Consider the following 72089-nt stretch of genomic DNA (forward strand, 5'->3'; position numbering starts at 1 on the left):
GATGAATGGAAAAACGAAGTCGCTTCAATAAGGATTCCGCTGCCCTCCCTCAAACCACTTCATCCTTCCTTAAAACCTTTCTGTCTCTCCGCACGGCCATTTAGCTCCTTGCTAACCCCCCTCAAGCCCCTGTTGATGCCAGATCAATGGCAGCGGGGCAGCGGGTATCTGGAGGGAATATGAAGTCCTATTAACCTCTCATACATTAAATATCGCCTTGCCATCTCGCCGCTCGACGTGGCCCCGCAGTCGGACTTTGGAAGCCTCTCCCTTCCCATCTCGCTCTCTGTCTCCTGCTTGCCTCTTTTCTTTTTTCCTCTCTGTCCATCCACGCCCCTTTCTTCCTCTCTATTCTTTCTCTCCTCCTGTCTCCCCATCTCTTCTCTCGTTCTCGTCAGTTCTCCACGTTTGTGTGTGAGAGATAGAGAGAGCATGCGAATGTGAAAGTAACCGATATTTTCATGTGATTTATGCAATTTAAACTGCTTTCTCAACTGTTTCATCTTTCCCTGCTTTCTGCTTTATTCATGTCAAGGGTCACACACTTCAGAAAGCAGGATACAAGCTCACCACACACACCCTCTCACACCAAGATTCAATTACCGGCTGTAAGCTCGACACAAACATTTTTCGTCTGCTGCAAGACTTTCAACTCCTGTTGATGGCAGGTCATCGTCCTGCTAGACATCTACCCTTCTCTCAGAAAAGTCTTTTCTCTCTGTCTCTTACAAAGTCCAAAAGTTCGCCTGGCACATTTTCTTTTTTCAGACCAAGTTCATCCATCCATCACTCGGATGGAACCTGGACGGTTCTAGAACTGACTCTAAGTCACAGAGTTTCAATTTCCGGTGGTACGCCTGGTTTTCAGCACCAAACGTTCATACTAGCGTTAATAACGACCGTTAGGAACTGAAAATTCATTTAGGTTTTGTTCGTTGAGTACACACGGCAGTGTCTGATGCCGGCGATCTTGAGCCGTGAATGAGGCCCGTGTGTACTCAGCCATTTGCTGGCCTGTTGTGACAGGTCATGCTTGTAATGACCGAAATACAAAATCTCATTTGCCATCGACCGCCTCATTTTTCCCTATTAACTAAAAGATTACTGATTCATTTGTTTGTCATTAGCCCTGCCTGCCAGGCCTGCAAATCCATTTCCAACGTGTACGTACCGCCGGACTGACATGTCAACAAAGGGGCACAACTCTGCACCTCCCGACAAAAAACTCGCTCTTCAATGTGGGAGACCCTCTCAATGAAGCCTGCACTGCGCATGTCCGCGGACAGACCACTAATATCGCGGAGTTCACAATTCGTGATTTACGCAAACCGCGCAGACTGGAAGGAATTGGAACAAATATTTACAAGTGGTGTCCTCGGGTGGCGGGATCTCAAACAAACGCCATGCGGGACAGAGGGCGCCCTGGCGGCTTGCTGGTGCCAGTCGGGATGCCGCGCGGCCATGACACCCGCCAGACTCTGGTTAGTCCTCGACAACGCTCGGAATAGTGATCATGCATGCACGCGCACGCACATGCACACACTCTACCAGGCCTACATACCACCTACAACTAAGGGATTGTCACGTGGGAGAGATAAAACCAAACATGTCAATCTATTTCTATGAGTCGTCTGCCACGCACGTCACTCACGTCATCCAGGTCACGTGACACATCATGGCTGGATTCCTGCGCAACTCACAGGAAGGCTTTGTCGTAAACAAGTCGTCGTGCCCGTTGTGTACCGAAGGACCTGTCGTGCTTAGCTGATGTTCAGATGGATGAGACGATCTGTCAAATTCTTTTCAAATATTTAGCAAGTAGCCCCGGGATTCGATCCCGTGTGGCTTCTAGTCTCACCGGAAAGTGACCGCCATGCTATCCAGCTCAAGCACGACGATGTTTCAGACATGGAACTTGATCCTCTGACGGAGGGAAATGGTTTCTGGAAAATGACAGCAATTTCCTGTCAGACCTGCTACCTTCAAGCATCAACATCCTGTCTTCGTGCGACCTACCTTCTCCCCATGTCCCGTACCTCGGGGGTGGGAGGATGGACAGTTGATGATGATGGCGATGAATGAGGACAGAATTTAGTGATGACATCCTCCTCTCTGCCATGCTCATCTGTATTGTCAGGACGTGCACGCGCACGCACACACACCGCAGTGGGAACTTCAGGAGATTTCCCAGTTGTATAAACATATCCGGATTTGCTTTTTTCATTATTGTCTGCTTCCTCGCTTTGTCTGTCTGTTTACTTGGTTACATATTCGTCTGTTTTGTCGATCTGTCCTTCTGACTGTCGATATATGTATGTGAGCGTGGAAAGAGCTTTGTGAAAAATGTTCTGGCGGACATGCAAAGCTTGATGAACCTTTTAATTAAAGTAGATGAACTTGACCTGTGCATTCAAATGTAGAGTTTGAGAAGTGTATTCAACTCTACCTGTCTCTTCGAGTTTGAAGAGGGAGTTCCACTCTACCTGTGTTCTCGAAAATAGAATCGGAGAGGTATAATTAACTCTGTTACATCTTTACATGTATATTATTATTTTCAGTGGGATGATTATAATTTTACAGATATGTGTTTGTTAACATTGAGACAGCTCATGTCATTTAAACTCGAGCATGTCATCTACTGCCAGCCGCAGAATCACAAAAGACAAGCCAATCTTTTCCGAAACATGGCTGGAGAATTCCCGGGAATTTGACATCCCAGGGAAAGAAACAAAAAGAAAACTAAGAGAAGATCAAGAAATACAATCATCAAGTGGCTTCTCCGTGTTTTTCCGTCGTTCAGGTAACTTGAAAGCCATCTCGGGCTTCAGATGGCGAGTGGATGGCACCAGACACTTACACGATGCTGGACTCTGGCAGAGAGAGACTTGGCCTGACACCTCCATTTCGTCTGCCACAAAAAGGTGGAGGTAAGGGAGGGCTTGGGGCGAGAATGGGATGTTAAGAAATGGAAGGAGACAGATTTTAGTGGGATTGAGAGGATTGATGTCGCCGAGCCAGCCTCCCGTTCATCCAGCCGTCACAGGTCGTGTCGCACGGCATCATGGGAATGCTGCCTTCTGAAATGATCGCATTAACGATGAAAGAAGATAGTAGCCGAGAGCTCTGATATTGTGTCTGTGAGTGTGTAAGTGTGAGTGAGTGTTGGGGTGGTGGCACGATATTAAGTCTTTTTTTTTTCTGTCAAGTGTCTTGCTTGCCTACTTTATTTTTCGTCGGTCACCACAAACTGCATTTTTATTTATCCGTGGTTATTTTCGTGTGTGAAGTGGGCGGAGATCACCATTGAGTTTAGACCAGCAATGCTGCGTTCCAGCTAGTTTAAAAAAAAATAATTTTGAGATGGTCTTGACACATTTAGCAGTGATATGGTCTTGACACATTTAGCAGAGTGAGATGGACTTGACACATTTAGCAGAGTGAGATGGACTTGACACATTTAGCAGAGTGAGATGGACTTGACACATTTAGCAGAGTGAGATGGACTTGACACATTTAGCAGAGTGAGATGGACTTGACACATTTAGCAGTGATATGGTCTGAACGTGTTTTGTCAGTGTGCAGCAGTCTTGACACATCGATCACCATGGAGAGGGCCAAGAGACATTCATCACTCATCTTATTTCCAGCGCTGGACGTACTGCCCACGTGAGCGTCACGTCTTGCCGAGACGTCATAGTGGTCGTGGTGGTTGTAGGGCGGCTGCTCTTTGATTTGTGATTACGTCGCTGGCGCTGGTGGCTTGTGTCCCTGGCCTCACAATCGTCTGCCCGCCTCCCCTCTCCCTTACTTTCTTTGAGGGTAGCAGTGGTGTGTGCGTGTCTGCGTGTGTGTGTGTGTGAGGGGTACTGCCGATGAGAAAGCTGGACAGCAGTATAGACAGACAGGTGGACAGTGTGGACAGACAGGTACCACACACAGCCATATAATGCAATGATGACTGTCGCTCACCGCCAGGAACCTCCACTAAAGGAGGTGCAGCGCTGGAAGTAGATGGTTAATTGAATAGGAGAGGAGGATTGATTAAACAAAACTAAAAATTTGAAAAAAAACCCCATCGATATCGGTGCACACTGGTAGATAATGAGGACAGGGATCGAGCGCAATTGACGGATGTTTGTCTTTGATGATTTTTGCGATAAATTTGATGAGATTACTGACTGCATTCTCTTTGTTTAGTCTACATTCGATAGAAATTGCGGCTCCGTGTTTGTTTTAATTAGAAACTGTCTCCATGGTTTCATAAAAGGTCAATGAAAGATGAAAATTATGGTTTTACTCCTACTACAGTTTTATTTTTAAATTTTAGCAGTCTTGCCACAAGGTTAAGAAATGCACTTTAAGCACTTATTGACCTTGTTATGTTTACACTTTATCCTCACACAAAGCCTTGAACTGTGTGCGTCCTTTGACCTCTGACAGCCTTCGACTTCAGTGCAAAAAATGCTGGGAAGTGACAGCCTTTGAAAGGATTTCACACCAAACTGAACTGTGACACTGTAGCAGACGACAGATGGCACCGTCATGCGGCGCTGTCCAAGATGGCGGCCAAGACAAAAGGCTGGCCGGGACTCGGCGTGGAGTGCAGGCTTGGCTAGCCGTGACCACTAACTGCTACACCGCTGCAGCGCCAGACATGCGCAGGACAATGGCCGGGAGTGTTCATCCAGCCAGAAAAAGAACAATGCTGGTGAGCAGATGTCACGCACTGCAACAGAACTGCTGCATGTACGCATGCGCCGTGGCTGCCTAGGCCCCATTTCCGGGTCCTCCCGTGTCCGCTCCCGTTAATTCTTTCTTGTTGATGCCTGCAAGTCAGTCGGTGCTGGCAACAAACCTCCCTGCCCCCCTGACGAGGGCTACTCTCTTCGCACATTAACATCGGCGTCTCGGCTTTCGCTGACGTTGATGATAGAAAAATTGCCATATTGATTTTATTCACGTGATAGAGACGATAATGGCGGCTGGCGTTGTTGTCACGTAATACACCGTCTAGCAATGTCGGCTGTGTACATGTGTGTGTGAGTGAGTGTGTATGTGAGTGAGTGCGTGCGTGCGAGCGTGCGTTCAGAGAGAGGCAGAAGGGAAGGCAATGAAATGAAGTTTAAAAAGCCCTCTAGGGTTAAAGATTTTTTTTCCTCAGCGGCTGTTCACATGTGTTGAACATAAATGATGCGCAAAACAAACAAACAAACAAACAAACAAACAAACAAACAAACAAACAAACAAACAAAACAAACAAACAAACAACAAACAAACCAACCAACCAACCAACCAACCAAACATACACACACACACACAGAGTTCAAATTAAATCAGTTTAATGGCGCTCCAACTCTGATGTGAACCCAATAAACATTGTGTATATAAACCTTTTCACAAAAATTCGAGTATTTTTTGCATTCATATAATGGGACTAGAATGTGTGTCACCATCATTGTGTACACAAGGTGAAGAGGGACGAGACAAGAGAGAGTTCAGTAAGAAGGTCGGCAGGTCAGACCACGTGACAAGGTGCATCTGCAAGAAGACCTGAAACCTGAAAGATTGACTGTGAGGACGAGAAAGTGAGTGGCGGAAATTTGAACAGCTGGTATCATGTGATGTGAATTGGTGAAGAGATGTGATGTGACGTTTCACACATTTTCTAACGTTATAAGATCTGACTTTGTCAAGTTAATTTTTCAAAAATATTCTCAACCTGAGGTCTCTAGTGTCTAGAGGACAGTAAGGAGACAGTGATATTACTGACTTCACCTGTAACAACTTCGAGTAACATCAATCTTCCACCAGAACGTTCCTTTACAAAGAAATTACTTTAGTAAACGGGTAGAAACAATTCTATAGATGTGAATAATTTTAAAATACATCTCCTTGTTTGTATTGTGGACTGAAGTGTCTATCTGCGAAATCCAAACTTTGATGTGTTGTTTATTTCATACTCTGCTACAAGATACAAAAAAGAAGATTTCTGTTATACTACACTTGTGTACAAATTGGTGAAATGTGCGACAGCAATACACAGACTCAACCTGCGATTAATCACATTGCCAAGTCACGTGACCATTCATTCAAGATGGTGGTCTTGATGGTGGCGAGGGAAGGGTGATTTCAAGACAAGAGGAGTATGAATAAACTGTGACTAGACTGTGAGGATGGTGTGACGAGAAGAGAGGAACTGAAGAATGAAGGCAGAGATTACACACATGAAACAGAGAAAGAAAACAACAGCAGCAACTACCATACCAACCACAAGAAATCAGCTTTGGAGCAGTGAGATATGGACAGCAATGGCAGCGATTCAAAATGCATCATGGAGACTGGAAAAGCCACAACAAATGAAACTCACCGATTTCAACAATTCTGAGACCAGTGTATGTCTGACAGTTGCAATGTACGGAGGAGAGGTTACTTTTTTTTCTTTCTAATAGTTCTGAAAGTTTCAACGATAAATACGGATTACTCTCAAAAACTCGATATTTCAAAAAAAAAAAAAAAAAAAAAAAAAAAAAAGAAAAAAAAAATCCCCGACAACGAGATGTGAACATACAAAGTCTGGTCTCACTTATTTCAAGCTCCATTGCAATGTTATTTTCAAAGGATCGGGTTTAATTCACTAAAATGTAATAATTTCCAAAATCAGAGAAAATACTTTTTTTCTTTACACGAATTTTTGAACACTGCAGTTCAAGGGTTAAAATCTTGTTTCGCGAGATGTATTAACAGGATTTTAAAAAAATTAATTATAAAAAATCACTGTAAATTTTCGTAACAAACTACATGTATTTTGATCACCAGCTAGCAACCTTAATTTCATGCTTGACTCGATCAGCCTTGAACTTTGAGAGTTCATTTATTTCATTTCACGTTCAGGTCCGATATTTTAAATATAAACCCAGCTTTAACTCAGAATTTTAAAAAAAAGGGTTGAATAAATTTTGTTTTTTAATTTTTTATTTACATTCTATTATAAAAAAAATATTTTAGAAAAATCGCCCAAGGAAATTCTGAAAATTCTAAGTAAATATTATTATCAACACACAATTTCAATATCAAAGAACTATTTCTTTACTAATCCGAGCTTTGGGTTTTTTGGTGATTTAAAAAAATTATCTTTTGTTTGTTTGCTTTGAAAAGTTTGAAAATTGATGATTACATGAGAGTCTAGACTCGTGTGTCATAAGATAACAGAACTGTACACAAAGGTTCCGATGATGACATGTAAACAGCCAAAAACACACATAACAAGTCAAAGGTCGCCTTCACATCGAAGACACTCCCTTCAAAAGACTTTAAATAGAAAAAAAGATTGTGGGACATTCATATACAGCAAACATTTTAATATACTAAACCAGTCATACATGAAAAGTTCTTGTGGCAAGATTTCGTTCAAAATCACATGCAGGATTTTGCCAGTCTTTGAAACAGGAATATACGATGATAAAACACGAATGCATATACACAAAAAGAGAGATAAGTGGGACTGTTACCATGGCACATCTTGCACCTGGCTTGAATGAACTTTGTACTTGGCACAGCAGAAAGATTGGAGTGAAATAGATATCTTTCATAAAATATTCTGTCATTCTTCAAACAGCTTTGTTTCTCCTGAGCTCCACTTGAAGTAAGTCAAATCCGGTAAGTGTTGTGGACTTCAGGACAACCGTGCTCTCTGATTGGCTGTACAGCCTGTCCTCTCCTCCCATCTGGTCAGTGTTGTATTCCTACACTGAGCCTTGAGGCTCAATCATCATCTCATCCTTCAGGTCCACAATCCGAGCTAAAGGACATTCTCCACAACGAGCCAACACTGTTTATTTATTTATTATTCTCCATCCTTCTCCCGGATTTAATCTTTTCCAGGGATTTGTACTCTTCACTGGCCAGGTAGAATAACACAGACTCTGAGCAGGTTTTTCAAAGATGCAAAGTTTAATTCTCCGCGCGGTAAACAAGTTCTCAGTTTCAGAGACACGAATTCCAAATACTTTTAGTTTCTTCTTTTTAAAAACCCAAACAAATAAAGCATGAAATATAATACTCTGGAACATTCAACTTTGAGCCTTTATTTCACTCTGGCCTGTCCTGAGTTCACTGTGTGACCAAGGTGGACTCACAACACATTCCTTCCACAAGAATATTGCGCGAGCGAAGGTGGCGCCAACACACAGTCTCTTGCATCTCGACCTTTGAACTTCAGCTCTTCGTCATCGCACAAGGTTCCGTAGGGGGGCGCTCCTCTCCCTGGCTTTGTCAATACTGTCCTGGTCTTCTGTCATAAACTGTGCGCCCACCCCATAAAATTTAACAGGTTTCTGTAGAAGTTTTTGTTGTTTCTTAATGGCAAGAACAAAGGCAAGGAAAATTGAACGTGTGGGGGACTTGAGCAGTGCCCGCCTTCAGACTTTCAGTCTTTGTTCACAGCTGATGGACTCCACGGACTGTCCTAACCTCACAGACCCAAAGACATCGGATATGTACATACGTGCATTCCTTTTTTTTCTTTTAAGTAGACAAAACTTGACATCGCCAATTAGAAACGTCCTTAGTGAATACTTTGTCTGTGTGATTGTTCACCATGGTTACCATCATTCCTCTGTACACATTGTCCACAACCAGGGCTGGTGCTGTGATCAGACTGTCACCGTCGTCTGGGATGTCAGCTGACCCACGCCATTCACAGTTCACAAATCACAAATCCTTGACTGCACCTCTTGGGTGCTACATTTAACCATCCCCTTCCCCCCAAAGTGGTTCCTCCCCCAGTGAACAGTTCTCATGGCAGTGTCTGACGTCAGAGCTATGTACAGATACAGTCCTGCCGAGTCTTTCTCTCGCCGAGTCCAATGGTGGCAAAGCCGCCGCCATGTCTTCAAGGTGTGACGTCACAGAGACAGGCTGGCGACAGGCGGACAACGGCAGGACATGGTGGTGTAGGTGGTGTAGGTGGTGGCGGTGGTGGTGGTGGTGGTGCTCCCACCAGCTGACGTCAGGACTGGCTGGAGTCACGGCGTTGGTGTAGTCTGTCATCCCAGAACCACAGGTCATTTGGCCGGAGACACGATGGAGGTGCTGTAGCCCTGTGTCCCGCAGGTGGGCAGGCCGAATGGGTTAACACTGGAGAAAGGGGAGGTAACTATACTGCTCATTCCTGCTGAAACACACCGCAAAGACCAGAACACGTTGAGCGATCACTAAGACTGAGGTGGACAGAAATACCATCGACACAATGTCATCTAGGGAGGATAAGGCAGCTTCTAGGGTCTGATTACAAACAAACAATTTTCAGTTTAAAGGTCATCGTTGTAATTAACCTCTTAAGCTTTGTCACTAGACAGAAACTTGTGGAAAAGACCTAACTATTGGTTTAAACAATAATAGAAATCTTTCTCTTCTTTTGTCAGTGCTCACTTTTGGCCTTCCTCTAGGTATTGGAGACACAAGTGTGTGACACAGAATGTCCAGCTCAGACCTAGCTTTTTTATAATTTTAATAATTTTTCCGGACAACTGAGATACTAATTGAACTCCTGTCAGGTCTAGCGCACGTCGTTCATGTCTAAACAGGCCTCTACTGTGTTATCAGTGCAGCCTCAATGTCAACCACATTAGGGTGACTTCAAGAAAACCTGAGCAAAGTTTGTAACAGTTTTTAACGGTGATGGCAATGAGCGAAACCTAGCTGCACGTGAGACTCGGCACGACTAAACAGAAATGTCAGATTCTACATTCAACAAGTTTGTCTGCGTTCAGCTCGCGAGGTTTTTAAACAACACAAAGTCAAACGCTGTGATTGTCAGGCTAAATACCAAATTTGTAAATGTCTAAGAGTATTTCTGACACTACACTATATAGACTGTCTAGTAGTGTGTCAGACATTATTCTATACAGACTACATGTCTAGCAGGCGGGCAAGGGAAATGTGAGAAACAATTTCAATAGATTGAATGCTGAGAAGGACACTACACGGACTAAAGATGAGACAGTAAGTTTCGGGGACAAATATGAGACACAATGTAACAATAACAAAGAGCTACAGTTAGTTTACATGAATACTTAACGTACGTTACATTACGTCACATTCCAGCTGGGCATGCGCCCACAATGTCACAACTTTTGAAAATTAACTCATTATCTCTGTATGGAATTTATTATTTACTCATTATTCCTATACAATCCCGGTTACGATCTGTTTAATAATTATTTCTACTCATACTATGCTGCCCTCTGTGATTTATTTATAAATGATTTCCAGACGTGAGGTCTATTCATAGAACACTTCAGCAAACAAACAGACTAATAATTCTTCTAGTTGTTAGTTTGTTCAGAATGTGAAAAACAGATACAATACTACAAACATGCCACGCAACCCACACGACAGAGGGTAGTTAAATAAATTTGAAAGAAATAGTTCAAAATTTCGACAAACGAATTATTTATCGTCAACAGCCACAGTCACGAAACCAACAAGAAAGCATGGCAAGAGACAACAACATGTTACACAGGCAGCTACAACACAACAATAGTTGTTATGATGTTTTCAAGGTGTGAGGACGGTGTGGGGATGACTGGCGATGAAGAGTGATGTGGCAAGCTTGCTAAGACTGGTGCTATGTCACAAAGCTACTAACGTGAAACAGGGGGTGGCTGGCCCAGGCCCCCTGGTAGGCGGGTGTCGGGCTGAGAGGCGGCCGGTACACGGGGGCAAAGGCACTTTTCTGCTTGGCTGACAGCGAGAACAGCCCTGGCCCACACGCCCCCGCAAAACCTGGGGTGGACCCATGGGGTGGGGCCGGGTGAGGCAGAGGTGGGGAGTTGCAAGAAGGAACTGTGGAGAAACAGAAGGACACTGAATGACTATCACGGATGGGAGATGTCTTCGGAGACATTGCCCCTGTCTCTTTGGTCATTGTCATATCTCTTGATTAGTCTAATATTAAGAAATGTTATGTTCATAGGCTCATAGACTTCACAATTCACTTATTATTCACCATTCATAGTCAAGGGTCGACAAAGACGATGAGTTTGTCAACAGTCATCGCATTAATAATGATGACGAAGACCAATATCAAGACCAGATGCTTTCAACACTATAAAGCTGTCAGATAATCTTACTTTTCTGTCTCCTGGTGTTTGGAAACTCATGATACAAATGATAGCACCAGCAGCGAGAAAACCCACGATCACTATTAGTCGGGTGGATATAGTCGGGTGTTTATCCACCAGAACAGAGGACAAAATATCTACAAGCTACTCCGTGAGGTGGCCATGTCTTACACACTTCACACCTGAGGCTGTTGAAGTGACAGGTGCAGGGGAGAGTGAGAGAGTGGAGGACTCATTACAGAGATAAGCTAGTGTGTGTGCGTGTGAGAGAGAGAGAGAGTCTGTGTGCATTTCAGCTTATTCGAAAAGAAATTAATAAAATATTTGATATAAAGACATTTTCAGATACATATATCACTCTGTTTATAAATATATCTTTTTGAAAATGATTTCTCATGTTTACCTGAAAAATATAGAAAATTGTGTGGATTTCTCATCATGGATTAGCTCGCGATGTTGGGGTACCAAAGTCAAATAGTTTTCAAGTCTTTCTTAAATTTTTGTGAACTATCCTTCAATGTCAGAAATGGATAAATTCAGTGGTAAAATAAAATGAGCAAAACGTGCAGGAAAAGAAGGTATATCACTGATAATGTTGAGTATAAACATCATGTGCAAAACATTTACTGAACATCATTAAAGGGAAAACATTCAGAACTCAAGTGTCGCTGCCTACCTGCTCCTAACCGACTCGCTTCATCGCGCAGGAAGTGGTCCAAACCTGAAAGGATGAATAAAGTTCATTTATTTAAAAAGAAGAAGTGGACTGCTTTTATTTTGTCATTTGTGCAATTCATCAGTTGGAATTAAATTTAATAACATTTTTAACACCAGCACTAAATCATATTTAGAAAAGCAAGCATAACTTCAATGTATATAAAACAAAAGAATTGACCAAAGAGTTTATAATTTATAAAGCCTTTTATATTTATAATGTATCCTTTTTCAACGTATATAGTATTTTATTATGGATTATAAAAATGGTAAAAAGAAAAAGTACTGAAATAAAAGCAGTAGATGTAAAAGATATGATCAGAATCAGGTCTCATATGGTCTCAGATATGATTTCATAAAGATACAAAATAGCGTAAATATAAATAATGCAAATCTTCGAATAAAATGTAATTAACAAAACGACTTGAAGTTAGCAGGCATTGAATATAATCTCGATAGCCAAAAAAAACAAAAAAACAAAAAACTAAAAACAAACAAACAAAAAACAAACAAAAACAAACAAACATAAACAAAAACAACAAAAAACCCCAACAAAACAAAACAAAAACAAGCAAACAAAAAACAAACAATACAACAAAATTGAACTTGCATAAGAGATCAGAAGAAAAAGAGAAAGCCGACGGTTTGCCACTCACCCATGTTGCCTAAGTGTCCTGCCCCGCTGTGGTAGCCGTTCATGGCGGGGTTGCTGCCGTACGCTCCCCCGTTGACGCTGTGGGGTGTGGAGCCGTTGGACCCGTAGCCCCGGGGGGACACACTGGAGCTCTGGCTTCGACTGTAGCCTGCAGTCGCCATGAACACCATCAGAAGTGAACATTCACAGGCACCAATGTGGACAACTTTATTTTTACGTATTAACCTCTAGTAATGAACCTGTATGTTTATGTCTGAACCTGTATGTTTTGTCAGACATTTTATTTGGTTTTGTACTGTGAATACAGTTGTATTCTAATGATAATCAGGAATTGAGCTCAGTAAGAGCCTGTAATGATCCATAGTCAATGCTGTCCCTTAACATATAACTCACATTCATACACACATTGACTCAGTCACGCACTCACAGACACACAGACACACAGACAAGAAAACACGGCCACGCGCGATGTGGGAGGAGAGGGAAGAGGTGGTATCAGGAGGAGAACACAGACAAAAGTAAATTCATCAGGACACCCGCCCCTCTCAAGGATGGCTCCTGTACCCGCAGTAGAAATGTTGGTGTCGGCGAATGACCCGAATCTTTGCTTTTTACTGCCATATTTAATTTCCCCACCCCTAATAAAACCTCTACCCCCCTGTTATTGTTATTTTTGTCGTGCATGTGTGTGTGTGTGTGTGTGCTGTAAATCAATCCATTTTGTAATGCATAGATAGAAGTGTTTTCAACAATACAACATTATTTCAGGAGCCATCCTTTCAAAAATAAATGTGGGTATTTATGCCACCCCATGCAGATTCATTCAGACAACAAGCTTTTCAGAAATTAATGAGACCCTCTCTCCAATATTCTTAATAAAAATAATTATAACTTTAGAATCAATACATTAAAAAAAATCTTGCATTAATACTGAGAATAGCAAAGGGAAATGCAAGCTGTACACTGTACAATCAGGCGGACAGCTTGTACGAGCTAAGAACAGCAGAGCTTCACCACATCTGCCAGAGCGTAACCATGGTTACAAGAGTGGAGACAAGATGGCAGGACTGTCGGTGATGTCACCAATAAACATGCTACACAGGAATGAGGATTGAGGAGACATGATGTAACACCAGCAACCACATGCATGGCAGTTAGTAGTGGTATGAAGTGATGGCGGGAGTCAGAGACTAAGTGGCTCACAACCAGAAGAGGAGGACGAGGAGGATGTCTGGACCACAAGCGGAGGTCGAGCATTGTGTTGAGGGAGGCAAGGTGGGGAGGGGCGGGGCACAGAATGAAGGTTGGAGAGAACACCAACCTTCTTCCCACTGACCGTTGACGGAGTCGGCCACACTGACGGCGAGCTGAGACGGGTAGGCGTTGAACCCCCCCATGGAGGTGTTATTCATGGCGGGGGAGCGGGGAGCCGGGAGGGGAAGCTGGTTGGGGTTGCGAGGCATGCTGTACAGGGCCTCTGCCAGGTCCGCCGCTCTCTTCAGGATGATTTCCTGCCACAAACACACACAGGATGGTGTTAGGAACGATGCACAGACAGGCAAACTGGCAATACTATGTAACACAATGTATGTCTCTCTGACACACACAGAGGATGGTAAACAAAATAAATATGTAAACATATACAAAGAGTGTTCTCCGATAATTTATCTTTTCCTTTCTTTTTGAACAATGTTCTTTAAGGCATGCGAGAGAAATTTTCCTCTCAAGCACTTTTTTATTAATCGAAAATGTTTGTAGCAACTTCGAATTCTCTATGCAGTCAGTCTGTGTGTGAGAGAGAGAGAGTCACAGTCTACACTTTGGTGATACGCTTGGAATTTGACAACGGCGGTAAACATGGAGCTCATGGTAGCTGTAGAATATGTTAATTCATTTCGCAGGCCAAATACTAATATCTGGAAATTTGATAGCAGACTGTTGACACCACGTGATCTGACAGTACATTATCTGTGTTAATACTACCTACCTTTGGCAACCTCTCCGGGTCTCCAGGGTGTCTGGGTACCAGCTTCATCAAACGCTGGAAGCCGTAGTCAATGGTCGGCTCTGTCAGCGCTGCCATCAAAATGAATCATTCGTCAAGTTTGAGGCTAACAACTAAAATAAATTTCTCAATACATAAAATTATTCAGATATACAAACCGAGAGTACATGATCCTCGACTTTCTTTGGGCACTAGCAATACTGTCTAACAAGCACAGAAACTACAAATTTTTGAGTGGCATCATGTGTCTTTTTTTTTTCGTGTTCTCACACAATCACTGAATGTCAAAGAGACATTTTATTGTTCTAAAATATTGTGAAATATCAAGCATGGATTGTATGTATCAGCGTGCACATTTTTTTAATTATTATTCTTTATCTTTAAAAAAGAAGTACTTATTGTAACCAATATTTTAAAGGGATACTAAAGGGTAGTGATAAGGCTGTGGCGACAGTCAAACGTTTCAAAAATAGATTTAGTTAGAATTACAGAGCACGAGAGCGATACAGGAGAAATAAAGGATTCGTTTCTCACTTAATTACCACTTATTAGCACTATTTCGGTTGCCGATGTTTATAAAAATCGAAAAAATCCAGTGAAATCGACCCTTGTGTCCTTCCGCCGAGTAGCTACGATAGCTTCCCGAGATGAGTCAAGCAGACGAGTCTTTTGTGACGTCACAAACGACAGGAAGTGTCTGTGGTCATTGCTAGGATAGTGATCGGTGGTGTCTCTTAGTTGGATTTGTGATCTCCAAAGTCATCAACTATCGAGATGGCCATGAATAATGTTCAATTTTACCAATTTGAAACCACTTGCATCAGCTCACAATCGACTGCACATCCTCGGAGACGAGGAAAATGTTGCAGCAGTCGAAGCACAAAGCAGGTACGTAGGACCAGAGATCTGTAGGGACAGATCTCTGGTAGGACTATAGAAGTAAGTCATACTGTGTGCACGGGAACAGAAAGTGAACGCATGCTTTACCTTCAAGCACTTTAAATAAACATAATGCACTCAAACTCTTTACACTGGCATTGTTGTTGACGAATTCACTTCGTAGTGTATTTAAAAAATAAAATTACATTTGGTATGCTAATTATTTCCTCACACACACCGGAATATTCACATTGTATATGATAATTGGGTTTTAAGTGAACTTTCCTAAGGATAGTTTAAAAAATTAATAGTTTGAAATATCTGTATTTAAATATTTTAAACATACTTTAATATAATACTATTTGCAGCCTTTTTTGGGGATATAGTTTGAATAATTACACTAATGACTTACTTTATAACAACGATGAATAGAATTCAAGCAGAGACGTTTGCTTTATATGTTATTATGCCTGTGCTTTTAACTTATATGTTTGTTGTTTAAATGTGTATTTACATAGATTCATTTATCACAGTTTCAGACTGGTGCATTTGTGAGCATTGTGAGGAAGGGCCACAACAAATGTTGAAGCATAAAAAAATGTAGAGTAAAAGCTTAAAAGTGAATTGTCAAGAAAATGTTCCCTATACATCAGGAAAATTGTTACATTTATCCAAATCCAGTTATTGGACACACTTCGTATCAGATGCATCATGTATCTGACATGAATTGTAAAATAAAATCTTCCCTTTGTTAACATTAATTTCTTTTATTTGTTCAAACTCAGGTATGGGACACACTTTATCTTTATGTCCAAAACAAATCTTGCATGCATCTGGCATTTTTATTTTACAAACATCATTTCTGAAATACTTGGTGCTGAATTTACCTTTCATTCTTTATTTTCTTACAAACTAATAACAATGCAAGGAAAACTGTGTGAGAACTGATTTCTTTCTTTGACATAATATACAGACATGTGGCTTAATCTTTTTATTTCCTCAAGTTCCACTGCATGTGAATTTTTCATTTGATTGCTCTGTAAGCATTTAAAACAGTTTCAACAATGTATTTTGTCATAATTTTCTTAATTCTTGCACAGTTATGGATTCCAATAAACCAAGTGGACAATTTGAGACACATGTGTGTTTGTGTACTTGTCAAAGGTTGAACATTTAGGAAGCCTAAAAGAGTGTGGCTGTGATGTCCAGGAGTAATGATGGCCACAGAGAGCTGTCTTGGCATATGGTTATAAATTTGACTTCTATGTGACACTCATCTATAGTTGTGATAGAGGGGTTGCTACACTGCCTGCAGACACTCAGCAGCTCCTCCAACTTCTTTTCGTGAATGATAAATTTTCTTTCCAGGAAGGGATTTGTGCCCAGTTCATCTTTCTGAGAATTCCTAGAGACAAATATCGAGACTAAAATCATAGTTAAAACCATAAATCATTTTTATAGCTAAATATCAGCTTAAATTGTTGTGCTAGCATGTTTCTGATATAAACTATCAAGTACTGACTGTTTGTTAGTAACTGCAATATAAATTTTGTTTACTGGTGCTCCTCGACTGCTGAATTATTCCACTCTGAGGTGTCATTTTCATTTTCTGACTCCCATATCAATATCAGGATCACACCTAGCAGACATTTATAGACACAATTTCCTTCTTTTTCATTGCATTATGAAAAAAATTTATCCACATAAAAATTTTACAAAGCCATATAAAATTATATTTTTATCTAAGTGTTTAAAACTGCACATATTTTTGGCCTTGAATATCCTTATAAGAAGAAAATATCTGGCACAGTTTGTGGAATTCATGCCAATTTTAGATAAAAGAGATGTGTAAGAGAAAAGAACTAAAAAGTGGCCATTACCTTTCAGGATTGGAGCTGAGATCTGGTCTGGACCTCTTTATTTAAGCACAGTTGAACTGTTTGTTGTGACTGACTTGTTATAGTCTGAACATTAAAGTTTTATAAAGTAATCATTCCACAAAACATTAAAACAATAATAAAACATGTATGATTATACCATGTGATCAAGCTATTATTTTTAATTCTTTACAGTATCCAACATAAAACACAATCAGTAATATTACTCTAATTTTCAAATGTTGAAATATCAATTCTAACTTCCGCAGTGTACTGCACATAGATTTCACTACTATTGTTGATAAGCTCATTATGTAGGAAATACCTTTCACATGAATTTCATTGTTTTTAGATTTCATAAACAAATAGGCTGTCTTTTCAAAAATATGAATTTAAAAATATTTCATTTTATAAAAGCAAACAATGATTTTTAAAAAAATAATGTAACAAGTGACAGGATTTCAACAATCATTTCTTTTACACTTTCAGTTTGATGCTGACATTTTTCATTTATTATGCATGTACTATGAATTTTTACCTATTGAAACCCGCTTATTATAAGTACCACATAACACGTTTATTGTTTTATAGATATATATATACAGTCTTTGATATATGTATATTGTAATGTTATCTACCAATAATGAAAAGTGCATTTTGTAAACACAGTAACAGTACATAGCACTGACACTGACCTGTTTATGTTGTAGTCGTTTGGCAAGTGAAACTCGTCTGTCAGATAGATCCTTCATTCTTTTTCGAGAAATTTCATTGTGTTGAAAAATGGTCGGAATTGCATCTGGCAGAAGCTGTGCCTTGAAGGCCGAATCTAACTGTTCGGACATTTCGGGTCCGGCTAGTAAAGCACTGATCGTCAACAAAATGCTTGCATAACACCTCCCACTCTCTGTGCTCCCAAACGTGTGGCATCGAGCCTTGTTATTGTATGACACACTCTTTTTGTAAGGCTCGATCTGTCTTTCGGAAAATGATGACAATGTCGAATCTTTTCCCATTTTTTCGTGGCAATCGGGTGCAGGCATGGTTCGGTCTCACATGTAAACAATCCTACTGAAACGTCATAAGGTCACGTGATCGAGAACGAGAGTTCGTCGAAGCAGACGAAAGAGTCCGTGTAATTTCTCTTCTTAAACGCAACATTCTACTACAGACCTTCAACTTTTTTCACATGAACAGACATGAAAATAGACGAGATTCAAATTGATCCTACTATTTACGAGTTTCTAAGCAGTTTAATTTTCCCTTTAGTATCCCTTTAAGGTCAGAAACAAGAATGGACTCAGTGACATTGCACGCACACACACACACAGTCTCTCTTTCTCGCACACAGACACACACAGAGTACAGCAGGCTCTCATCTTAACCACCCAGAGCCATCAATTAGGTTTCCTATTTTGTTGGTTTGTTTCTCAAAGGGGGGTAACTGGCTGTGGCGCGGTCGTGTGATGAGAGTTACCTGCCAACAGCCCCGTAACATGCTGTCCCCAGGGCTCATACGCACGCGAGGTCGCAGTTATGGCGGCTAGAGTGGGGTCCGGGGGTCACAACAGACACAAAACCACAGACATGCTGATTTGTCTAAAGCTTTTGATGTCGCACAACTGCCCGAGACACGCACCCACTGAAATACCGAATCTGACCTCTCACCCCGCCACCTCACTTTCAAAAAAGCCATAAACTCTCCTCCCTCCCTTTTAAAAAAAAATCTTGATTTGTGTTGTTAGGTCTCATTTTTTTCTAGCTAGGTCACAAACTTATAAAAAGCGATTAAGTCACAAGTTTCTAAGAAAATTGTGTTTTTTAAATGTCTAACTTTTCTAAGTGATCTCAGTTAAGCTACATCACAGAATTTTTACAGCAAATTTCGTTGTTTCTGAAGACCGTTGACAGTCACCCACGTGAAGGTGAGATTTCTATGAAAGTGTTACTTGTCCTTGTCACTACAGTGGCTTTGTCTTCTCTCAGACTTTGTCACCAAAGCCGGCACCGAGACACATCTTAGTCAAGGTGCCAAACCTCCCAGCTCGCATTTTACCCGGGAAACACCTCCAAAATCTCGGTTAAACAGAAAAGTGAAGGCGGGCGGAAGAGAGCGGGGTGTCTGTGTTTGTGTGTCGCCAGCAAGCTTCAGTCTAAAACAAAGAGCACGACCCAGAATCCATTAATTTCGGCAGTTGGTCCATTTAATGTCTCATCCTACTTTCATAGCTCACTGCCCCTGCCACACTTGACAAATGCATTCAGGCTGCTGGCCTTCTGGCTCCTCGGGATGGTGCAGTCCTCATCCTTTTATTGCGGTCCGGTGACAATGAAGCAAGAACCCTCCCGACAACTTCTCCAAACACTCTGGTCATGCGTTACATCGGAGGGACACAGTCTGTCCACAACTCGGAATATTTCTCCGTCACGCTGTCTGTCTATTCTCCTCTCCCATCTTTTTCAAACTCCCCCTGACAGTTGTATGTAAAAATTATGCTTTTTTCTGTCACTCGCTTCATAATGGAGTTCATGGGGTGCCCCAATATCCTGAGAATGGGAGGCAGTTTTTCTGAGGGTGCCATCGTCGATGATAAATCTGTGCAGCGCCCTCTGCCGCGGCGGAAAATGATTCACTGAAAGCTTGTTTATTCTTCGTGCCATCAAGCTTTCTTCGACTTTTTATAAATGTCGATGTTATCGTTAACATCATTAAAATATTGATGCGAAGAGAACTGAGGTCCAATAAAAATCGTGAGACGAGGAGACAGGGCCGCAGGCGTCCATCAAATGTACCTCTATGACTGATATCTACCTCTGTGATTTTATGTACCTCTATGATTTAATCATCCTTAAGCGACCTTTCATCTCGCTTCTCCTCCTTCTATCTTTGCCAGCGTCTTTGTCATCATAACCATCCACCAGCCACAGACAGAAGCTCATAAATTCTAAATTTTTTATTTAGTGGAGTTCTCAGGTATTCTGCGGGTACAGCTTTTAGTGTTGAATGTTTTTAGAAGTCACCTGCCTGACAATACAGCAATACATAATGTCGCTCCCGACAGCAGCATGGTGTGTAGCAGTGTGTAGCACAGTGTGTAACATAGTGTGTAGCTTAGTGTGTAGTATGGTGTGTAGCATAGTTTGCAGCATAGTGTGTAGCATAGTGTGTGTAGCAGATGCTGAAGCAGACAGGAGTAAGCAATAGAGACCAGACAGGAATGAAGCACTGGAGATCAGTCAACTCTCCAAACTACGGGTGGAGATGGAGGATAGAGGGTCGATAACCCTCCAGGCTTGATGCTTGGTGGGGAAACAAGGGCGCCATCTAGAGAGTAGCCATCACCCGACATTTACTGCAGGCGCAGGTAGTAGCATCAGGGTAGACAGCACCATCACAGTGATAACAGCACCGGGTAGACTGACTACACAGCTCTCTCATAATGATAACAGCACCGGGTAGACTGACTAGACAGCGGTAGACACTGACTAGACAGCTCTCTCACAGTGATAACATGATAACAGCACCGGGTAGACTGACTAGACAGCTCCATCACAGTGACAACAACACAACTCTACACATCGTTCCTCATGTCAGGTTTCGACTGCTTCAAGATGACGACAGTGAAGACAATACTAAAGGAGGAAAAGATGGAATCGCAGGAAAGAGCCTTACCTGTGTAAACAAAGCGTCCAGGTGCACCTTTACAGAATTGTTTGGATTTGTAAGACAACGTGACCTCCACAACCCCAGGGATGTGACGGGGTGGCGTCTGTACCCGTATGGCGTGTGAAGTAATGAGCTGAAACATAAAGCACACATAGTGAGCTGACAGAGAAAATAAGACCAAACATGAAGTGAAACAATAAGATCACTAACTACATGCACTTCACCACTTCTTACAATTCACAACTTTTATTATTTGCGCCCCAAGAGAGAAACTAGATGCTTGTGACTATCTTTAGTACAATGGGTACATAATACGATTTACCGACACGGGATTGATTAATTCTTTGAGTAACACCGGATTAATTGGCATGCATTGGCGGCAGCAAACTATTTGAAAATCTAAGAATTCTTAACATTTTAATAACATTATGAGATATAAAGTTCTTGTCCTGTTCTGAGGACTCGTTTAATTTAAACATGTCCAATATATCTCGTGGGTTTAGGTTTCGGTGTGTTTAGTGTCTGGCGTGTCATTCGGGTAGAAATACCAGAAGTATGATGGACTTTTAAACTGTAAACAGAATGGCGAAGGTTGGTAGTGAGTAAGCCAACTGATGTTCAAAGATGGAGGAGGTAATCAAGTCGTTTTGGACTTGTTTCCTGAGTTATCTTTGCCTGCCTGTCTGGACGCGATGGCTTGACTACACGAAGTGTTGACTTCTTGTTGTTTTTCTCTTCAACAAACTTTCCACGGGATCATCAGCAAACTAACCAAGATTCTCGTGCATTCTCGCTAAATGGCGCAGCGATCTTTGCTGAACACTCCCGGCATATGGACTACCCCCTGACAAAGGTAGGAGCGGCAGAACACCCCGGGTGTTGTTTCTGACAGGTGTTCCTGTCCTCGACACCATCCACCCGGTCTGTCAGCTCACAGTCGGGCCTTTCAGCCGGCGGAGTCATTTGCATGCAATTTCCAGAAGCTTCTTAAAGAGTGCAGAGCCAAGAGCGGGCGGCGACTCCCCGCGACTCCAGGCTTGACCCCCGGATCATTCAATCAGCAAGTCTTGGCGAGCCTTCCACGAAACAGTCTCGGCTACCGGCCGTCAACATGGCGGGGGCCCGATCTGCTCTTTCTTGTCGATCTCATCGGGAAGCACGCTTGCCGGCTGCCGCTGAATCTCAAATGATTTTTTTTAATTCCGAGAACATTAATTTCGACTTTTAAAGAATTCTTGACAATAAACATGGAAAATCGCGGTGTTGTTAACAGGACAATGGCTGCGTTTATTTGGATCCAGAGGACCGATCTCCAGCAGGCGACACGAGAAGGAAAAATAAACAGAAAGAATGGTCGGCGCTCTGTTTAACTAACATTCACAATTAATTAGAAAGACATCTATAACCATTTGATTATCTAGGATTATTAATTACTGTAACTAACCATCTCCCATTTAGGACAAAAGGCAGTGTCTGAAGTAGGTACTTGGTATTGTCACTCAGTAACTGCTCGGAGGATAAATTGAGTTTCGGCGAGGATCGTGTGAATGACATCTGCACTTTGCATTATCAGAGACTTGTGAATTGTCATAAGGTTTTTTTATATTAATTTTTATAAATTTTGAGTTACTTATTTTTCTATTGAGGTAATACATTATTTGTGCTGGTCAGCGATTGTGACAATGCTCTTAGTGATAATTCTAGTTCTCGGTGAAACAACTGGTGAACAGTCAAAAATAAATAAAAACTGAATCTCCTTTTCTTCTGGTCCGCCACTAAAGTGTTTTGCTGTCAAGAGGTGCCAAGGACTAACAGTGAGTGATGTCACCATGGCGGACTGCTGGCCTTATAAGCATGGTCTTTACACGCGAAAGAAGCTGGGAAGGCAGTGGAATCACCTAGTCCTCCCGACTGTTTTTTTCTCAGACCATTTGTCAGACTATAGGGCAACACCTCGTCATCGTCCGCGCGAGGACTTGGCATGCCCCCTCCCTCCCTACCCCCGCCTCCGCCCCCGCCTCTTTCTCTCTCAGATCACGATCGGCGCGAGGCGTGGACGGTGCAGTGCGCGTGCGCTGTCTTGATGGAGCGAGAATTAAGCACGCCATTGAGCCACAGTCTTCATCAGACCACTTGCTTCCGGTAACCAAGACCCTGGTGTGGGCGCAACTGTTGTAAGAATGGTGGTGAAAGTTTAGAGGCCAGAGATAGTAGAATAGTAACAAACCTCTTCGCCTCATCTGGCTGAGGCATCAGTACCTCCCACACGTCTGATTCGGTCACCAGTACCTCCCACGTGACTTTATTATACATGTTTTAGCGAGTTTTGTTCTTTTGAGATTTTAATGAAAGTTTCCATGTTTCCAGACAGCGGGTGAGGACGGACCCCAGGATTGGCTACCAGAGAGGCCAACCTCTCTTTCTTTCCTGTAGTGAAGAACGATGCTGCAGGTGTTGTTTGTATACAGACACAGAGTGACAAGATGGACATTACATATAACGACCAATGTTAATATAGTTTATTGCCACCAGCGACTGTGGGCGTGAGCTGTGCTCAGCCTCTTGGCGGCAGGACAGGAAAATACTGCGGCGGACGGTAGTTTGGACAAACCGAGTGAATGGCGTATTACAGCGCCCCCTAGGAAAGGCATGGTAGTCGTTAATTTGAAGGGTAGCTAATGAGTAAATGGATGCAAAATACAGGGCAGACAGGGTGCTATATCAACATGTACCTGACCACGGCAGGTAGGGCATCGTTTCTGCCCTCATTTTGACTCAACGGTAGAACACCTGGACTCGGACTGGAGCGAGCTGTGTGTGACTCTTTTATTTTTTCAGAAGAAAGGTAATACAAAGAAAGCAATAAAAATGGAGAAGAGAAGTGATATAGAATCAATAAAATCCTAAAATGCATGGAAAGTGACAATAACATAAACAGTATCTAACGGCGCCGAAGGAGACACTTTCACAGCCTCCTCACAGCGGAGGGTCTGTGAAGCAGGTTAGTAACAATAAGCAAGAGGACAAGAAGACTCCAGTGCTCACCTCACTCCACACAAGCATGGTCCCGAAGACAACTTGCAGACCATCGAAGAAGTTATCGCCGATGATGATGACGGTTGTGCCCCCTGTCGTCCACCCTTCGCTGGGGCAGATAGCCTTGATGATGGGGGTAGCTGCAGTGTAGCCAACACACACAAGACACACAAGTTATATGCAATCACTCACTCAGAGGTCAGGCTCATCTACCCGGGCTAATGCACACTACATGCCAGGAATAAACGCTGCCATGCATAATTTACCGTTAAAACCGTTACAGCTTCTCGCCACGCCTGCGTACAAACCATAGTGACAGGGAGAGGGAGCGAACACGTGCGCGTCCACACACACAAACACGCAGTCTAGTCAAGAGAAAACACACACAAACACGCAGTCTAGTCAAGTGAACACACACACACACACGCAGTCTAGTCAAGTGAACACACACACAAACACGCACACACACACACACACACACACACACGCACAGTCTAGTCAAGTGAAAACACATACACACACACAAACACGCAGTCTAATCAAGTGAACGCACGCACACACACGTGGAGCAGTAGGAATACACAGTAATACAGTCACAGACAAGCGAACGACACACAGACGCAGACAGACAAATAACTAGAACACTAAATAAATCATGAAAGAAATAAAGGGAATTGAACGTGCACAGAGATCATATTCGTCGAAAAAGTTAGCGAGGTCCTGCTTTTGGTGAATCATTGCTAAAATCTTCTGGCACCTGCTTCAGGGTGGAAGGACACATTGCAGGATTTAGTTTCTTTCATTTGTTTAGAAGCTGAAGTCGTTCAGTGCAGTCTTGAAATACTTTAGCATCTACTGCATCGACATTCGACAATCATCGCAAAAAAATGAGTTGGGAGTGTCGGACAGGACCTCTGGACGGTTGTCTTTAGGGATGGGAGTGTGGGTCGTGTGTGTGTGTCTGTTTGCGAGTGTGAACAATTAATTTTTTTATTATATGCATGATGGATCAATAGACTGTAAAAGCTGTTTCTATTGCCTATAAAACTGTTCTATTTTGGTGTCAACAATCTGTCATTTTCTAGCCTATTAACAATCGGTCATCATCCAGCATATCAACAGTCATTGTCGAGCCTGATGACTACATTGTCGCCTCGACTCTATCCACCCTCTGCATGTCTATAAGCACGAATAGTGAGAATACATTTCTCTGTAGTCAGAATACATCTGCCTCAGTTGTCCTCCCCTTACCTGTCTGACCGAAAGTCTTGGAAACAAGACCGGAACTAGATTTCCTCAATGGCCTGCTCTCTATGGCATCAGCTGCGTCTAGCGGGCCAAAGTGCTCGAGTGCATCTGTTTGTCCACAGAAAACAGGTCATTGGCTGGGTCACATGGGGTCACATGTGGGAGGAGTTGTGTTCAGATCCTGTGTCCATCCTATTCCGTCCATCCTCCCTCCTTTATAAGTCTTTGTTTCCGGTAGGGTAGTTTTTCCGTTTAGCTACTCGCTCGCCTGTCAATGTGAGCGAACGTTGCCATTGACTACTAAGGTGACGGAAGAGTAAACATCCGGGCTGGAATGCAAATCTGCTTTCTACGTCATCACTTTGTGTGATGAACATGAAATGTGTTCTCGCTAGACGGGGCTCGGACATGGAGGGTGGATCTGGGCGGCTTGGAATGGGCGGCGAGGATGAAGTTTGACAGACTCATGGAAGCCAAGAACATATGTCACAGCCAGGAGCGAGTGATGGAAGACAAGAAGACAGATATGACAGCGAGTAACGACTCATGGAAGACACGAAGACAGATATGACAGCTAGGAGCGACTCATGGAAGACAAGAAGACAGATGTCACAGCAAAGAGCGACTCATCGAAGACAAGAAGACAGAGAGGACAGCTAGGAGCGACCAAATGGATATGGAAATATAATTGTGAGGAAAGAATCATGTTGGCTTAACATTTTTAAAAGTTATATAAGTGCTGGATTACAATGTGTTATCAAACTTATTTAACTTTATTTACAGAACTAAACTTTGTACCGTGCCTGATATCTGATATTTTAAACATTTATTAACACACTCATCACCTCCCACCACCACATCACCCTATCAACTCATTCGTGTTAGTGTAAAAATCTTATGAAAAATGAAAAGATAACGAATTGTTTCAGTGCAAACAAAACCTTCTGCTTGGTCTTGTCTGTTTCTATAAGCCAGAATATAGGTCAGACTATGTCGGTCGTATACATTATTAATCTACCTAAAACATCTACAATTTCCATAAACATATTTTATATAAGCATATTTTATGATTTATGATGCAAACGAGGTTCCATAAAAGAATCAATGGTGTGGTTGGGGTCATGTTGGCAAATACATGGCCAGATGTCTGGCACCGAGGCCAGTGTGGTGGTGCAGCAGATTTAATTCATTGCCGGCGCTGGCGCAGGACCGATGAGGCCGGAACCTGAAACCGCTTCTATTGTTTCCGGACCGTTTGTTTCTCCCCCGACCCTGGCAGCATTGGGATTCTACTGCTCTCACACAATTTCCACTTAATTGCCTGCTACACTCTTACACTGTACTGCTCTGTCATCAGACCATCTCTGCCTGCTGTGTGTAGATGTCATGAGCTAAAACCCTCTGTGTTCCTCCCTACATCCCCACCCCACCACACCCACCCCAGCCTGCCTCTCCATCTCTCTCTCTGTGAAATGATGATGTAGCGAGAGATAAACGAGCGCAGTTGGCGTGCGACTGGCCACAGACACTGAGCACAACTTATCTCTTCCTATCTCGATCGTTTTCCAGGGCTGGTCGAGATTTAACGATATTTTCTTTTCAAAAGTTTTTTTTCCTGATTTACTAGGTTGAGAAAATAGCATGTTAATAAAACTACATACAAAATATATTCCTACTCTGGTGTTTGCATAAAGCAAAATGTCCGGTTCATATTCTGTTTGTATCCGCATGTCTGCCGGCCTGTCTATGGTTCACTTTGATGTATCAAACGCTTTTTTAAAATCTCTCAAAACACATTTAATCATGATTATTAATTATTTTAAGCAGAAGCCATTTCTTTCCTACAAATTATCTGTATATTATCTATAGATTCTTTGCCATTGAATGTTTGAACACGTTTGCTCTTTACTTAATAAATTATTAGATGCTGCTCTGCTAATTAGTAGTCGTATGTAGTAATGTCTGGTTTATTAGAATTGATCGTATTTATAAAATTAGAAATCATTTTTCCATCTAGCCCTGCAAGTCACTGCAAATCTTGTTTATCTGTGGTCTTCTTGCCCCAAACCAAGCAGTTTGCTGGTGGTTATGGTGGTTCAGGGTGGTTTGATGTACAAACCAGAGTTTGAGGACAGCCGCGACTGTGTCCGTCTGACTGTGACAGCTTCCTACACAGCGATGACACCACAGTCACTACACATACACACTGGTACCACCATCACATGCGCACCACAACATCAACTGGCGTGAACTGGTTACAGCTACAAGCAAGAAACAGCAAGCAACTGTAACAACAACAACAACAGCGGAAAGCGATGTCGAATATTGATGAGACTGATTGCAAAAATGTATCGATGACAGAGCAAGGAAAACCGTGGACTGTCGCTGCAGACAAACAAACAAACAAACAAACAAACAAACAAACAAACAAACAAACAAACAAACAACAAAACAAAAAACAAAACAAACAAAACAAAACAAACGAAAACGTGTGTCTGTGTGCGTGGTGTGTGTGGTGTGTATATGAGTGTGTGTCTGTGTGTGTATAGTATATATATATATGTGTGTGTGAGTGTGTAGTGTGTGTGTTGTGTGTCTGTCTGTGTGTCTGTGCGCGTGTGCTACGGCCTACGAGCCACATGCACGGAGCCATTTATCAGTAGCCGCCCGGTAATCAGTCGCCACATCAGTATCGCCGCATCCTTTCTCTGCATAATGTCGTCAAAAATTGAGTTTGTGGGATATCACAGATTGAGTCTTCGCGCCGGTCACTGATGAAAAATGTGAATTATTCATATGAGATCGAGTTATTGTCATCTTCACCGCCCTGATATTTCTGACTTGTCCCCAGCACACCAAACCTATTCTCATCAGTACTTGAAAAAGAATTTAACAGTTCTTTTTTTGTTTTTTTTTGATGTGATGTCACTTAAACAAAACACTTGCAACACGAACAAGAAATATCCATTATCGTACAGCGAACATCATAAATAGGTTCGCTTCAAAGACTTCATGGTATCTGTATTTGGTCACAGAACATCAAGTACAAGAATTCCATCAAACCTTTTCTCGCTAAAGCCCATTACAGAGTGGGAAACATTTCTGGTCCATAAAGCTTCTCACAATTAATGGCGGCAGCTTCTCTCATCGCCAGAGTGACGATGACCCGCGGTAAGTGTCTCGCACATGCTCCCATCTCAGCAAAATATTCATGAGGTTCTGCTAGCCCCAAACCAATTACCTTCCAAATACTTCCATGAACAACTACTTTTGTGAGTGGTGTCAGATGTGTCCATTATCTCCCCCTAGCAGTCCTTCAGTCACTGACCGATCATTTTCCCCTATCGTCACCTATTAGGGAATGTTAGGGTGAGCATGTGACACTCCCAGATGACTACCATTGACCCTTCTGAATGGACATACTATGGAACTCTTTCTCTGCTCTATAGAAGGCTTAATACACCACGGAAAGCTCTTTGCTTTAGTGCGGTAAAGAAGACTCAATACACTAAAGAAAACTCAACAAACAAATGTTGACCAAAAAATAGCAGAAATGTTTAAATCTTTACATCCATAGACACTCCGTCAACAGTCCAGCAAGAAAACCTAAAATTGTTGACGAACAAACAAATCAGAAATCCACTCAGCCGCTAAAGAATACAAGCAGACACATCTCGTCTGTAAGAAAGCCTCTCCGGGGCTCAGTTTCGCCGAGCAGGTCTGGGCGGTGGCGAACTCTCGACAGACGGCGCACAAGACGCGAGAGTTGGAGACAGTGGCTCCCCCTTGGAGACAGTTGCTCCCCCTTGCGCCTTGTGTGGGTCCAGCCATCCGTTCGCTGTGCGCGGCGCTCATATTGACTCATTATCTCCAATCGCAGCCGCATATTAAGAGAATCTCGCTGTCTCGCCGGAACCGTTTCTGTTTAATATGATTTTGTACCGTCCGTGCTTTAGTGGAGTTTAAACTGCACACGCGTACGATGAACTGTAAATGCTTTTAGCGAATGATGCGGGAAATCGTTATTTTGCACACAGAAAAAAAAAAAAAAGATAAAAAAGAGAAAAGAAACAACAGTTTATCGGCCAAAAAAAAAAAACTAAAATTAACCCAGGGATACCTTTAGTACACAGCAGCTACAGCAAAGCATTAATATAGATAACTCTACTATAGGATAGTTTAAACACTGCAGGATAGTTTTAGGATAGCTTCAGTGCACAAACAACAGGATTAGTTTAGTTTGTGGTGCAAGCTTTTGTGGACACGCTATCGTTATTATTTGTAAACGCAAAAGATTTGTTATTTCAGGGAAATGATTCATAGGAACATTCTGGTTTACTGTCTGGCGAACATCAAAGATGAATGATAAGTAATTGTAATAAATGGTGAACAAACAAACATTAAAAAATGCAACAAAAGACACAGGCACATGCATGGCACAGAGTAAGGACTACACCATAACAATCAGTAACACCAGTACAGACTGTTCACAATAAGTATCACCACATAAACGGTTATTTCTTGTTACTCTTTCCTCTGTGTACGACTGTGCGTGCATGTGCGCTCTTTGTGTATGTGTCTGTGCGCGTTTCGTGATCCTTGGGATGCTACAGTGAGTGAGAGAAGCCATGCACTTAATTGTCCCCATATGTACATAACTAAGAAGACACTAGACTGTTCGCTAAAGAAGCATCCCGGCATGCAGTGGTGACAGGGGACAGAGGGGCTAGACCAAAAGTCAAAGGTAGCTACCTCCTTCAGTAGGGTCCAGTCGCCGAGCCCTGCGGCCATGTTTGGAGTTGTTGTGGACAAACATGTTGTCCGACACCGCCAGCAGGGGGCCATCGATAGACGGGGACATGGAGATCGCCACCTGTCAGAAAGCTCTCCAGGTAAGTCAACATTTCACAGAGGCAACACCACAAAACGCGTTTAGCTACAGGTGAGAATTCACACGAAGACAGACTGCATGTTAGAACTTGAACTAAGATAGCTACATCTCCGGGTTTAAATATGTTTGCACACAGACGACAGAAAAACATCGTGGTAAAGGATGAAAACGAAGAAATCGTTAAAAACAAAACTACATGTTGTAGGATGGCAGAAGGCGGTTCGAACACAAATCCCGGCTTCTGACAGTGTGACCGAGGTGAGGATGCCAGCGACACGACAGGTGAGAACCTACCTGAAATCGGCGCATGTCCCGAGGATTTCCTGCGTTCTTTAAACAGTTCTGGTTGCACTTCATGAAGAACTTCAGAAAGAATCTGCAATGACAAGCAGCAAGCAAGTTGTAGATGTACGAGAGATGCACAGCTTCCTGCATATACACACATGATGAGATAGTCACGGGTCTAAGGGTGGGAAGAGGCGGATGCAAATACGACAGATACAAGAATACCAAATCGACAATTAGTCTGACGAAATAAACAGCAAAATTCATTAATTTACTAGAGAAGTTTGACACTGGAAAATCCACAAAATAGTTAGGTGTAGGAAATACATGAAAAATACTACATCATCCAAGTGGACAGGCACTTGCTATCCATCCTTTTGCTTACAGTAACTATAAGTGTCGTCCCTCTGGCGTGATCAGAGCCCTTAAACCTCCAACAAGTAGAATCTTTACAGGATTTTACTATAATGTAAATTGTTATTTCTTGCCCTTTTCATCTAGCCATTAAAGTTTCTTTACACTCTGCTAAAGTGTCCACTACAATAATATTATAATTTCCAGTATGAACAATAATCTTGTTACGCTCCAGTACATAATAATCTTATTATGTTTCAAAATGAACAATAATATTATAATGAAAAATAATCTTGTTGTATTCAGAACATGAATAATCGTCAGGAAAAAATTACGAGGACAACGAACTATCTCTCTCTCACTCACACACAGAGGACACTTTTCTCTATTTCAGTATTGTATATCAAATTTTCCGAGGAGTAAAGGTGACTGAATAAACCCGTGGTACCGACAAACCAGTGCAACTGGAAGACATCAGTTGCTATAATAAATGCCATAATAATTCATGTCGGAAATCAGGCTCGACTCGCACTTAGTTCAAAGCTGCAAATGTGACGAACACTGAGATATTACACTTTAAATGGATTGTAAGGGTAAATAAAACTGCTTAGAACCTCGTGAAGAGTAGGATCCACTTGAATCTCGTCTATTTTCGTGTCTGTTCATATGGAAAAAGTTGAAGGTTTTGTAGTATGCTGTGCTTAATAAGAGAAATTACACGGGACTCTTTCGTTTACTTAGACGAAGTCTCTCTCTCCGTCACGTGACCTTATGACATGTGACCAAGACTGCTTACCAAGTGAAACTGACTGTTTTTTTATAATTTTTAAAACTGTGCTTTGAAAAGTTCACTTTAAAACCTAAATAAACTCACGGGATACCACGATGACGACGTCAAATCTTCACAATGACGACAGACACTTCATGTACGTCTCTGACTGACGTCACAATGACCTCACACACTTCCTGTACGTCTCTGACTGACGTCACACCCATTCTCGTCTGCCTGACCATCTCGGGAAGCTATCGTGGTTACTCGGCGGAAGGACACAAGGGTCGATTTCACTGGATTTTTTCGATTTTTATAAACATCGGCAACCGAAATAGTTCTAATAAGTGGTAATTAAGTGAGAAACGAATCATTTATTTCTTCTGTATCGCTCTCGTGCTCTGTAATTGTAACTAAATATATGTGTTAACGTTTTGGCAGTCGCCACAGCCTTATCATAAGCCTTGGGTATACCTTTAACCTGACCGCCGAAACAGATGTGCGAGCTGATCAAGTACTCTTCAGAGGAGAAAGAGGCCCATAAATGGGAGATCACCCTGAGGCCACGCTTGCCCACCTGCGGTGGCGCCAGTGCGCAAGTTAGATAACTCTAGCAGCAAGAAAAAGAAGCAAGATGGCGTCACTGTCGGTGACTATCGGTGGCACATTCGCCATGATCCGTGTCCCGCCAGCTGTGATGAGCATTACCAACATGTGGATGAGGCTGTGGACGATGTCCATCACGTTGCCTCCTGTCGCAAGCTGAAAGGCGGAGGGTTATCACACGGCGCTGCTCCCCGGCTCGGGCTCAATGGAAACACTCCCGAGAGTGCTGCACTCTGCAATCTAACCCACTCCCCCCTGCACCATCACCACCACCCCCTGCTGACGGCAGTTCGTTAGCTAATTGCTGGCTGACCAGAGGATGGGTGTCAAAATGCCGGCGTCCTGACATGACGGAGTCAACTTTCGGTTTCTCCGTCACAGGCAACAGTTGGACGGCTGGACCAGCACGTGCATTCCGCGCGCGCCTCGTGCAGACGCAGCATCCAACAGCAGCTTCATCTCACTGCTGTGCAGCTCACCATGTCCTTTGTACACCATTGAACAGCGAAGTTTGAAGACAATCACGTTGATGATGTGTGTGTTGGGAAACCAGGCTGGGTGGATCTCAGAAATACCCGAGTCACCTGACCTTCGACCTTTAGAACTTTGAAGCACAAGCAATTATGCTATCAATAAACTTTGCAAAAGTAGAGACCGCTACTCAGGACAAGAGGAAGATTTCTAGTGGTCGTTTACTGCTACAGAGTCATCGACCACTTGTGTCGTCCTAACGGTTGACATCCTTCTCTATCTCTAGTAGTCTCTGCCTGCAGTAGTCGTACACACTCACAATATAAATATCTGTAAAATACAGACTAAACAAGGTGAAGCAGAGACTGGCGGACTGTCTCCACGAGGAGAGGCATGATGCTCGTCAAAGATATTTTTCATATGACATTCATCAGACTCACAACTTAAGCAATTACCTCGTGTGGCTCAGACACAAAACATCAGAAATATTTTCATAACATTGCTTATATCAGTACAATACTGCTGAGCACTCAGAATGTTTCAACTGCCTCTGTTGTTGGATGCAGCTGAAGCTAAACAGCATTTTCTCTCAAATATATGGATCTTTATAATCATTTCATCTCTAAAAAATATGTTAAGCATCCTTCCCTTTCACATTTCCCACATCTGATCTCAGACCAGAAGCAGCTCCGTGTTTCATTTGCGATTGTCATGTTCCAGCGATTGACGAACCTGCAGCTTTGAGTGTCTGGTGCTGGACACAATCATTGCTGACATGTCAGACGACAATACAGATTTCTGAAGTCCAAACGCACCACACAACTGATAGTTATTTGTGTGTGTGTGAGAGAGGGAGAAAGAGTGAGAGTGTGTATATGCGTGTGTATGCGCGTGTGCGTGTGTGTGCGTGTACACGTGCGTGCAAGCGCTGGTTGTCACACTCTCTCGAGTCTCCAGCAGAAAGAGAAGGACACGAGAGCCCTAAACAGTGTTCTAAGTATGTGCGACAGGCCTGCCAGGCCGGCCCAGCACGGAAGTTGTGGCCCGGGCATGCGCAAATGGCATCACATCACTCGTAATGTCCTCTCTCCCCGCTTGGGCGCGCTCGTCACCCAAGTCGGGCTGAGGTCATGAAAAATGCAGGCGCTGGCTGGTCAATTATTCATCACAATTCATAAGCCGCCCTGCACTAGGGGCTTTTGGCGCCCCACACCAGCCCCGCGCCAGCCCCGCGCCAGCCTCGGCCTGTTTGCCACCGACACGATTTGCACGTGCGCCAATGCAACGGCACACTCGCTTTCTGATATCCACGATACCGTGCACACACACACACATACAGACTCACACATATACAGACACACAGACACACAGACGCACAGGCACACACAGAGACACGCACAGAGGGAGACCGAGGGTTTCCATAAAATGACTGAAGTCCGAGCATCCTATACGACTAACGCAGACTGGAGTCTTGTACCAGCCAGCAGGCCACCCAGAAAGCCACCCAGAAAGCCCATCTCGCTAAGAGGACACGACATGGTGACAGTGAAGCGTGGACACCGCCTCCCGTCCTGGCCTCCATCGGCACAACGACTGCTGCCTCCAGGAGGACGAACTCACAGACACGCAGGTCATCACTGATATGCATTGCCAGTGCGTACGAGGGTTTGCACTCTACCAACACGCTGGTTTATGCAAGAATAAGCATGCAAGCTTATTGTCGTGGTTTCTCACTCGCAGTACCTAGGGTAGGAGGGAATGGCCGACAGCGGCCAGCAGAACCAACACAACGAAACGCAGAACAAAAGATAATTACTATAATGAAATTGTAAGAAGAATATGAATAACTAAGAAAAACGTAAATATAGAGAAAAATTCAGGAAACATCTTGGTCTACACCGCGCAAACATGAGACTGGTGATGGTCAACTGTGATTGCAGACCTATGGTCGTTGTGGCTGCTGTGGTTGTTGTAGCTCCACTGGCTGCTGATGTCATCTTTCATCTCTCACACACGTTGTCGTCGTCGCTGGCCTGCAACCAGGTCCGGCCTGACACACAAGGCCGCATCGGCAAGTGAGAACCGTGTGAATTCTTCAATGGTGTTCATGAAATATGCATCTGTATCGCTTGTTTATTATTTCACAAATCAAGGGCCTGGCACTCGCTTCCTGCCCAGGCAAGTCCATCTCACCGGATAGTGTGTCGCCATTACTTGGCACGCGCGTCCTCCCCGACACGCAATGATGTGAACAGGAACACGGAATCCTAATGAGACACCACCGGCCAGCCAACCAGCCAGCCAACCAGCCAGCCATCCAGGTATATAGATACCCAGGTAGACAGTCGTTAGGAAAAATGGTTGCTTAGATATTAGTCAGCAAACTACCTACATCTACAAAATGGATGAAAGCATGATGGAGTGGGATACAGAGGCAGCTCGGCACGTGCTCTGCTCTCTCCTGTTTGACATGCAACTCGTGCTGACAGGAGACTAGCAGGCTAGCAGTTCTCCTCGGCTGGCTGAACTCAGCTTAGCCTTATCATCTGGAGTCAAGGGGAGAGGGGGCGCTTTATAGGCCAATGTGTCGCGCCAGCTCCGGAAGTGGACCCAGGAGACCGGCCTCGATTTGCTAATCCCATCATGCCCCGGGCTCACGCGCGATTGTTGTAAGTAAATCGCTCTCGTCTCGTAGGCCGCGAGGTCCTTGCTGGCGGCCCCCGGTCAGGGAAGGGGGAGGAGAGGACCGCCGCCAACCCACAAAGTGCTCTGCTCCTGGGTCTCCGCCAGCCAATACAATTCGTCTTTGACCCACCCGGTACCCAGGACCAGTCCTGCCGGGTGCCCACGTGTTTCACACACCTGCTGTCGGTTGTTGCCCAACTTGTTAACCCCTTATATGCCACACGCCTTTGCTACAAGATCTTAGTTGTTAAACGGTTAATCTACCTCTTTCTCGCATTTCCTCTCAAGAGGCCACCCTTGTCCCTTGTAAAGACTTGCAAACATTGTCACGAGCTGAGTGGCAAGGCTAGTGAAAGGTCCAGTTAGGTGCAATATTTTTAATGACGAGTTAAAGATCAAAGCTAGATGCTATTTGTTACTGTGAGTGAATTCTCCGATCCCACAATTATAATGAGGGAGCTGACTAGTCCTCCCAGCAGAAGCAGTGGTCTGAAGAAGAAAATAATAAATGCGAAAACAACGATTTCCGCGTAACACCCTGACTTCATTAAATATTGAATGTCACTTGTGGAGGAAAAAGGAGGATGTTTGTTGTGTGTTGACAGCATCACGTGACACGTCTCGGTGTACGTGGTCGCACGGCTGGACAGATGTCCGCATGGAGATGGGCTTGATTACAATGTGAGTGATTCGTGTTGGGCGAGGAGGAACTACTTTCTTCGCCTCCATCACTGAGCACCAGCTACAGATCGTATCAATACATAAGCATGACAAAGATTCGCTCAGGAATACAGGCAGACAAACACACAGACAGGACGCCAGACAAAAACAAACATCAAAGGCCAAAAAACGGATAATTACAAAAATGTAATAAATCTTAAATCCAGTACAAACTAGAGTGTAGACTAAAGTCTTGCCCGTCAGTTTGAATGATTGTAAATATAAACTGTGTAGACCTTGTCTATAGAAACTAAACGTATCTAGTCTACAGGACCTTGTCTATATAAACTAAATGTCTGCAGGACATTGTCTATATCAACTAAATTGTATCTAGTATGCAGGACCTTGTCTATGTAAACTAAATGTCTACAGGACCTTGTCTATATCAACTAAATTGTATCTAGTCTACAGGACCTTGTCTATATAAAATCGTGTCGAGTGTTTCTCGAGGCGCTGGCGGGTGATTAGCACGTGCAACAAAGTCCACCGCTCAAGACGGCGCGCGCCGCACGTACCCGTGTGTTGGCTTCGTGAGGGTGTGCTCGCACTTGGAGCATCTCTTAACAACCCTAATCTTTCACTCGCCAATATCTTCTCATCCTTGCCGAGAACAGGAGGTCTGAGAGGAGAGGGAAGGAGAGAGAGAGAGGATGGAAGAGGGTGGAGGAGGAGAATGAGGAAAGATAACTGGAGTAGCTCGAGAGGATCAGGGTTATACTGTTTCCTCATCTATTTACAAGCGGGTGTGTACCAGTGGATGAATTGCTAATGCAGTAACGAGGACCTGGAGAAGGAGAGGGTCAATGACTCCATCTCTCAGCAGACGATCTCTTAACCTGGTGAAGCACTGGTCACGACAGCCTCCCAGAGCCACTCATCCTCCCCTCCAGCCTCCCCCCCATACAGAGCCCTGGCGCTGGGCCCAAGCTGTCCTCTTCGCTAATTCCATTTTATGAAGTTGTCGGGACTCTGTCTTCTGTCTTTCATTTCTGCCGCGTGGGGACTGATGGGGACAAGGGCTCCTGAAGTGTCTTTATAGTGTTTAGTCAACAGCATCTTGAGGACCTTCCTACGTCACGTGACATCACTGTCACACAGTCACACGTCGCCACTGTCACATGACGTCACTGTCACACAGTCACTGTCACACACATGACGTCACTGTCACACAGTCACATGTCGCCACTGTCACACAGTCACATGTCGTCACTGTCACGTGTCGCCACTGTCACATCGCTACATTCCTGCCGAGGGTAAGAGAACCTCCCTCCCAGCGTTTAACACGAGGGAGGGTGTGGGAGGGGAGGAGGGAAAGTGTGGGGGTGCATGTTTCGGGCCCCTCCTGCAAGAGGAGAAGCTGGTTGCTAAGGTGTAGCACGTGCCGGGAGGAGGGAGGGGTGGAAGGAGGGATGGAGAGTAAGGAGGGGGAGGTGGAGGGGCCGAGGTCGAGTCTAATTGTGAGGCGGGCTGTCTCCTTCCGGACGGGCGGTGGCAATTTCTCGGCTGTCGGTGAGTGGCGGTTGTCATGCAACACAGCGCGCGCCGAAGCCATCACCAGGCATCGATCTCACCTCATGAATTAGTGATGCACGCGCTCCGCACGTACGGCCGCCCCCTCCTGCTCCTCCCGCTCCTCCCTCTCCCCGCACGTACGGCCGCCCCCTCCTGCTCCTCCCTCGCCGCCTCGCCGCGTGCATGTGCGCTCGTGCGCGTGTTTGTGTACATGTTTGCTTGCGTGACACGAGAATGAGTGTTTATTTTCTGTTGTTGTGTTGATGTTGTGTGGCGAGGGTTCAGACCGCCTCACGTGCCCAGATGCTAGCGATTGTGTTGTGAACACTGAAATCCGTGCTGCTTAATTTCAATTTGTTTGCATTGACTGCATGGGATGAAAATCTGTCACCTGATCCCGCCTGGCTTGTATGAGGTGATGATAAAATATTCATTTGCTGGACTGTCATCAAGACAAGCCAGTTCTGGCTACGCGCCGATGAGATTTTGAAATTTAGGAAAAATATGAGACACGCTTCAGAGCAGCCAGCGATGGTGGACCATCAGCAACAACCAGTGAACACCAGTGGACAACAGTAGACTACAATGTTCACAGACACTGGGCGGACAGTGACAATGGCCTTTTGTCATGACTTGGAAACATTAACATTGTCCACCACCCGCGGCTCATCTAAATCAGTATCCGATCCATCCCCACCCCTACACAAGAAAAAAAAAAATAATAAAAAAGCGAAAAAAAAAAAAAAAAAAATAAAAAAACTGGTGACTGTGTCAAGGCTCAAAACACATGTTGAGACAGACAGACAAAAGCATCTTCCTCCCTCTCTCCTCTCCTGTCTCTCGGTAAGTCTCTCCTTCCTTGTGTCCCACACCCACACGGAGGAGTAAGGGAGGAGAGGACCTCCATCTAAATTAAAGAAACAAGAAAAGGAAAGCCAAGCAGTGACCTCTGCACTCCATCACAACAGGAGGCTAACAGGAAAGAGGGCCAGAGCGGGAGCGACACCTTGCTCCCACAATCTGTGGCCTGTAGCTTGAGGTGAGAAAGAGACCCCTGGGAGTAGTAATTTTCACGCCAGAATAGAAGGTATCCAAGTGCCACCACTCTGCTTCCGTGCCAACACCCACCCGTCCGCACTCATTTTCCGCGGAGGGAAGTCCGTCCGCTGGGAGTTGTGCGACGGAAGTCGCAGACACGCGCGCAGTCAAGTGGTTTTGAAAGCGATGAAAAGAAAAGTGATGGTCTCCAGGGGGCGCGGCAGGCAGTGGAGGAACTGCGCGAGGATTGGGCTGTTATGATCCTCATTCTACCTTCGCTTGTCTCGGCCTTAAACACTGATGTAACATAACTTCATTCTGCGCTCTTAATCATTCTCTCTCGTTGTTTTCTCTCTTCCCTCCTTCTCTTCCCGCCACGCAAATAGTAAAAGAAAATATAGAAAAATATTTTTCGTGCATTTAACAGAGACCAATACAGATAATAATGATTACTCCAATTAACTTATCCCGTAACTTATCGCATTTCTAGTTGGACGATGGCAAAATAAACAAATGTCTGTGTGTGTGTGTGGGAGGTATAGAATTTTTAAAAATCTCTTTTGATAAAAATCACATATACCTTCAATCGAACTCAGAAATAAAATGTATGAACACGTTCGCTGGGACATTATTATAAGTGATTGAACATCGTTTCTGGCCTAAACGTTGGCTAATTAACTAATCTCGAAAATTTGTAAATAATAAATTTTAATATAATTTAATTGCACCGCGATAGCATATTTATACACACTAACATAATTATAGACATACGTTATATTATAAATATAATTATAGACATGCATACATTATAAACATAGAGACACACACAGACACATTATTCTCTAGCAAACTCTAAGTAAAGCAAGATCGGGTATCTGCAGCCACCCGGTGTTGTCTGGCTCCAGTTTTAGCCGGAAGTCGATCACCGCTATCGTTGCCTACCATTCCATTCTGAATGTTCAGCTGCAAACGGCAGAAATTGAGCAGACGATCGCATTTCCAGTAGAATTCACGAAAGGTTACATCGACCCCAGACTGTGAATACCCTGCAGTGGCAGGTGAATACGCCAAGGTGGCTACCGCAATTTGAGTTTTGTTCACTTGAGGTGGGTTAGAGACAGGAAACAATAGACTGCAGCGAGTGGGTCTGATGCTCCCCCGAACTGTTCGTGTATGAAAAGAAAAAAAAACTGAGATGGCTGCCACACATTACAGGAGCAGGAGATGCCCACAAACTGCGATCATTGACTGACGGGAGCCGACAGGAATGTACAAGGATGTCGACACTAAATTCTTAATACCAAAAAACGGTTGCCATCCAGGTTGTGTCTAGCAAACATACCAACACGCCATTCCTTCTCTCAATCCCACAAAAGGCTTTATATCAGAAAACAGTGATGTCGCGTGCAGGTGACTGAGACAAGCAGGTCAACTTACCTGTCGATGATCACCGGGTCCGACGGTGTCTCGTTCCTGTTGCCGCAGCTTTTCTTGTCGCAGCAACGACTGTAACCGTCAACACATTCCATGGTCAGCACAGTAGTAGTCATGATCATAATAATAGCATCGTAGTACTCATAATGATAATAACATCGTAGTACTCAATGATAATAGCATCGTGGTACTCACTCTAGCTATTGCCTATGACTAACTAAATAATTAAAGAAAGAGAAGCGTGATAACTCTTTGATCGCGTTGAAGTTTGTTTTTTTTTTTTTGTTTGCTTCTTTCGACATAAATTATACTCAATGAAATTATAAAATAAATATGATCGTGTGTTTCAGACTTTAATCTTAGTTGTTGTGTTTGTGTGTGTGTGTGTGTGTCCGTCCGTGTGCGTGTGAGAGAGAGAGATGAAGTGTTTTCTTCTCCTGGTTGAGGCAGCGGAGTATGTGACACGTGGCACGTGGGTGATGTTGCGGACCACATTAAGGTTCTAACAAGTTTCCATTCAGCCTTTGTTGCAGTCTCTCATGGTGGCGGTCTAAAGGCGTTGCGTGCGCGAGTGGATTGCACGAGGGAAGTGTTCACACGTCGCGCGGCCGTAATGGGGCGACGACCGAGCGTAAATATTGGCTGACAAGGTCCCTCCCAGTCGCTCGTCGCACCCTCACTACCTCCGGGAGGGGACCCACTGACTGGGGGCCACACCAGTGAAATCAAGTGAAAAGTTCGCACTAATAACACGACAAACCTGTACAGCACCCGACACGCACGGACCTGTGGGTACCTTCAGCACGCACATCGGTGTACGGGTGTACATGATCTGTGCGTGTGACCTCTCCCCCCTCTCTGTACTCTGTGCGCATGTGACCTCTCCTCCCTCTCTGTACTCATGCTTGTGTGTGTATGTCAGACAAGGAGTAGGACTCATTCCGTTAGTGAATATCATAGGCAGTCCTTTGTCCTTTCCCACCCACCCTTTCGGTTTAATTTTTAAAAAAATTTAATTTGCTATAAACAGTGCTCCCGTACAGAGCCCCAGGCCGGGGCCCGCGAGGTAACGGCGCGGGGCACGCGCAGGGTGGCAGTAGCTGCGCACGCACGTCGTCCCTCACAGGCGCGCGCATGGAAGCAGTGACAGCTAATTCTTTAGCGCCGCTGGCCTTGTAGACTTTGCCACCTTGACTGCTGGCACGCAAACACCGCATCACCGCCAGAAGGCTCTTGCTTTCCTTTCTTCTTTTATTCATTTCCTTCTGTTTGTGCCCCACTTGCGCAGCAGCAGGGGCCGGCCTACCCCACCTTGCGCCCTTCACACCCGGGGGTTGTCCATTCCCTGATGTGGTGTTGGGGTTTCCATTACAGGGATACACCTCCCTCTGAGTGTTTTATATCTTTTATAATAGAAGTTTTTATCAGCAGTCTATTCGAAATTATTTTTAATTACTACGCCGATGTCTAATTTGTGATCCGTGCACTCAAGTGTCGTGTGCTTTCACACGTGCATTGGTATTCTGTGTGCATGCGGGTGTGTATGTGTGTTTATATATGTGCACAAAATAGAGGATGTGGACACGAGACACGGAGGGTAGTTTACACACGATACAGGTAAGCACAGATGTAAACAAGTCTTACCTGCACATAACTTCGTGGGTGAGAAGGACGCGACACATCTCCGGATTTTTATCTTGACCCTCGTACACGATAGCCTGATAAACACAAAACATTCTATTCATTACACACTAAAAATAACTTGTAAACTTTCAGAACAATGACTTGATGATTAAGCGCAGGTGCTCTTCATAGACATAAATAAATGTACACCGATACACACACACACAGAGGTAGGTAGAGATAGACAATATGTAAAAAGTTCACACCTGTTTACTGACGGAGTCAATAAGGCGAATATAGAGATCCTGGTCTTGTCGTACACCTGGAAAAAAAAGTTTTTAAAAATTAGCTCAATTACAACAACCTCTGTGGTGGGTTGTGGTCTGAATGTTAAACAAAAACTTTTTCATCTTCTTCCCACTGCCTGCTGATAAAAATATTTTAAAGAATGTAATTTTGCGAAAATATGGCCTCGACGACGAGGGAACCTAATGGACAGGTGAGTAGATGCTTCATAGTCTGGTGAGGACGAGGCTCCCTCAACAGTCGTTGCAGACTAACATTCTGAGGCCGAACTGGGGCGAGGGATGAGAAAGTGGCTACCCCGGGTCAATGGGGATCAGGGGGGGCAGGGTGTAGGTGAAGTGGTTGGCTGGGTGCTTCACCATTCTATATCAACTGATTAGCTCGACAGCACGACAGTCAGACTGATTAAAATCTTGAATTGCTTCTCGCTTGTTCTCTCGCCCACCTCGCGATCACATCCAGGTGAGAAATGGTCACTGGACTGCAAGATGCCCGATACCCTTGCGTGCTAAACACGAGAGAAAATCCCTCGCCAGCCTCTCTCTACTGGTGCCTCAGTCCCGTGTATAGGGCCGGCAGGTCTCGATGTCATGACGAGGCAGGAGGGACGGCGCCAGACACCAACAGGAGGAAAGGAGAGCTGCTCCGGCTGCAGCGACACAGCAGCTAGCCATCAAAGATCAGAAGGTGGCGGCACAAACAGACCGGGGTGGGAAGCAGGCAGGAAGCCGCACAGATACTGGCACGAGGACCGCAAGACACCATGTGTTTTCTCTCTTCCTCACACCGCTACCCGGGGTCGATGTGAACCATCCGGCGGCCTTCTAAAGTTACGCGCTTGCTGTCGGCGCACGCACCGACAAACGCATCGACATTCTCTCTCTCCCCCACTCCGCCACATCCTCTGTGTTTTGCATCACCCCCACCCCACTCCAATCTTTCTATTCCCACCCCTACCCGTAGTTCCCCCGCCCTGTCCTATTGTCACATCTCATCCTCCCGTCTTGCCCGTCCCGGTTCGAGCGCGTGGTGCTGAAAGAAGGGTCATCAATTAAGCATGACTGCTGCCATACAAACTGCCTGCCTGTCAGCCGCCCCACGCACTCTGGGCACCAGCAAGGCCGTGACGCTCCCCCGTCTCCCTCCGCGCGCCTCCAGCTTTCAATGAGCATGCGTGCGATCCTGTGTGTGTGCGTGCGCGCGCGCGTGCAATCGTTAATCGCTGTTGGTGTGTTCTGTATCCTGTGTGTGTGTGTGCGCGCGCGTGCACGTTTCAGCGTGCGTCACACATGAGTGGTTTAAATCTCATTATCTGGAGTGCATGGCTGTTAAATGTTCTTGAAATCACCTTTAAATTTAACAGTTTTGACAGTTTTGCACACGCAGGCGCAGGCACGCACACACGAAACACACACACACCCGCGACTTTTGTTTGCGTGGTTCTGAGAATTTTAATTTCTTTTGTCCTTACAGCGCACTCGGTCATCTCGGTGTAGTTGTGTGAACTCTGACCCTGCCTACTGTTGTGGTGTCGTGTGACACAGGCTCCCAGTCACTAACAGTCACTAACCCTAACTACCATAAACTACTAAAGTTAAAATCTGTTGGTTGTTGGACTGCAGCACTTCCGGCATCCAGTGACAAAGAGTTAGTTCCCCGTAAGCTGATCTATCATCTGGAACGAGGCGATGATAGAGGTGAAGAGAGGGTGTGGAGGGGTGGTTTTCATCTTTCTTTCGTGTTTGATACCCGTGTTTGGGGCGTACAGTGGAGACAGTATATGGTGTGATCTCTCTCTTTGTGCTCTCTTGTTTTGAGTTTATATTGGTTGACTCTGTCTTAAACAGTTAAAAAAATCTGTTATAATTATTTTGAAAAGTTTGTATGACTTAGACGTTGTAGATATATCACGAATGTTGCAGCAACTACGCCAGCACCTCAGGTGATAACAGAGATTATGAACACCTAGGATGTTAAGATTCCAGATTTTCACTGGTGTCCTTTGCCGTGAAAGGAAGATATCGATACGAGGATTTTGTTTGTTTTAATGAATTAATTCTTGTTCTTACATTTTCTTGCACATGACACACCTATGGTTTGCGGAGAAGGTGGGGTGGCAGTGTCAAAGGGTACATCGCTGTTCCCTACTGTTCCCTCCCAGACTGAGATGAGACCTGAGTAATCTGCAAAGGGGTTTTAGTGGAACACGAGTGGGTGGTTCTCGTGTGCAAAACTGAGTGTTGTGGGTACAGAGCCGGGTACAAGAAATGTTTGGAGGCCGTATTGCATGCAGCAGCTGGAGCATGGCATGAGGAGAAGCCATTATTGACATTCACAACACTGCACGGAGAGGATGTTGTAGCTGTTGTCACGTGCAGACCATCGCACCCCGTATACCCTCGTGTATCCTCGCGACATTAATCGCTTCACAACTATTCAACTCCACCGCCTGGCGGACAGTAGACAGGAGACCTTCTTGTAGCTTCAGGCTACATCCTCTTCCCACCCTCAGCCACCCCCAGTAAGACAAGGTATGTCATTTAAAACTATGAAAATTAGATACTTGCAATATAACTTATTTTCAAGTTGGTTTTGGGAAAAAAGATATAAACTCAGCATTACAAGTTTCCATTAATATAGTTAAATAAAAACAGGTTAACAATGACAAACAAGAAATGGACTGCGAGTTTTGTTCCAACTAAATAAAATTTAAGAAAAAAATTAAACCTTAGATTTACTTGAAAGAAACGGTCATTATAAAAAAAAATATTCGCTGTAAAAATTACCGAATATAAAATTAGACTTATATACAAAGGTTCCATATATAAAGGATTGATATGACAAAGTACTTTAGATGGCATTGAGGCAGAATACTTAATATTTATTGTTATTATTGTTATTATTGTTATTATTGTTATTATTGTTATTATTGTTATTATTGTTATTATTGTTATTATTATTATTATTATTATTATTGTTGTTGTTGTTGTTGTTGTGTGTGTGGCTGAACAAACCGTCTGAGTGCGTGTTATTAGCGTTCGAAGAGGAGGACTGGTTGATCAATGGACTTACTAATCATTCAGCCAGTCGGGAGATCAGGCAGTCGACTTGACTATCAATCAATTGATTAACTAAGAGTTCGAGTAGGGACCAAATAAACACCCAGCCGCTCCATCCATCTTTCTCTCTCGCTCACAAGATCTTAGGAAATGTTCTCTTTACACCCTCCCTTCCTCTTTCTCTCATCGTCTATCTGCCTCATCTTTCTCTGCACCGTCTCTCTATCTCATTTCTCTTCTTTCCTCCGCAAGTGTTTCCTTCCCTCGTTCCCTGCCTTCTCCCCCGTTTTTCCTTTCTCCTTCTACTAATCCGATTTTTGAGAGTTCTGCACCGTTTGTGTCATGTGTCATGAATCGTTTGTGTCATGCCTTCATATTCATCCGCTTCACATGCCTGTCGTTTCCATCATGGCGGCGCCCGTCTCGAGCAGAACTGATTATTAATCAATAGCACCATCTGTCAGATCAGAAATGAACCTGCCAGTGTGATTTCACCATTTTTCACCACACACATAAAAGAACCAAAGTGTGCGAGTCATTCACCACCCAGCGACCTTCCTTCTCTCCAACACACTCCCACCCCTACTACGATGCTGCAGTCCCTGCAGCCCTGGGCCGGGTGGAAAGCGGGGTGGGATGGTGACGTTGAGGTCTTGGGGGCGGAGGACAGGTGAAAATGTCCTGTAGGGATCTTCTGGAAACCGTTGGGGCTGGAGCAGGTGAATTTATGGTTTGTGCCAGAAACACGGTAGCTGGTGTGTCGTAGGTTTACTAATGTGTTGCCATTGCATACCCAGGGTCAGTTGTTCCTGCTCCTCACCATACACTACCCCCTAACCATCTGCAGTCCAGTGTCCTACCCTCTTGTGATACAGGGCTCACTGCTTTGCCTTCATACAGTTTTCGCTGCTGACTCGGAGTAAAACACATTTCGCAGCCGTTCATAGAAGCCGGTCAGAAATGACCCTTGGTTGCCAGCCACACTTCTGACCTCTCACTTTTAATAAACCACTAATGAATGGAAGGATGCTCAGTATAAGAAATCATATTTATCAGTAAACAAACCAAACCAAAACAAAACCAAAACAAAGGAAAAACAAAAAACAAAAACAAAACCAATATGCTCTTTAGACAGCTCTCACACAAATTGTATATACATATCTATATATCTGTGCGTTTGTGATGAAAATGGTGGAAAATGTTGAGTAAACGGTCGTGAAGACAATGACATTCACAGACCCCCAACACTTCAGAATTTGATCCCCAAGGCGACAAAAGCCAGCTCGCCATCTATCAAATTATTTCTCTGTGCCAGTAACGACCCACCCCAGACTTTACACATCAACAGCTGAACACCACAAACTTTCTGCTGGCTGACTAGAAATCCTCCTGGCTTTGTTAACAAATAAACAGCAAACACAGAACACATGCCGTAGAATCAAGCAGAGGGAGGACCCGAGCTAATTGTTCCCCCCTTCCCAACCTACCCGACTGCCATACCCCTCCCCTCTCTCCAACCCACCCGGACAAATATCTAGCGATGCCAGGGTGCCAACCACCAGCACTGCCATGGCTTGGATACCATGTGTCTAGGCAGGCTCATCTTCTAATTATTTTTTCGCTGTCTCCTAAAGCTTTCCTCCCTTCCACTTGTTTTGAGCGCAAACACCGAGCGCGGACTGTGGCGAGGGTGTGACGGTTGACCAATTACCTTCCTTCACACCGCGTGGAGGCGCAAGTCAAGCGTGACCAGTCCTTTCTGTCAACAGTCACTGCAAACTTCCAACAGCGGCAGAAGCCGGAACCGTAAATTCTCAAATTAATAAACAAGCAAAAAAAAAAAAAACCTGTTTTGCATTGTGTGGGTGGGTGAGGTAGGTGGGGAGTGGTTGGTCGGGGGACCTGTGGACTCTGTAGTCAGTGTGGAGGCGGGTGAGGGTCTGTGCAGTGTGTGCCAGCTGCATACCTCTGTTGGCTTTCAAGCAAAGAGGTGCTTTTATGTCCCAAAGTCTCCATCCCTGGAATTTGTGAAGACCGTATTGGTCTTGATTTCCCGAGCAAACAGCGGAGCCGCGCGGCCCCGATGGGCGGGAAATGAGATAAAAGGCACGCTTGGGCTGCGTTTTGATTTCTCAGTTTGTGAACTTTGTTTACACTGGTCGCCGTAATGAGGCCGGCCCCGCCAGTTTCCCGACTTCAAACAAACGCTGTTTAGTTAAAAAATTTAGGCACTGGAGCGAGAAATTATCTGTTACACCCGATGCAGAGTTTATAATAGTGGCGCTGTGATTTAAAACGCGCCGTGGAAATTATTCCGGGTGTTTAGAGAGCCTTCTGCCAATGTTATCCATGATTAGAGAAAGGTAGAGGCTGCCACTGAAAGTACACTCTGCCTCTCACTTTCTCTCACTCTCTCATTTTTTTATCTTTTCTTCCTCTCTTACTTTCCATTTTTTTTACTTCTCCTCCCCTGCTCTTCTTTTCATCTCACAAATACTCTCATTGGATTTGCTGATGTCGCAGTGGCTTTGTGATGAGTGTAATGCAACAGTCGTAAAATCCTTGTCCGCACTATAATCGTGTCACTTTTGTCCACGTGACCTGACAAGTATCTAGGTAAGAATAGGGTGGAGATTGATGTTTTACGCCGAGCCAGCAACTAAAACTATATCACAACAAGACAGCCAGCCCTGTAAACAGATGCCACTTGCAGAGAAAAAATAGCGTGCCGGACATGAGATGTGAACCCTGGACAGCCAACCCTCTCTGTGCAGGTGACAGGCGCTAACCGTTGCCTCACCGCTCCCCTATATCTACATAAGATGACATCCAAAAGGTCACTCACCATTGGCGTACAGCAGCTGCAGACGGTAATGTATCCCATTGTTTGTCTTCTGCCCATCCGTCTCCTGAAACACGGACAGAAAAACTGTGTTAGCTCATGGCTCTCCTTTGCCTGTGGTGAGTATGTAGCGGGTGGGGAGGGTAGCGACAGCCACGACAAACCTTACCACCCGACCACCACCGTCGCCAGCTCTTTGGTCGTCCCACACCTTCTCTCTCTCACACACACGCACACACACGCACAGAGAAGAGAGAACGAGAGAGAGAGAAGGAAGGAGAGAAGAGAAAGCGATTGACAAATCAGTCCATGTTGGCTGCTCTTTAAAAAAAAGTAACATCAGTTTTGTCTTCCTTCCTCATCTACGGTTATCGCTATGGTGATCAAAGCTCAGTAATCCTGATTGTGTGAGCTTTGTCAGCAGATGGCAGCGGAAACTGTGACCCCTGTCTCTTGCACTCACAGCTGATAGACAGTTAATATACAGAAAGACAGTTTAGTAAGCAAATAATAAAAAAAGTGACAGATACTAACACCTACAAATAATAAAAAGTGACAGATACTAACACCTACATGCTCTTTCTCCACGAAGTCCACAAAGGTGGTTCTCTCCACCTCCACAGGCTGGCCCTGGCGGTCAAAGAGGGCGAGGACGAAATGGAAGAAGTTGGATTTTCTCAAGTTGCTGGGAGGCTGCTTCTCGAAGTGGGCGCGGCTTAGCCCTCCACTGAAAACACACACGCACACACGCACGCAGACATATACACACACGCATGCACATGCGCATACACACACACGCACACATATATACACACACGCATACACGCAAACACACACTTTGAATGTCGTGTATTTTTCATAGAGCATGTCATGACAGTTTGCCCCACTCCAAGCCCCTAAATTCGACGAAGAACCATTTCAAATATTTTATAAGAGTTTATATTGGAGAGAAATTTATTTCATTGATCACTGGCAATATGAAATATTATGTGGTCGTACTGCTGTCTTGTGTTGTCATGTGTTGTGATATTATACTGTTGTACTGTTGTAGTGTCGTACTGTTGTTACCATACTGTTGTCTTGGTGTGTTGTTATGTTGTTATACTGTCCTACTGCTGTGGTGTGGCTCTGTTGTATTATTATTGTGTATTGTTGTAGAGTCGTACTGTTGTGTAGAAAATAACAGCCCGGAGGCACAGTCAGTATGTTAGTCTGAACTCGACACATCACGTGACCACTAAATGTCTGATGTTGGTATTGAAAGTGTATTTCCCGACCTCAGGATTGGAGTGCGATTGTTTCTACAAGAATGGTTATTTACAAAATAATATATGAACACAAAGATAGCAAATAGAAGTAAATAATTATGTAGACAGAAAGAGTGTATTGTGCAGACGACGTGCAGTGCTTCATAATGTGATTCAAAAGAAGGAAAACAGAAAAGTTTGTGAAGTTGCCGCAGATTAATGGAGCGTGACAGTGTGAGAGAAATAAAGACCTGAGGTGAAGCTACACTAACTGTAACATGCACAACATACAGTATACACAGTGAGTAGACCACTAGTAAACATGTTATGAAGACATGCACGTGCACTGACCTCTTATATACATCCTCCCTCACTCACTACCTCCCTCCCCGGTATCAACCGTTGCTGCCACCTTCCCTCCATCCCCCGCCCGCCTTTCACGTGGAGCCGCGCAAACTCACATTTAGCCAGGCATTTTTTTTACCCGTTTCCTCGGCAACCCTCGAAGGATGATTTTTTTAAAGAGGTTCTCAAGCTGTTACATTCATTTCAGCTCCGTCCTTACTGATGCTTACATATCCCGTCTGTGATTCTTATAACAAGCTTTTTAACCTGCCTGATATATTTTTCTCTGATACATTATCTCCGTATGATGGTTTTCAAAAAGAAATAAAAGAAACAAAATTGCAGCAAGCCACAAATAGAACCTAATAGAATGACCATACTACCATAAACATCAATAAATAAATAAACAAAATAAACAACAACTTAAATAAGAAACAAATAAAATAAACAACAAATAAAATAAACATCAAACAAAATACTCGACAAAGAAACAAAATAAAGCAATAAATAATTAATTAACGAATAAACAGATAATAATCAAATAATAAATACATTTGACAGTTTATATGAGGCGAGCGACAAGCGCAAAGCGCGACACCATCGCGAGCTGTGCACGTGACTAACGTGCCGGGAGGGTGCCGGGGAGGGTGTGTGTGTGTGGAGGGGTGGGGTCCATATCCATGATAATCTCTGGTGGCGAGGCTGATGACTGAAAAGATTTGTTTTGACACGCACCACGGGCGCGCACGCTTGGCTGGAAGGCGGGTGGGAGTGAGTGAGAGGAGAAGTGTGGGTAACGAGCTGATGAAACTGCATCGCTAACGGGTGGCGACGCCTGTGTAAACAACCGACAGCAAGATGCTGCATAGTTTCATGGCTATAATGTGTTTGCCTGTTTGTTTGTTGAAGACTGTGTTTGGTTATTCAGTAAAGCGAGCTGAAATTGACCTGAGGAGGAGGTTATCTTGGAGATGAAGACAACCGACAGTAACGAGGACAGGAACTCACAACAAATGCCTCGTGTGTCTTACCCACTTAGCTTTTTTGTTTATGTTTGTTTGTTTTAAGTCACTGTGCTCTGTGGTCAAGAATCAATTAGCTGCAAACATGTTAATTAACAGTAATCTACTGTTGATGTAAGCAGCTAAATTTTTGTTTACAACTTGACGCGCAGTAAATAAAAATATTTTATTTTTGATTATCTTCTCTGCAACAAAGAAATGTTGTGGCTGACTGTACCAAGTAATTGCAAATTAAACATGAAAATTAATATGCAGCTCATTATTTCGTTTACATGAGATGTAGATATAATATTTCACTTGCTGCCTGCAGCAGCACATGTGAACAATTAGTCGCTAATTTGTCGGTGGGATTAGAGAGGCGGCGAGTAATAGCAGGTATCTCCAGCAACACCCACTGATCAATACATATTGAAAGGACCTGACGACAGGTAGAGAGCCAAGATGTGTGTGAACACGACACTCGCTTCACTGATGCGTGAACACTAAGCCGTTACGAGCATGTGTGACGAGGGCGTTGATGTTCACATGTCCTCGTAATGTGACAGAGTGAGACTGCGAGACTTTACCTGACAACACGAATGTTGTGGCTGATGTTTGCTCATTCTGCGGGCAAATAAAACCAACATAATAACCATGTTTGTGGTCAGTGCACGGCAAAAGTCGTTACCTCATCCACCATTACCCTGGTAACCGACTACACCTCCTTGCTTTATTTCCTCGTGTGAGAAAAAAAAAAAGCAAAAAGAAAAGTGGGAAATTAATATTTTACACCAAACCAGCAGTTCAGGCTATACCTCGGCACAGCAGCCGCATAAAGAAAAAAAACAACAACAACAAAGAGAGGATTAAAAGAAAAAAAAAGAAAATTAGTGTATATGATGTGAACACAACAAGCGATTCCCCCCAAAATATCCCCCTCTACTCTATAACAGTGCTGCACATAAGTTAACAAGAGATCCCCAATACAGACTACAACAGTAGCAAGTGATCCAGAGATCCGACGATTAGAGAAAAAAGACCGTTTGTTACCGAGTAAATAAACAAACATAAAAATAAATAAATAACAACCTACATACACCTGAAAGCCTGAACTTGTGACAGAAAATTAAAAAGGATTTAGCTCTGATTAAATGAGTCAATGAAGAGAGAAAAAGAGAGATGGGAGATGGAGGAAAGAGGAAACGCCGCTGGCCGTGACAAGTTGATCAGGTGATCAGCTTTGATCTTCGCCACTCCACCGCCCTGCCTCCAATTTCCACGTGTGGCGATGAGTCGTGAACGATAACAGGGATGTTAGTGACGATAAACAGGAGACAGAATGGTGTCAATGAAGCGAAGGGACTTCTGTTCACAGGCACAGGTAAGCGAGTGACAGACGAGAAACATCCGACAGTAAATAAATAAAGTGCACATGCAGGTAGCCGACACACACTCACCTGCCGCCGCCCTGGTCTATGACTGTGGGCTGCATCCAGTTCCTGATGGCGGACAGCTGCGAGCTCAGTCCTTCCTCTTTCATGGGGGACAGGGGGGCTCTGCTGGCAGCAGCCGGGTGCTCGGGTTCTCCCAGGCCGAACATGCAACACTCCTGTCTCCCGCGCCACCTCAGGTGCACCACTTTATTTCTCCACTTAATTTTCTCTCTACTTTTTTTTTCCTACTTTACTCCTTCGTTCCTTGTAGCGAGTGTACACGGCTCGACCTACCTGGCACGGAGGTCAAGACACAGACAGGTAGGATGTGGATGCTGGTGGTGTTAGCAGCATCCGCCAAAGGTGTCACACGTGGGCCACCCCGGGTGTGTGTGGTGCTAGGTGCAGCGTGTCGCACAGACACCAGGCGGGACGAAGGTTGTCAGAGCGTGTCCCATGTGTCCACCTGACTGACACGTGCACTCAGATCCCAGCAGACCGACAGCACTGTAGTGTCCACACACACACACACGCACACACAATGCTTCCAACGTTGCTAGGAAACCAGACTAGTCTTGTCAGTAGCGATGCTGATCATCTCACAGTTCAGGATTCTTCTCGGCGATCACAAAAATCGTCGTCGCCAAAATCGAACAAAAACAAAGATGAGAAAAAAAAAAATGTAAGAAGCCGGAATCAACAATAATTTTTGGACAACGTCTGCAGCAACCTCTTGGAGAAAGAAACGACGAGCATCATGCAGTGGAGGCTGGAGGGGGGTAGGATGGGAGGACAAGGAGGCAGGCACCCGGTGGTTTGTAAGCGGCCACCCGACAGGGACCGGGGGATGTCTCTCTAGACTACGAGTGTGGGGTAAGTGGAGTCTCACACAGCGCCCAGCATCCCGTCCCTCCGCGAGCCTCGCCTCCGTAAGTCTCCCATGTACGCCACGGCCAGCGACGACGGATGGTTGCAGCTGCTGTTGCTGTGGGTGTCCCCCGTTGCCGCTGGGGCCTCTTGCACTCCCAGCGCCCGTTAGCCGAGTGTCCTTCGCCCAGCGACTGTCAGGCCGGTAGCCGGGCCCACTGGTACTCTATCTCCAGAATCTCGTGGCATCGAGCGCCGGGTCTGGCAGCGGTGGTTGTCCCCGAGTGGTGGGCGCAATTCTAGGACCAAACTCTCTCGGGTACTCCTTTTGTTGCTTTCCTCACTCGCCGTCCGCCGGCCCCTCCCCCAGGACCGGCCTCCTCCCGGGAGAGGCGGCAAGCAGCCGGCACGAGGGGGCCCTGCCAGCCAATCAGCGGCCGCGCTGCGCTGTCCAGACGCAAGTTACCGCCCCTTTGCGGCCGCGAGAGGCGCGCGGCGTCGGCTGAGGGCCAATCACAGGCTGACCTGGGTCAATGTTAATTTGGTGGAGTGATGCTATTTTCATATGGGCGGTAATTGATGGAGGATAACGCTCGTGCCCTGCTCGCCCCTCCACGCTGCGAGTGGTCCCCGCAAAGCGACTTGATAGCACAGCCTCTGTGGCGGCCTGGCAATGGTCGGTCGGCCGGCTGACTGGCTGGCTGCAGGCTGTGTGTGAGGCTGACGACGATAAGTCCGTACTCACCGTCAAAGTGTTTGTAACGACCGTCACGCGCTCTGTTGGTCGGTCTGTTCGCTAGACTTGTAGACTAGGATAGAGCTTTCCTCCCCTCGCCTGTCGGTAAAAGTCGCGATGACAACAAGGTAACAACTGTTTTACCCGTTTTAACGAGTAACAGACTTTTATACTTCTACAAACGTTTGAAGACAGAGTGGAAACGACACTTTATTCGTGTCTGTCTCCTCCCCGTGGTTGTTTGTTTTCTTTTTTGTTTGTTTTTTTTTAATAATTTTTTTGGTCAGACACAATAAGCTTTTAAATGAACATCAAGGCACTTCAGCTTACAAACTCGATAAATGACTGTCAGTGATGGATCAAATAATTTTTATGATCAAAAGATTGTTGTCATAACTGTCATATCAAACGATAATTTCAACTAACCACTTCAGATCAGAAAAAAGTTAGTTTCGTATAATTTTCGTATCAGACAATTGTAGCTGTGAATTATAGAGGAGACAAGTGCGAAATATTAATTATACCCTCGAGAATATAAAGGGTTTTTTTTTGTTGTTTTTTTTTTTTTTTTTTGTCTTTTGTTTTACAGCCAGTGCAGTCCTGCTCCACGTGCTACCATACCCTGCCCTCCCACCCGTTATACACATTACAAATTATACTTACACATTCACTTGCTGTTGAAGATAGTTCTCGTACACAAACAGACACACCAATGAAGCCATCGTACTCCAGGTAGGCACAGGTACATTTACATAAGAGGATCCTTTAGTCACGGGTATACATTCACCCCGATATCCTGAAATACATTCGCATTTCATGTAATTCACAGGGTAGAAATGCCCGCTCGGATTCTCTTGTACACTCGTTTGTATGTGTGTGTGTGAGCACGATTACACCTGAGTGTATTTACATGTTATTTATTTATGTGAGTACATGACAACAGCCTCTGGGTACAAAGATATTCCACGTTTCAAAAAATGTTTCTCGCAAAAAAACATTTTAATGGGTGGCTTACTTGACACGGCGGTGGAAACAATTTATTTATTTTATTTATTTTACAAATAGTAGGTATGTTGCATTTGTACCTTTGGCGATAAAAGTCAAAGAGAGTTTGTTGAATGCTCGTCCGATATGATTTCCACCTGTGGTTTGAAATGTACAAAATACATTTGTATTCACACTTACTATACCATGAGGATGATTCTGGGACAAGTTTGACTTACTTGGTTTGCTCGTGTTGTTTTACTTATAATGTAATAAACCTGTTTGTTGTGTTTGCGATAGAGTTTACCGTTCCGATTTTTTTTAGAAAGCAAAACATGGGAGGAGAATGTTACTGTGTAGTCAGTCAGGTGAGATACAGAGACACCATTGTAAATGCTTCACATTTACTTGTAAGCACTTCAGTCTCATCATCGGTGGTGGTGGTGGTGATGATGATCATGATGATGAATAATGTGTAAATATAATTCATTTCAATAAAACAAATTAGGAAGTATATGATTTGTTCCGACATTTAACTTGCAGATGTACACCTCTGTACACAGTCCTAGAAAGGTAGTTGTTGAACAGTTTGTCACCTGCATTTTTTCTACATTTTTTAACTACGTCTTTTGTTACAACAACAACAACAACAAAACTAATAATAATAATAGCATTCATTCTTGTTTCATGCTTGTTTGGGAAACAGAATAGCAAGACTCGGTTGTAACTACCTCGGACACTGATGGCCGGCTGAGAAACCAAGTCTTTATTTAAATAAGGTAAAAGTATGTTTTTATTCTAAGGTCTACTCACTTACGATAACGACTGTGTATTAAATAGACACAGCCCGTGACAACGAGGACAAGATGACCTGCCAGCCACACTGACGATGGTGGTGAAGGCCGGTCAAGCTGACCGCACATCGCCGGGAGGAGACACCTACCCTCCTACAATCACCTCGTCATTTCGCCTCGATCGCCTGCCCTCGCCCTCGCAAACGACGTCGCGTCTTTTATCGCCCGCATCTCTCGCGTCACCCTCATCGAGAGGCGGGCCCCGTGACGACTTCATGCTTTCTCCAAACAAACACGTCATTTCATGCCTCCACTTTACGAGAGCATCAAAGTCAGGGGACGCCACCCTCACATTGTTGTGCCGACACCTTCTGTCTCCTGGAAGAACCGTCACGAGCGACAGCGCCGAGAGCATGACGAGAGGAGGGGACAGAAGGAAAAAAAGATTACGAGGGTTCTAAGTTTGTTCTCCCTATTTATTGAGGTTCCCTGGCAGACGGTTAAATAAAAGCTCGCGAGCTTGTTGGAGCCAATTTTGCGAGAGTTAGAGCCAGGGCCAGCGTAGCATGTGTTACAGTTGTCATAAAAGGCGCTCATAAAAGTCTTCATCAAAGCTGCAGCTTTGGGCTTGCCTGCTTTTTAGCCTAATGACCAATCTTTGAACTCGGCTCAAAGGGGCGGATAACGGCGACAGTTTTTGTGCCGGAGGCCGGCCAATATTGTGTGTGATCAGAACTCAATTATTGTCTGCATTAGGGGAATTGGATTGTCTGCCATGTTTACATGAGACACAAACTCTTCGTCCACTTTTGTTTTCCTTGGTTGATTTTCTTGATCATCTCTTTTTTATAGTCTCTTTCCCGGAGTGTGGTACGCGCTCAGGAAAGCGTCTGTCTTCTCCTGTCTTCCCGTCCCGCTCATAAAGACTGATTTCACGGCATGATGGGCCATCACAGGGACAGGAGGATTTCAGCATAGACCTTGCACAGCAGCCATCACGACAGAGCAAATGTTGACAAAAGACACAAAACAAAGCAATGAAGCATGCAGGCCCAGAAAACCATTGTCCATGAAGTCGGTTTGAGTGAATCTGGAAATGTGACATTTTCAAACTCGGCCTAACGTGCTGTGAAAACACGGTTTTTATTGTCGTCAGGTTGGCTTGTAGACTCAGTGGGGACAGCAATCACCACCCACTTCCCCCACTTTCCCCACACTCCCTGTCATCTGTGATCGCAACTTGTTGCAAGAGGAGGCAATGACAGAGCATCTCTTCTGTTTGCAGCTCTAGTAGTAGCTTGCCCCTGAGCATTTTCTGTTCAGGCTTTTTCATAACTAAAAATAAACCGAAAACGGTAAGATTAAAAAGGAATGAAGGATGCAGATGCAAGGAGGTAGAAGGTACTTACAGAAGAAAGAAAAAAAAGACAGAATCTGTCCCAAGCATACATCCAAATTGTTTCTAAGTACCTGGCTCAAAATCCTGTGTCTCCAAAGCAAGTATTATTTAATTATCGAATATTATAGTGCTCATGACCCTCAGAGAAGAAGTGCACAGAGTTCGGCAGTCATTTGTATGGTAGACAAGATATGTCAGTAATTAGCAAGTGATAGAAGAGAGGACTGACTGGAACACGATCCACCTCCCTGCTGCCATATGTCTGCAAGAGCCGAGGCCTTTATCCCCACCTCATCTCTTTTTTTCATTTGTAAGCTACCAATACAGCTGCGCAATGTGTGGAAGCTGTCAACACAGCTGTGCGATCTTGCAGCTATCAGCCCCACTGTGCGATGTGTGGAAGCTGTCAGTCCAGCTGTGCGATGTGTGGAAGCTGTCGGTCCAGCTGTGTGATGAAGTGAGATATGTCGCTCTGTAGTCGCAATAGGGATTCCCAAGTCCAAGACCAAGGGACAGCACAAGGACAGCAGAAGGCCAAAGCTCCAGAACCTTCCAGGGTTTCAGTCCACTTAGATGCCTTATGGTCCAGAGGCTATCATTGTGATCGGGGTAGCTAGACAGCCGACGGTATCCCCCGCCATACCGACTCCATCTTCGGTGATTGTGATACTGAATAGACATCTTGAACATAGATTAGAGCCATAGACTATGAGTTGTCTCACCTTTAGGGGGCGCTGCATGTGCTACTCAATACAAGTGCGAAGCTAAAACTATTTGTCAAAAAGAATTTTAAGGCATTTGTTGAGTGTACAGCGCCAACAGCTGCAACAAGCAGCCTTCAGCCTACAACCTCGACATGTCTGAACTTATTTTCAGGCTGCCGTTTGCACGCGCAGAAAAATAAGTCGTGCACTCGAGCTGCTGCAAGGTGTAGCTGGGGGAAGAAAAATAATGGAACCTGCTTTATGGGGAAACTCTCTGGGCCAGTGAAATTGTTCCTCAGCTGTCAGCTGCTTTCTTGTTCTCGAGAAAGCTCGTAGTGGCTGGCGCGCTACACCGCGAGGTAAGAAAGAAAGTCTTTGAGGTTCCAGCCTTTTTTGTGACTTATTTCAGAGAGAGAGAGAGAGAGAGAAAGAGAAACAGACAGAGAGAGACAGAGAGAATCTGATGGAATGGCGGCTTGTACCAAAGGCAGCCTAATGAAATGTAAAAATTACTGTTAATGTTACAGTACTGTATCGTGAAGATGCACTGAGGTTTTCGGGAGGGAAGGTAGGGATGGCGAGCCACATAAGTGCTAACATCTGACGTCACTGAAGGTAACAGCCAATGCAACAGCTTCGCGCGCGCTAAGAGGTTAGGACAACGTCCGTACTTTTATGACGTCACAGGAAGTGATTTCTTGACCTCAGACGAGAAAGATCGCTATTTGTACCCTCCTCCCCCATTTTTGTACGCGTCACTTGTGGTGAAACATTCTCGCTCTTTCCATCCCAACTCATCAGCAGTTACTACAGCAGCGCCCTCTATGCTTTGTTACCTGGCACGTTAGCTTCCTTTCCCACCACAAGAGCGGATTGCTTATTCACAAAGAACAGACTAGAATAAACGATCATATTCTGCGCACTAGTATCTTACAATAAACTTAACCTAGTTCTTTGTTTATTTCTAGAGAAAATGGGAATTTGTGTTAAGCACCGAGCCAGCAACTAAGATGATATCACAGCAAAGCAGCCGGATCTTTATTTATTTATTTATTTTTTATTTTCTAGGAGTATGATGGGCAAGAAGACTGCATTCAGGTTCGATCAGAAAACTCTCTCTTGCAGCTCTGGCGGATGCGCTGGTCGCGTGGAGGTGGCGGCACAAGAAGAGAGGTGGAGGTGGTCAAGCGATCAAGCACAGCAGGTGACCCGGGGTCAACACGGCACGCACCCCAACAGCTGTGGAACTGAGACTTGACTCGATTAGCAGGCGGAGCGGCCCTCCCCATCCCGCCCTTGTACAGCAAGGGCCTAATTAGCCGCCTGTGCAGCAGACACGACGTCATCAACTGGCGAGTCACATGGTTGAAGTGCCGACGTCACCTGCTTGCGGTCACGTGATTTCGTCGTCCACGCGTCATGCACTCACGACGGCTGACAGTTGACGTCATCAAGTCCACACGCCGCGCCAACTTGGCCACTGTGACGTCACGCTTTGCTTAGCTTGCCCCGTGTGTGAGGGCCACTGGACCCACACACCCACAAACCACTCACCCACACACCCATCCGCCCATCTCTTTTCGTTCTTTCCCGCGGAGAGTGGCCGCCATCTGCACTTGACTGGTCATTGATGACTTCTGGAGGGCGCTTGACTGTTACCGGGTCGCTGGCGGCTACTGGTGGTCACTGCACTTGACTGTTCACTGTTGGCGCTAGCTGTGGCCATCACGCTTGACCGTTCCCTGGTGGCGCCCTCTGGCGGCCATTGCAGCCTTTTACGGCCCTTGGCCTCCGCTCGTGATCTCTGCTTGCAGACCTTCCTAAAAATATACCGACCCGAACTACAAACTGCTTGGCTAATTCACCTCAAGAATATCATTGCACATCAAAACAAGCAATGATGATGATGATGATGATGATGATGCAATGACACCAGTCACGTGACTATTAAACACCAGCTTTGTGACCTGTCCAGTGCAATGTCTACCTCAAGCTCATTCCTCTACCTCCTTCCCCCATCTCTCTATACCCTTCCTCCTCCCTCCCAGTCCCTGTTCTGCACCCCAACTCCTACCCCGAGGACCCTCACCCGGGGCTCGCGCTGGCTGCTCGCGCTGTAGTCGCGTCGCCACCCGGCCTCCGAGCTACCATCTGCTCCGAGAAGTAATTTGTTTCGCGTTGAAGAGCCTGGAGTAGAGGGCGCTGCCTGCTGTGTCTGTGAGTAAACAAACACGTACTTGATCCCGTAACTACGCTCCCTCAGTCAATCAAGGGGCGTGCGCAGGCTGTCAGGAGTTATCGTTATTGTGCGCCACGCCTGACGACCCCCGAAGCGCTCGCGTGTCAGTGTTTTCGCTCGCCGCTAACGGCAGGCAAATGGCGCCCAAAACACGGCTGTGTGTGTGTGTGCGTATGTTTGTGCGTGTGTTTGTGTACGTGTGTGCGTGCGTGCGTGCGTGCGTGTGTGTGTGTGTGTGTGTGTGTGTGCGCGTGTGTATGCGCGTGCGTATGTGCGTGCGTGACAGGTTGAGTGTACTAAGAAAAAGCTTAGCCTGCTTTTTGTTTGTCTTAGTCCTGTGTTTTGTTTCCCTGATGGTGACATTTGTTTTCTCTGGTTTGTTTTATTAACTTGTTAAAGTCTCGATTCAGTCCCCAAAAGAGATATGACAGAACATTGACCATCACTAGTATCAGTCTTCCCGACATCCTCCAGTTCCAGCCGCGTGAAGAAAAACCAGACAACGATAATAGAGGTCTAGGGGTCAGCCCCGATGGACGAGAACCACCCGAGCACCTGTGTTGGCGTTTGTTTTTATTTTCTGTTGAATCAGAACAGGTGCGTGACGTGTCCACCCCAGGCTGTGATGTCACCGAGGCACAGCGGCTGATGGTAGGACGCCATGGGTACATCCACAGAGGGTATCTACCCTCTCTGGTAGATCTTCATCCGGCAATTGATTCGTCTCTTATCACATCCACTTTCATCATTGTGACAGACTGGTCTGGACGACGATGAACAGCTCGGCCAGGGGACGCCCGGTAGTGTCGTGGCTAGACACTCGCTTGTCACCATTGCAATGAGAAGTCCTGGGTTCAGATCTCGTCTCGGGACTGTCTGTGTGACACAAGCAGCGCAGGGCCTCGTGGTAATCTGTTTTAGTATCAACTCCCTCTAGTGTGAAAGCACATCAGAGCGGAAGCACTTTCCTCCTAAAACAACAACGGTAACTGAGGAATGTGTCATGGAGATGTTCTGAGCTGAGCGATTGGATCTGTCACTGAGGGATGTAACCTGCACTTTGACCCTTTCTCGCCTCCAACCTCTTATCCTACCTGTACGTAACACTCATTAACCCATATAACACTGCTTCTATTAACTGTGATGACATTTCCAGTTGTTTGTCTTTATTTTCTTAGCAGCAGCCAAGTGAGTAGTACAAAGTGAGAGAGTGTTATACAATTTTCTCTTCGCTACTTTCGACTGAGGACCTCTGTCGCAATTTCTAGTAAATATTGTGCTGTCACCTCCTGTCACCTCCTGTCACTAATAGTCCACGGCTCTGCCAGCCACACCCCCTCCCCGAGTCCAGGCTCCCCGCCCGTCTGGTCACCTCCCGTCTCCAGACCGCCTCCGGCCAAGGCGCTGCGCACTCAAGGGTGACGACGACCGGTCGACGGTTGTGGAAGGCAGCGAGGAGATGGCGACGGGTGTGTGTGGGAGGGGAGAACCTACCGGCATCACCCGGGCTTTCTGCCGAACCAGTCTCATCCGGTCCATCGCCAAACAGTTGCTAATCTCAATAATCCAGTCCGCATCTGATCTTATCACTTTTTGTCTGTTTCGTCAACAATTACCGATATATAGACAGTGGCGTAGGAACCAGGGGGGCAGCGGGGGCAGCAGCCCCCCCGGAAAATACAGGGGGGGGCATGAATATCCTTTTGCCCCCCCAATATTTGAGACGCAATTCCTCACAAAAGAGCAAAGAACTGAAGAAAGGTAGGGGAACGTAGAGAGGAGACGGTCATCACCGTCACAAAAGCGCGCCCTGAAGCAAGTGGAGGCTCTAACAGTCCGTTGGTATTGTTTGCCATGCTAATTGCAGGCTGTGTTGAAGCCTGAGCGAAGAAAGCAGCCGGACAGTACATCGGTACATCGAGTGTGGTCTCCCTCCCCCCTCCCCCATAATACGACGCCTTTTCTTTGGCGGTTTTCGTTTGACCAACATAAAACATCCCCCACCCACTCGCTGTCACCCTAAAATTATCTGCTATCCCTTACAACCAAAGGGGCCGCACTGGCCATCGGGAACACAGAAAGCCAGTAACGAATTAGTTGCATACCAATACAAATTACCCCAGTCTTGCCAATCAGACAGGAACCCTTACACTTTGTGAAAAGCTAGCGAAGCACGAGGACTTCCATCTTACTAGACACCAACGGTTTAGTGCGAACTGACGGCTTTGACTTCACCTAAGTAAGAAAAAAGACTCTGAGTCCCTATATTGGTAGTTTTCTTTAGAGACAGACTGGTATTATTGCTATCTACGACTCAGGGGGAAGTGCATAAGTAACATTTCTAAAACTACACAAGGGCACTCTTTTATCATCAACGACTGTGGCTGGTACTCAACATAAGTTATCTGTGTTATACTGTTTGGTTTGTATATATGTGTCCGTGTTTTGGTAGATGGCCATAGAACGTGTCGCATCGCTGGCTCAGCACCGTCGGGTAGGGGATGGCCCTGCGGCCATTCCCACCCTAGTTTCGTCCCTGGCCACGGTGGTCTGGCCAGTTTATGGCCTTAATTATACGGTAGCCTTGCGTCCTTCCTCTTTGGTCTCTTGGTTCTCTTGGGTGGATGGGGGCTATTTTCCCACGGTGTGCGGACAACCGAGTTCAGGTATAGGGCTGTGCCTCTTTGTAACGTGTATTATCTCGCGGACGCTGGGCCCTGTGGGTAGGGAAAGGTTCTGGAGGTTTCTCGAAGCCTATAGAAACCTGCCACACAGGTATATGTGGACTGGGAAGACGGCGGGGCGGAAGAGGAGTTTTTGCGCTGGTGGAGAGACCTGTGCCGGTCTCTGGGTGTAGTCGGGGGTTTGCCACGTGCTGTGTGTACTGTCGCTGGAACTGGCGTGGTGTCTAGAAGAGGGTTCCAGCAACCAGCGTATTTTCCTCGCGTTTGTTGTGAGATAGAACAAAGCGTGTCACGAGCCGTTGGGTGAGTAGGCTTAATTAATCTTTACCTTTGTTTTTCCACCCGATGGCTACCCTGGCCAGTATGCAGACGTGGACGGTGTGTGACCTTGTGTGACTGCGTGGCCTGTGCATGCGCGCATGTGTGCATAGGTGTGTGCGCGCTGGTGTATATGTGCAGAGCTGGAATGTTGATCGTTGCTGTCACGGGGGTTTGGTGTTTTCTTTTTTAGGTATAATGTTTGGTAGTGTATTTTGTAATAGAGGTACTGGAAGGGCTGACCAGTAGGTAACATGGGAGACGGGGGGATTGCTCTTGGCCGGAAGGGCGCCTAATTTTTACTGTTGTGTTTCTGGACGCAGGCTCAAATTCATTCTTGAACTCGAACTCGAATAAGCTTCAACTTTATCTCAACCCCAGTCGCCGAGTCGTCAGTTCGTACTCTGAAAACCATTAAGTTTCTGAAAAACATAGATACAGTCTTCCGACCTTTCTTGTTTCTATTTATAAGTTGTTTTTGCTATGAGAGCGAGAATGTATTAATGTATGAAAATTTACTCTCATAAGTAACACTCATAAACACTGTTTTTTTCTTATTCAATGCGGCTTTGCCTTTAAACAATAAAGCAGCGTGTTGTGATGCTACCACTGTGTACGTGCGTGCGTGCAGTACCCCCCCCCTCCTTTTTTAAGTAATGTGCGAGTGCAAACGCCGTTCACTGTCAGCAGGGAGTTTGCCCCCCCAACGCCGAACATCTTCCTACGCCACTGTATAGAGAGAAACCTGGGCTTGAACAACAACAACAACAACAACAACAACAACAACAACAACAACAATACTAATACATTTAATGTACACGTAGAACAGTAGCAAAGAAAGCGGACGTGCACCCAAGAAGGGGTACTGGGAAAGGGAGGGACGCCGCGGTTCCCTGCCATCCACCCCGTGTGCACTCAAGAGACGCAACCTTGAGTCGGTCCCCAGCTACCCTGTCCCAGGCCACGTGGCTGGCACCAGGCTCTCCCACAGTGCATCTCCACTTCCTTTGGCATCCGCTGGGACTGGCGGCGGGTATCGCCTGCCTCCCCGGCGCTGAGCGTGTTCAATAGCATGGGTAATTTCCGTAATACCCACTGACATTATTGAGTTAGGTCCGCTTGCCTCGCGGGCGGCAGGCCCGACTTGTGAGCTATGGTGAACTGGCAAGTAGCGCGGGGTGGCAACTTTAGGAGGGCTTGAAGAACAAACACTCAGTGACGGAACTGTCTCCGTTTGCACGTAATTGTAGAAATTAGCCCACTCCAGGTTCACGCCCGCTGCCCGATCCTCGCCACTTCCCCCTCTTCTCCCCCTCGGCCTCCATCGCCTCCATCGTCCGACCGGACTTCTTCCTTTGCTGAGTGGCTGGCAATCAAAATACTGTCGTCGATATGAAGGTCCGCAGTTGCCTGTAACTGATGTTTGGTAAACAGAAACACTTGACATCCTGCCATCTTTACTGCAGGTCTCCGACGGAGGAGAGGAGGAATGTGTATCACACCAGACAGTTGTCCTGACGACTCATCTAGATGTTTCACAACTTTCCGTTGGTCTCTGCTAAAGACTTCTGATATTTATTGAATTTTACAGGGTTTATCGACTTTTAAAAGCAATTTACAGCTAATATCATGTTTATTTATTTTAATGGGTTTTAAGATTAAACTAACAAAAACCACAAATCATTGCAAATATTTATCTTCCTTTCTTTTTTTGTCTCGCTTTTATACATCCTCCAAAGTTTGATTTCTTCGTGTGAGTTCCACATTTTCATATCTGGAATTCAGGTTTCTCTTCGACAGAAGAAGCCTGATCTTCAGTGTGCACCCTCTCCACGTCCCTCAGAAAGTTGGCGAGAGTGTTGAGCCTCGTCTACACCCGACAACAATGCTTTGTGGGGCTGGAGGGCCCTCGCAGGACCTGCCACAGGGCCCGTCGGGTCTCGGGTCGCTGTTTGCGCTCCTCCTGTACACACCGACGGATGCAAAAGGTCTCCTGAGGTTTTCAATTTCTCGGCCACACATGTAAAATCATGGAATCTACCCGCATATTCACCGCACTTCGGGGTGGCCGCATTGCAATCAGAGCAGCGTTTGATGGTAGATGGCAGGTGGACCACAATGCCACTACATTGAAAGTGTTTGGGTGGGTATGTGGAGGATTGCTGGAAGGAAGGAATTAATTAAGGGAAAGCGTGTGTACAGTCAGATGAAAGATCATTTAAAGGAAGGAAGGAAAAGTCATTTAAAGGATCGCTGGTAGGGAGAAAGGAGAGAGAGAGAAAAAAAAAAAAAGAAGAAAGGAAGCATTTGAAAACAAACGAGACTGTACGAGATTGTACTGATAGCAGACTGTTTTCGGGGTATTGTAGGGGAATAACCACACGGGTGGTAAGAAATAGGAAAACAAAACCCGATGATGATCAGGATAATGAAATCATTAATAATTATGGTGTCGTTGACATGTCAATGTTTTCATACTGACGATACTTCTCTATACTTGACTGGAGTATGCGAGGATACTGACATTTTATTTTTATCGGAGTCTCTCTCGTTTTTTAGTTTACACACACTCTGTCTGTCTGTCTGTCTGTCTGTCTGTCTGTCTGTCTGTCTGTCTGTCTGTCTGTCTGTCCTAGTCACAAGTTGGATGGGCAGAAAAGCCAGATGATGTAAAGTCATATCAACTGACGGGTACACCTTGTCCAAGGTAACATGGCGGTACAAGGTGTACACGGAGGTTCGTGTCTGTCGTCACTACTATTGCTATTACATTTCTCTACCTCTACTACCACACCACCTCTACCACCAAAATCATCACCACTACTTTATACACATAGCTGCTGTGTGAAATCATTGCATGTGATAACCCATGGCACATACGGGCAACTTGGAGAATACTTCACGAAATAAGACTGAAGAATACTTGAAGGAACACTCGCGCGCACAGACACACTCTCTCTCTCGCTCAAACACACACTCACACTCACACTCACACAAACACGCATCACTGAATGAGGAGGACGGGGGGGGGGGATGCTGCGTGTGTCTGTGTGCATGTTAGTGTCTGTGGGTATCTCTCCATCCTGTTTTGATCCCAACCTTTTCACCCTCGTCATGCAAACGCCATCAGCGCCACCTGGGCCATATTGTAACAACTTTTCCCATGATTCCTGCCTCTCTGACTCCGAGCAGCATCTTTGTTCTCCAGAAGGCACAAGTGGCTGTCGACATCAATGTGTTTTACATGCGCTTACTCTCCCCGCAGTTTACACAGACGTCTGCAGCTCAGGCCGACCCTCGGCAACAGACGGGCGATGGAAGCCACGTGGTGCGAGTGGAGGAAGTCCCGTTAGAGGAGACAGAGAAGACACTTCAGCTGTGTGGAGCTAGGACATCCTCCGGTGGTAGCCATGAGGTAAGACTACCACGACTAGCTATAAATAGCAACCGGGTGGTGGTGGTGGTGGGGTGGTGGTGGTGGTAAAATGACAAAGAATTAGGAGGTCAGCAGATACGCTGGAGGTCCACAACTTTGGGGTTAACAACCTCAAGTCCATCCTCATCATGGCTACCTCCAGGGTATACAGTGACAGACTGTTGGCGAACGTTTGATTAACTGTGTGGAGCGACATCTTGAAAGGAAAAGCAAGTGAGCCGACATGAGGCAGGTTGTGGGAAGCAGGAGCAGACCGCGAGGATCTGGTGCCAACAACTGCAACCAGACCTTCGTCTGGCGCGGCGACGACTCGACGGCTGCAACGTCCTCGTATCGTTAACGATGAGAACAAGATGTGCAGGGAGGGCGCCACTGTCGTGTTGCCTTTTACCCGGCGATGCCTTGCTGATGTTTCCCGCGAGGTCGAGGTGCACCTGTCACTGGAGAATTACATTTTTATAAAGAGGGTGGAACATGGATTTGTGTTATTATCAGGTAAGAATCAGCGTGTACTCGTGTTGCAGGCTTTGCTCACCTTATTCACAGGTGTGAACGTGTGTTGCAGGAGTCGCTCACGTGGTATTAGCTGTGCAGACGCAATTAGTTGCCTGATTAGTGCTGTTTGGGGTCATGTGTTCGGGTCACATCGGTTAAATGTGTCGCATTGTAAGAAACTCCCATCTCAGGTTTCTTTCGTAAAAAGTTTTTGAAACTTATATTGCGCATGCGTGGGCAGGAAGAGGTCATTCAGTTCTTGCGAGTTTTTTAATCGCATAAGATCATCAGACATGTTTGATGGTCACACACGTTTGATCGTTCATCACACACATTTCTGCAGTTTGTGGTTTCTAATAATTATAGCCACGTGTCATAATCAGTGTGTTGTCGTCTCAACACGATCTCAAATTTTTCATATTCACACGCACATTCTCACACACACACACACACACACACACACACACACACACACACACACACACACACACACACACACACACACACACACACACACACACACACACACACACACACACACACACACACACATTCACACACTCTCACACACACACACACGGTGCTCAGTGAAGCAGAACATAGTCTCAGGCCATTAGCAAGGCCCCACCACGCGCCGTACCGCCACCCCCCAAGTACAAAGGGTGGCGGGTGTGTCGGCGGGTGTGTCGGGGCGCCCACAATGCATCGTGCATCACGTGCACAGGGAGCAGCGTGCGTACCTCCATCTGCTGCAGTCTGCGGTGTGATGCATGTCCTCCAAGCGGCTAAAGGCGTGTGGGTGTGTGGTTCTCTCTCTACACACTCTGAGGGGTGATACCCACTCGCCATCGGGACTCCGAGTGAAAGTGCGAGCAGACCGCGGGGAAATATTTTATCATCTGTCTGTGATTTCAAGTACAGTGATACCTCGGTTCTCGAACGCCTTGACTTTCGACCAAATCGGTATTAGACCAGGAAATTCGAGAAAATTTTGTCTTGGAATCCGAACAAATATTTGGAACTCGAACATCCGAACGTCCGAGATGAGCCGAGTTGAGCCGAATGGCGTTCATTCGCCCAGCGCGCCTTGCTTGCGTCATCAGTGTGAGTGCAGAGAGAGAGAGAGAGTCATGAAATGTGTGCAAAATGGGCAGAAATCGCAAATTTTGTTGAACAACATCACCCTGATAAAGTGGTAGCAAATAGAGCAGTTAACATTTTTAATGATAATGTTATGTCCACTTTCCGCAAAATTTTGCAAAGGAGAAAAAAAACAGCAAACAATTGACAAATTCTTCCGTAAAGAAATCAGACAAGCAACTGCAGAGCAAGATTCTGATTCTCCTCAGCAAAAGATACAGAGAACAGAAACACCCGAAGAGCATTACCCTCTGTTTTTATTGAAGAGGACTCCCCTTCAAAAACAATAACCATCCCCTTCTTCCTCCCTCCACATTCATTCCTCCTGCCATAAAGTTTGGTACAGGTACAGTAAATGAAACACAATGTACTGTACTGTACTGTACAGTACATTTTATTTTTTGTTTTTTGTTTTAATAAATACACTTTTATTCTTATTTCTGTTGAGACTCATGTTTTTCTACATATTATATACAAATTAGGCCAGTAAATAGGCATTTTCTGGGGCTTGGAACGAATTAATCCAGTTTCCATTACTTCCTATGGGTTTCATTGCTTCGGTTCTCGAACAATTTGGTTCTCGACCGTCCTCCCGGAACGAATTATGTTCGAGAACCGAGGTATCACTGTATTCTAGTATTCATTCAATGTTATCGCTCAGCAAGAGAAGAGGTTCTCTTGTGGAGTTATCATAAAGATGTTTTGACGGGTGGAAATGCATGCTGGAATGTTCCGACATTTTTCGAAACCAAGATCCCGCCAACGATGACCACTTGCGTGATTTATTTTTTAATTTCAAGGAATAAATGGCGAATCGTTTGCGTGTTTATTTGTGAGAGAGAAAAAGTCTCTTGGGGAAGATCCTGACAAGTACTAAATACCCAAAGAGCCTGACATGCATTAAATACCCTAAGGGTCTAGAATACACTCAATGTTTTGAAGTGTCCGGCATGACTAATGCCTTGTAAGATGCCTGATGTGAATACTTGCCTGTAGGTACCTGACATGGCAACATGTCTTCAATTGTTTACCTGATATGGCAACATGCCTTCAATTGTTTACCTGACATGTCAACATGTCTTCAATTGTTTACCTCACATGGCAACATGTCTTCAATTGTTAGACAATTGCCAACCGCAGGTCCAGCAAGACCCGGGGTGCATACAGCCAGGGGAGGAAAGCAGGTGTTCCACAAGCCTCGCGCGTGCTTCCACCCGGCGACCGTCGTCCAGCATCTGGGGCACAGCACTCGTCCCTCCCCCTGTCGTCTCCTCCCCGTGACGGCCACGTGGCCGGCCAGCCGCCTGTCACTCGGGGCTGAGGGGAGGGACGGCCTGTTAGCTGCGTTGTACAAATTGCCAGAGCATGTCAGGTCACAGCACACTGATTTCAAAGTCCGTGAATGATGGAGGATCATGGCGGACAGTGGACTGAGCATCACTCACTCGCTCTCTACCTCACTAGTAATCTGGCCATTTGTTTGTCATGTGTGTGTGTGTGTGAGTGAGTGAGAGTGTGTGTTACTAAGCCCTTTCCCGGCGAAAATAAAAGCGAGTAAAGATCATGGCCTCGTTACTAAAGCCAGTAACAAATGGAGGCATAGCACAGCTCAGTGTGTCGATGCCCTTTAAAAGTGTGAAACATTATTTAACACCCAGCTTCTCTTCAACACTGCTAACACTTGCTTCTCTTCAATCCCTCCACCCTTCAATGGGCTATGCACACACACACACACACGCACGCGCTGGCATGCGCAGTGGGCGATATCACGCGCTAACACGACCTCAAACACCGATTGGTTTGCGAGTGGCTCCGACCTCTCAGCTTCGCCCAGCCTCACCCCCCCCCACTCCTGTCCCCACTTTTCAACTGTTTTCTTGCTGCTTGTCCACAAAACCTCGCATGTTAAGCTACTTAACCACAGCCGCCACTCCGCTGGGGACGCCCACAAATTCTGGCTTGTCTTTAGCCGGGAGGATGCGGCCGGCCGCTGGACTGTCTGGGGACTCGTCGTGTCCTCCAGTGATGGAGGGAGGGACTGATGGGGAGGGTTCCACCAGAACAGCGGCAGGAATTAACTCTGTGTGTGACTCTTCATCGATCACCTCTTGCAAATTTCTGGAACTTTCGGTGACGTTCTGGCGACGACGAGGACAAGATATCAAAAATGGCTTCACGACAATAAAAAAAACAACAACAACCAAACTCTCACACACTCTCATGCATCAACAGAAACTGCACAGAAAAAGACGACAACAAATAACTAAGACCAATCGATCAACAGCCTCTTTCCTCGGAGAAATTAACACAATTATCACATCTAGGAAGAAAATGAGGAAGGGGAGGAGGTTTTTAGATGATTGACACAATCATTTCTGCGAGAGTTTATTTTTTTAGGATGTGTGGGTGAGATAAAGATGTCCTTCGTCTTCTTCTTCTTTTTCTTCTTCTTTTTCTTCTTCCCCTGATTTATCATCATCATCCCCCTCCTCCTCCTCCTCATCATCATCATCATGTTAATTATATATGGAAACTAGAAAGAGGACATTTTGGCCAGTGACCCGGATGTTGCAGGCCATGGTCATCACCAGCGAGGGAGCTACTGTGTCAGACGATGTAATGCACGCGCACGTACGCGTTGCACATCCCAGAATGAAGCACGTGCATGCATGCCATCAGTCGTCGCTGAGGGGGAGTCATATGCAAGGAAATGTTGCACTTGAAAGAGGATGGAGGTCTATCGTCTGCTCACTTGTAGAATTTCGCCATGACAGACGTTCAGCCAATCAAATCGCGCTTTTCCGAGGGTTCCAGAAAGATGAACACGGGCCTGCAATTTAGAGCTTCCCTAGTGACGGCTTTCCACAAGAGTTTTGTTTTTCTCCGAACCAGTGTTTGTCCCTCAGTGACACTTGGGCGTGAGGGGGAATGAAGTAGCGGGGCCCCCAGATGCTTGACCTCTGAGTTGCACGGGGAAGCGGGTTCCGTTGTGAATGTCCATATAAACTACTCTTTCTCTGGACAGACGATGTGTGCGGGCAGACATTGTGGCCCAGACTTGGGTCTTCTACCCACCATGTCTTCCTTCCCTTTCCCTCATGCACAGCATGTCTGTAGACTACTGCTCCATTACACAGTGCCTCTCCAGACACGTTGATGTGACAGAGCAGTTGCTGGATACAAGCCGACACTTGCTTTCCATCAGGAAGACTTCTAGCCACACCCGGACAGCTTCCACTTCATTTGTTCAGCATAAAAGGTCTGGAATACAATTTTTGCTGTGTCCTTATCTTTCTCATTAACTCATAGAACAACAGATGGACAAAAATTTGTCATCGAGTACACGCGCGCGAACGCTCAGAGGAGAGAGAAACATACAAGCTCGAAAACAACATCAGCAGCAGCAACAACAACAACAACAACAATAAACAACCTCAGAAAATGTATCCCAACTGTCTAGCTCCAGAAGATTGTCTGTCACTTTTTTTCCAAGCCGTTCGTCGAGTTTTTCAGTGCATCTTGTAAGGTCCACAGCAATGCACCAAACCCGATTTCAAATTATTCAAAGATCAAAGACTGTCGGCGTTTTTGGTGTTGCCGGGGCTGGTACCCGGTCTCCTGTAGGCAGTCGTAAGACAATTATCGCTATTATCCCTGCCTGGAGTTAGCACAGCATCCAGAATGCAACGCGTGACCGGAAAGCGCGAAGAATAGAGCGTAGCGGCTTCCCGACAGCTCGTCGCCGCTGCTTCCGGTGGCCATTTTGAGTTCCGAACTTTTAAACGATTAGAGAGCGAGAGAGAGGGAGGGAGTCTGGTGAAGACATTTTGTCAGCAGACCTCAAGTGATATGTGCCACGTAATTAGCGGACTCGTCATCTCAGTTGTCTTGTCAGTCAGGCAGCACACTCCTCCTTCCTCCTTCCTCCTTTCCTGCTGCTGAGGACGAGTGGAGCAGAGTTGTGTGTTTTAGACATTTCGCCCCAACTTCTCTTTCACTCGCAAATCTCACTTTACTAAAAAACTATCATTTAACATTTTCAGAATCATTTTTTGTTGCTTGGCTTCATTTTCTTTAAAAAAAGTTTGCTTTGTTGTTATTTTCGCTGATGTTTGCTTCCTAACTTTTTGTGGAACACACAATTGCTAGCTCCTTGATGCTGTGACTATTTGTCTGCATTCTTTGAGTATGTTCTCAGCAGAGATGAGTGCATTGTCGATGTGAATGAAGAACAGTAACTCCTGTTTTGCTGTTACTGGCCAATGGTCAGCGTGATGTCAGGCAGGGAGACGAGAGAAGTTTTCCACCCACCCCTCTCTGGTGTTGTCATGGAGGATGCAACACAGTGGACCCTGTAGTGGAAGAAAATCTCGCCACAACATTCGGGGTATGGGCGATGTCTGTTGTATGAATACTATCCACAAGCAGACGACACAACTGTCGTGTTGACGGTTGGCTGTAGGTGGCC

At 45.2% G+C, this 72089-nt stretch overlaps 1 protein-coding gene across 10 annotated transcripts; it reads right to left on the minus strand.

The window, feature by feature from the left end:
- Window positions 1–5322: 5322 nt before the first annotated feature.
- On the minus strand, window positions 5323–53932 carry LOC112564759 (transcription factor COE3-like). 10 transcript variants are annotated; one of them, XM_025239810.1, is made up of 17 exons: window positions 51850–53932; window positions 48367–48526; window positions 47803–47866; window positions 41859–41914; window positions 41614–41687; window positions 39973–40041; window positions 30390–30471; window positions 29957–30077; window positions 25208–25312; window positions 23966–24096; window positions 20927–21053; window positions 14480–14568; window positions 13829–14003; window positions 12494–12640; window positions 11800–11844; window positions 10649–10845; window positions 5323–9172 (listed from the first exon to the last, which is right to left on the minus strand). In XM_025239810.1, exons 1-17 carry the CDS (start codon window positions 51990–51992, stop codon window positions 9164–9166), a joined length of 1794 nt encoding a protein of 597 aa, XP_025095595.1. In that variant the 5' UTR covers window positions 51993–53932; the 3' UTR covers window positions 5323–9163. The 10 variants fall into 10 exon arrangements, with proteins under 10 accessions (XP_025095595.1, XP_025095593.1, XP_025095592.1 ...); XM_025239808.1 differs by having other exon boundaries at window positions 5323–9169; window positions 13814–14003; window positions 51850–53929; XM_025239807.1 differs by having other exon boundaries at window positions 13814–14003; window positions 51850–53929.
- Between the last annotated feature and the right edge of the window lie 18157 nt (window positions 53933–72089).

Source organism: Pomacea canaliculata, linkage group LG5, assembly GCF_003073045.1.
Source record: "Pomacea canaliculata isolate SZHN2017 linkage group LG5, ASM307304v1, whole genome shotgun sequence".
In the NCBI taxonomy this organism is placed as follows: Eukaryota; Metazoa; Mollusca; class Gastropoda; order Architaenioglossa; family Ampullariidae; genus Pomacea; species Pomacea canaliculata.

Bases quoted from the DNA above. Each gene is read 5' to 3' on its own strand.
- LOC112564759 (XM_025239807.1), bottom strand. From the start codon at position 51,992: ATGTTCGGCCTGGGAGAACCCGAGCACCCGGCTGCTGCCAGCAGAGCC. The intron at 40,042-41,613 runs GTAAGACTTGTT...TGACGGTTACAG, and splicing joins ACCCACGAAGTTATGTGCAG to TCGTTGCTGCGACAAGAAAA. The intron at 30,472-39,972 runs GTAAGTTGACCT...TTGTCATTGCAG, and splicing joins GACCCGGTGATCATCGACAG to ATTCTTTCTGAAGTTCTTCA.